The sequence below is a fragment of the Sorex fumeus genome, unplaced genomic scaffold, assembly GCF_029834395.1.
Source record: "Sorex fumeus unplaced genomic scaffold, SorFum_2.1 ptg000035l, whole genome shotgun sequence".
NCBI classification, from domain to species: domain Eukaryota; kingdom Metazoa; phylum Chordata; class Mammalia; order Eulipotyphla; family Soricidae; genus Sorex; species Sorex fumeus.
In genome coordinates this window covers 37568678-37640766 of record NW_026606092.1, presented here as the reverse complement: position 1 = coordinate 37640766, position 72089 = coordinate 37568678, and positions in this window count along the sequence as shown.

The window sequence follows — 72089 nt, the reverse complement described above, 5'->3', positions numbered from 1 at the left end:
AATATACATTATGATATCTTTTACATGTAGGGTCTAAAAAATATAGAATCTGTATTCATAAACAAATAAAATGTATATCCTTGGGAATTGGAGGAGAGTGGGTTGGAAAATGTGGAAATTCTAGTCAAAAGAAATAGTCTTCCAGTTAAAAGATTAATACGTTATGGGAATCTAACAGCACAGGGGCTGGAGCGATAGCACATTTGCCTTGCATGCAGCCGGCATGGCTGTCCCAGGTTCAATCACTCTGCCCCTCTCGGAGAGCCTGGCAAGCTACCGAGATTATCCTACCTGCACGGCAAAGCCTGGCAAGCTACCCATGACATATTCGCTATGCCAAATACAGTAACAAGTCTCACGATGGAGATGTTACTGGGCCCGCTCAAGTAAATCGATGAGCAATGGGAGGACAGTGCTACAATGCTAATGTAAAAATAGTGACTACAGTGAACACTATATTGTGTACCTGAAATTTGCTAAAGGAATAAATCTTTTTATTTATTTATTTATTTATTTATTGAATCACCGTGGGAAAGGTTACAAAGCTTTCAGGTTTAGGTCTCAGTCATGAAAATATCAAACACATTTCCCTTTACCAATACTTTTTTTTTTACCATGAAGAACCCCAATAAAACCCCATCCCCCACCCCTCCCAGTCCCTGTGGGGCAGATGAATTCTAGTTAACACTCTATCTGCTTTGATTAGATTCATTGTTTCAATAAAAGATTCACCACTATTGTTTAGAGTTTACCTCCCCCCCCCCCAAATCAGAAATCCTGAAAAAGCATTGTGAAGTGATTTGCTTTCTACAGCTGGGTTCAAGAATTAAATGTTGGTTTTGGATTTCTGCTATTTTACTTATTGACCCTGGAAGTATTTATACTGAAAGTCAGATAGTTAAGAAATTGGTTTCTGTGTTCTGGAGTCGTGGCCGTGCTGGAGAGCTGCTAGTGGGGGGCAACTGGTGGCCTCGGTAGGGCGTGAAGGGCGGACCGAAACGCCCCCCTTCCCATGAGGTTTTAGTCGCCCCCACTCCCCCGGCTCATACCTGCTGTCCACAAGGCTCCCATGCGGCCGCCATCTTTCTTTCCAGAGAGGAGAAGGCGACTGGGGCAACACCCTTTCCCCTCTGGACAAACATGATGGCCTGGATTAACGCATAGTCCTTTCACTTTTCTGCTCCAAGCTGCCGGGTTCTGCATTAAGTCCCTGTGCTTCTGGGGCTGTGGCCATGCTGGAGAGCTGCTCGCGGGGGGCAACTGGTGACCTCGGTAGGGCGTGAAGGACGGACCGGAACGCCCCCCTTCCCATGAGGTTTTAGTTGCCCCCACACCCCCGGCTCATACCTGCTGTCCACAAGGCTCCCATGCGGCCGCCATCTTTCTTTCCAGAGAGGAGAAGGCGACTGGGGCAACACCCTTTCCCCTCTGGACAAACATGATGGCCTGGATCAACGCATAGTCCTTTCACTTTTCTGCTCCAAGCTGCTGGGTTCTGCATTAAGTCCTTGTGCTTCTGGGGCTGTGGCCGTGCTGGAGAGCCGCTCGCGGGGGGCAACTGGTGACCTCGGTAGGGCGTGAAGGATGGACCGGAACGCCCCACTTCCCATGAGGTTTTAGTCGCCCCCACACCCCCGGCTCATACCTGCTGTCCACAAGGCTCCCATGTGACTGCCACCTTTCTTTCCAGAGGGAGGAGGGCGGAAGGGACCAACACCCTTTCCCCTCTGGCAGACTTGATGGCCTGGGTTAACACATAGCCCGTTCACTTTTCTGCTCCAAGCTGCTGGGTTATGCATTAAGTCCTTGTGTTTCTGGGGCTGTGGCCGTGCTCCAAGCTTAACTATGATTTTCAGAGAGAAATGTTAGGTGGTTTACTTCCCATGGATCACTTTGTATATAGAGAGATGTCGCGCGGCCACTTACGGTTTTGAGGAAAAGTCCTAGTTCCCGCATACTTAGCTGTGCTTGTAGAGGTTTCTGGTCACTGGGGTTCCATCTGGGGGAGGCGGGATGCGGTACCTACCCCATCTCGGACTTCCCGATGATCTCGGCTCTTTTTGGAAACTTTATTTTTTTTTTCCTTCGGGATCTGTGGATCCCGCCATCCATGTAGTCCTTCTCTTCGGCTGAATGCTGTCAAGATCAGGAATAAATCTTAAGTGTTCTCAACACACCTATATTCATAAACAAAGAGCAAATATGTAAGGCAATAAATTAACTAGATTATGGTATTTCACAAATTGTACACCAAATTATTACGATATAAATAGCAGAGCAGCAGGGTGTTTGCCTGGCACAAAGCCAGCCTGGCCGACCCAGGTTCGATTCCTCGAACAAGCAAACACCATTGGGCTACACTAGCACATGACAGGGACAAATGGAGATGTTAGTGGTGCCTGCTTGAGCAAATTGATGAGTAACTGGATGCCAAGTGATCAAGTGATAAGAATGAATAATTGTTTATTAATACATTATATCTAGAATTTTCAGGTCTGTCTTTATTTTGTAGTGTCATCCCGTTGATGGTTGAATTACTCGAGCTGGTGCCAGTAACGTCTCTATTCTTCTCAGTCCTGAGATTTTAGCAGCTTTTTCTTACTCGTTTTTTCCCAAAATTTGGAGGCTTTTTCAGGGTCAGGGGGATGAGATCTATTGTCATTACTGTATTTGACATATAGAATATACCATGGGGAGCTTGCCAGACTCTGCCTATGAGGGCAGTATACTCTCAGTGCCTTTCTGGGCTCTCTGAGAGGTATATATTTATATATATATTTTCCTCTATAATTTGTTGTCTACTATCTGAACCCAATCAGATATGGTGTAGTAATTGTGAAAAATGGGTAGGGAGTATCTTACAATGTGTCACACAGCTGCAAAGTGGCTGTGCAGTCCAGAAAGCAGCCTGGAGCATGGCGGTGGTTAGGTAGTGAGGTTGGCTGCAAGGGCTGGGTCCCTTTGGGTGGGGAGAGCACTCACTCACCCACAGCCTGGCACGTGAGTCCAGTAACATGGTTTTGGGAGCCTCATTTTATACTCCCATCTGGGAGGAGCATCCTGAGTTCTGGAGGGTGGCCGATGAGGAGATTATCGGGTGCCAGCAGCATGTGGTTTATGGGTGTAATCCCTGAGTCACTTGGGGGAAGCAGGCAGAGGATCTCTGTTCTGGGTTCCCGTTGTATTCTGTAGAGTATTCTCAGTAATAAATAAAGGTAAAGGTAAAGGCCCTCCCGTTGATCATCGATTTGCTCGAGCGGCCCAGTAACGTCTCCATTGGAGACTTTGTTGTTACTGTGTCTGGCATATCGAACACTCTCGGTAGCTTGCTGGGCTCTCCGAGAGGGGCGGAGGAATCGAACTCGGGTCGGCCATGTTGGCCACGTGTAAGGCGAACGCCCTACCGCTGTGCTATAGCTCCAGCAGTAATAAATAAAGCAAATAAATGTTAGAATGTGATAAAAATTGAACAATGAGATTTCTGCACATTATCTTAGTCAAAATGCCGAGAAGCAATGAACAATGAGATTTCTAAAATGAAAGAAAATTATTAGTGGAATACCAGAGAAGTAGTTCAGCACCCAGAGCATTTTCTTTCCATGTGACCGGCCTAGTTTTGATCCCCAGGCTCCATATGATGCCCAGAGCTCTGCCAGGAGTGATCCTGAGCACAGAGCCCTGAGCCTGAGCACCATTAGGCATGCTCCTACCATCTTCCATAAAATACAACAGGAAATAAAAATTGTCAATGAAAAATATTCTTTTAAAGGAAAGATCAATTGCATCGAGATAATTTTAATACTCTGTGTATTTTATTAAAAACAAAATTATCATAGTACTATGTGCAAAATATGAACTTTGTGTGTGTGTTTATGTGTGTGTATTTAAACATAATATAGACTCAGAAAAAGAGCTTAACATCAATGTTGCCTTGTGTAGTTCACTGGAGTTAAGTCTTTGCCTTTGAATTAATTTTACTATTTGTGGAGCCTCGTAAGCAGTTACTGGGGGCCCTCCTGGGGATTTTTGGCCAATCCAGCCAATGATTCAGTGCAAGGGACCAGGGATTCAATACTGCTCAGGCTTCATGGTTTTGATGATTACCTCGACTACTCTTGTGGTGTTCAGGGGTTTCCAGGACTACATCCAGTGATGCTTTGTTGTATTGTCAGAAACCAAATGGGGATTGGACACATGCAAGATATGAGATTTAACCCCTGTACTGCCTCTCTAACCCCTTTGTCCTTGGATTTAATTATCTGCAATTCAAATAATTCATGCAGAGTCATTAATCAGTGCAAGAGAAGTGAAATCATGATATGTTGCATTATCAGCTACTGATGCTCCCAAAGATGGCTGTGTTCTACCTGTAGCGTCATCTTTCTTACATGACCTCATTTCAGCAGCAACAGACTTGAAAAATCTCTTTACATGACTGTTTCTCTCAAAATAAGGGAGGCCTATCAGCTTAAGTGCAAATATAGACTAAACGTGTAGAAATAGGGTTTTGCACAGCGGGGAGCACTGCTCCATAATAATTTCTCAAGCTCTCGTCATTTATTGGTAAACATCTAACATTCTCTATGGGCTTGAGTTCCAATTGCCCACGGAGAAAGCCAATTCAAAAATTAGCTTTTATTGACAGTTCTCTCTTCCATTTTGAACTCAACATAGTTTCTCTTTCTGTTTTTTAAATCACCTATAAAGAAAGATACCAACAGACTAATAAAAACCTTAGAGGAAATAACTGTAAGTAATAATTCTTAGAATCTGTTTCATAGGTCAATGTGGCATCAGTGAGTCAATCCCAAGGATATAAAACTAGGTCTTAAATTTTTGCTTACCTTTGGGTTACAGGTGACATGAATACCATAAGAAAGAATCAAATCACTGGAAAGACCCAAGTGAGGCAATAATTCATCTGTATATATAGCAGGCAAATTTCTTGCTAGAGTATGAATGATACTCTAGTCTATTGGCAAATGTAACGAAATTAATGCTTCCTGGCCTGGACAACAGTACAGCAGGTAGGTACATTTGCCTTGCATGTGGCCAACCCATTTTCCATCCCTGGCATCCCATATGATCCCCCAAGAACTCACAGGAGTCATTCCTTAATGCAGAGAAAGGAGTAACCCCTGAGCATAGCTGGGTGTGACCCAAAGAGCCTAAAAATAATAATGTTTTTTTCCCAGAAAATATGAAAAGGAAGTTTTTATAGTAATCTCCTAAAAGTAAGGAAATTCAGAGATGAGGACGGAGAGGTTTGACCTCTGAACGCTGTGTACAGTGGAACCCCCACCCCACCAAAAAAGAGAAGAAAGAAATACTATATTGTATTGCATAAACTTTCTCTTATGCTTGAGGCAGTAGAAAGATTGCTGATATTACTGTTTCCATTAAAAATCAAATTAATATGATTCCCATTAAAATACTCCTCCAAATATCTTCAGTTTATTTTCTCATTAAACAGAGGTCTCAGCGTGGCAGCAGTAACTTTGTTGTGGTAATGACAGATGGACATGAAAAAATTATCTGGATTTCGAAAGGATAAAAGGATGGGAGTCTGGGAAATAAAATTGTCGAAGAACAATCGTTTCTAATGATCTGTCCACTGGAAAAGTTCAAAAATGTCTTATTTCTGGAAAAATGGCTTTTAAACCTTTGCTTTATTTTTACTAGCATTATTTCCCTCCTGAACTGTGCAGAGCTCACTCCCCAAGGGAAAGCTTAATTCCACTTTCATATCCCAATCTTTAATAGAGGAAGTATAAGGAGTTTTGATTATTTTTCAGGGCAGCCAAGTTCCCTTATTATCATGCTAGTAGGTCTCCAGAGATGGTGGGCCACGAAGTGTCCTGACTTAAGGGTCTTTTCACATAAACTCTTTTGAAAGGCATCAGTGGCCTCACTGTGAGTTTTCTGACTTCTATCATCCTCTATATCGGAGTAATTGAGGGATCACAAAAGCAAGCCAGAAGTAAGTGGAATAGTTATGGGTAATTATAATTTTCATAAACTTATACACTTCCGTGTTCATAATACCAAAATCAACTGTATTATCTCACAGTTTGCAAAATGTTTTTATAGAAATAAATTTTCTTTCTGGGAAAAAATAGATACTTCAAAAGAGTTCATTGTTACTCAGTAAATGCTGTTTGCCTATCACCAATCCCTTCCTAACTTGTAATTCTTTTCTGAGATTTATGAAATAAAATAGGCATTTGTAGCAGAAATGGGGTGATAAAAGTGACTTCCTCTTATTTTCTAAACTTCAAATGTGCCTCTTGCACAGACTAAGCAGTATCACAGAGGACAAAGTCCAAGTTACAGACCATGCAAGATGCAAAACAGGATGAAGAAAAAAAACAAAGAGTAATTCTGAAGGAGAGAAAAATTAAATCCTGAAGTAGGTTTAATTTGAGAATTAAAAAATCCATATATATGCATATGTGTATGAGTATATCTGTGTATTTATTTTGGGGGCCACCCCTTGCATTGTTCAGGGCATCCTCCTGGCTCTGTGCTCAGAGGTTACTTCTGATGAGATTCCAGAGGTCATATGCAAAGCACGGTCTTACTGCTCTACTGTCTTTCTGGCCTCCAAAGAAACTTTGAAACTTTAATTAAGATACAGTTAAAAGTTATACAATTTTCTTAATATGCTGGAAGTATATTTTGCTTTAGATTGCAGATTAAAAAAAGGTCCTATAAATGATTTTATTAGCCAGCAAAGTTTAGTAAAAATTAACCGTTAGTATACATATCTGTTCCTCTGACAATATATTTTGTTCAGGATTTAATTTTTCTCTCCTTCAGAATTATTCTTTGTTTTTTTTCTTCATCCTGTTTTGTATCTTGCATGGTCTGTAACTTGGATTTTGTCCTCTGCGATACCTGCTTAGTCTGTGCAAGAGGCACATTTGAAGGTTAAAAATAAGAGGAAGTCACTTTTATCACCCCATTTCTCCCTGAGTCAGATTGTTTCTTGGCTCTCATGAAAGACTTAACTCCTAGTTTCCTCTCCAAGTTCCTTCTCATTTTCCTCTGTGATTGTTAGTGTCCCACCATTGCTGGGGGGGGAAATGGTATTAAACATGTTCTTCTCATCTATTTCCCTTAAATGAATGAAGGAATGTTCTTAAAGAATTATGAAGACATGGTACTTGGTTATTTATCAGTGACAGCAAAAAAAAAATCACAACTGATTTTTAGTCAGTGACTTTATTGTTGTTGATTGGATTTTTTTTCTTTCTTTGCTTGATATGATACAATACAGCAGGGAAAGAGCTAACTTGTCCTACTCATAAATGAGCCAATAAACATAATTCTTCAATGTTTAGTATTCCTTGCTAAATTATTTGGTACTTATTAAAAGAGACATTGCATCATTTCTGTCCTATTCAGGAAATCATGACAGACAAAATTATAGAAAAGATAAATGACAATGCGGAATGAAACTCTGCAGTATAGGAAATCATGGGCTTTGGAATCATATATCTGTGTGAGCAAATCCATGTAATGTAGTCAGATTATATGCCTAGGACAAGCTCCTTATTTGTCTATTCTGTCACTGAGAGTAATAATAATGCTTCAAATAATCATAGTGGAACTAAATTTTGTAATGCTTATGTTGCTTCGTGCATGAGGCTCGTCCGAGCGTGTAGAGAGTGGTCTTAAGCATGGCTGTGGCTGGTTCCGGAGGTCTTCAGCTCACGTGCTCTGCTCAGGGAAGGGAGAGAAAGTCCACCAGGCCCCGGGGGCCTGGTGAAGACAGCCAGACATGGGAACAGAAGATTCTGCATTGCTGTCTTCCGAGAGCCTGGTTTTATAGTCTCTGGATCTTGGGCAGTTGGTGGGTGTAACTGTCTAGCTACTGGAAGATGGGGGATCTGGGTGGTAGAGGCCCAGATACAGTTCTTATTGTCTAGTTCTCACTCTCAGAGAACCCAACAGGCTACTAAGAGTATCCTGCCCACACGGCAGAGTGTGGCAAGCTCCCCATGGCATATTCCATATGCCAAAACCCAGTAACAATGATGGGTCTCATTCTCCTGACCCTGAAAGAGCCTCCAATGTGGCACTTGCTGAAATCTCAGGGTTAGGACGAATGAAGACATTACTGGTGCCTGTTCGAGGAAATCTATGAACAATGAGATGAACAGTGACAGTAACAGGAAATGTTTATGTAAGTTTACAGAAATTTTTTTTTTAATTTATTTATTGAATCACTGTGGGAAAGGTTACAAAGCTTTCAGGTTTATGTCTCAGTCATGCAAATATCAAACACATTTCCCTTTACCAATACTTATTTTTTACCATGAAGAACCCCAATAAAACCCCACCCCCCACCCCTCCCCGTCCCTGTGAGGCAGATGAATTCTAGTTAACACTCTATCTGCTTTGATTAGATTCATTGTTTCAATAAAAGATTCACCACTATTATTTAGAGTTTAACCCCCCCCCCCCAAATCAGACATGCTGAAAAAGCATTGTGAAGTGATTTGCTTTCTACAGCTGGGTTCAAGAATTAAATGTTGGTTTTGGATTTCTGCTATTTTACCTATTGACCCTGGAAGTATTTCTACTAAAAGTCAGATAGTTAAGAAATTGGTTTCTGTGTTCTGGAGTCGTGGCCGTGCTGGAGAGCCGCTCGCGGGGGGCAACCGGTGGCCTCGGTAGGGCGTGAAGGGCGGAGCGAAACGCCCCCCTTCCCATGAAGTTTTAGTCGCCCCCACACTCCCGGCTCATACCTGCTGTCCACAAGGCTCCCATGTGGCCGCCATCTTTCTTTCCAGAGAGGAGAGGGCGAATGGGGCAACACCCTTTCCCCTCTGGGCAGAGATGATGGCCTGGGTTAACTCATCGTCCGTTCACTTTTCTGCTCTAAGCTGCTGGGTTCTGCATTAAGTCCTTGTGTTTCTGGGGCTGTGGCCGTGCTCCAAACTTAACTCTGACTTTCAGGGAGAAAGATTGGGTGGTTTACTTCTCATTGATCACTTTGTATACAGAGAGATGTCGCGCGGCCACGTAAGCGGCCGCGCGGTTTTGAGAAAAAGTCCTCGTTCCCGCATACTCGAGCTGTGTTTGTAGAGGCTTCTGGTCACCGGGGTTCCATCTGGGGGAGGCGGGATGCGGCACCTACTCCATCTGGAACTTGCGGGTGATCTCGGCTCTTTTTGGAACCTGTTTTTTTCTTTTTTTTTTTCCTCCGGGATCCCGCACCCTCCATGTGTTCCTTCTCTTATGCTGAACGCTTCAAAGATCTACAGAAAATTTTTATACACATTAATGACTAGGCACATTTTGTCTACTCTTCTTTTCTTTTTTTAAGTATTCTTGCAATTTGAGGAAACAGATAAAAGCAATATTTCTTCTTGTAAAATTCTAGAAGTTCCTTATATATCTTTGATATTAACCCCTTATAAGATGGGTATTGGGTAAAGAATTTTTCCCATTTCATGGACTGTCTCTGTTTCTAGGTCACCATTCCTTTTGAGGTGCAGACGTTTTTTAGTTTAGTATAGTCCTGTTTATCTTTGCTTCCATTTGCTTGGTCAGTGTTCTTTGAAGATGCGTTTAGCTTCAATGTCATGGAGGGTTTCGCCTATGTTTTCCTCTATGTACCTTACGAATTTAGGTCTGAAATTGAGGACTTCAATCCATTTTAATCTGACTATTGTGAATATTCTTTGAAAGAGATCTGAATTCACATTTTTACACGTAAATGTCCACTTTTCCAGACACCACTTGTTGAAGAGGCTTTCCTTGCTCTACTTAATATTTCTTACACCTTTATCAAAGATTAAGTGACAATACATTTGAGGGTCAGACTCAAGATATTCAACTTTATTCCCAATGTTTGCTTTAGCAATTCATGTGGGTTTATTGTTCCATATGAATTTCAGAAATGCTTGATCTATTTCTTTGAAAAATATAATGGGTATCCTTTTAAGGGAGTGCATTGAATCTGTACAATGCTTTGGGGAGTGTAGTCATTTTGACAGTGTTAATCCTTCTGATCCATGAGCACAGGATGTGTCTCCATTTCCTCATGTCCTCTCTTATTTCTTCAAGTAGTGTTTTGTAAATTTCTCTGTATAGGTCGTTCATCTGTTTTATTAAGCTGATTCAGAGGTACTTGATTTCTGTTACAATTGTGAATAGGATCCAAGCCTGTCAAAAAATGGGGAGAAGAATTGAACAGAAATTTCCTCAAAGAGGAAATACAAAAGGCAAAAGGCACATAAAAAAAAACGCTCTACATCACTAGTTATCAGGGAGATGCAAATCAAAAAAACAATGAGATATCATCTCACACCACAGAGATTGCACACATCAAAAAAATAAGAACAACCAGTACTGGCATGGATGTGGGGAGAAAGGGACTCTCCTTCATTGTTGGTAGGAATGATAACTGGACAAGCCTTTTTGAAAAATAATGTGGGAATTCTTTTTTTAATGTAGGACTAATGATATTTATTCAGCCATTGATTAAGTTGATTGAATCCGGCATGAGCTCCACATTACTATTTTTTTTAATTGATTCACCATGAGATACAGTTATAAAGCTTTCATGTTCGAGATTTAGCCATACAATGATTAAACACCCATCCCTCCACCAGTGCACACTTTCCACCCCTAGTGTCCCCAGTATACCCCCCCCACCATCCTAGTACTCACCCTTTCTCCATGGCAGGCAATTTCCCCAATACTCTGTCTTTATTTTGGGGCATTATGTTTTTCTGGAATTTTCCCAACACCATTCAAGCCTGCCTGCCAAGACAGTTGCTAGATCATTTATTGTCCATTGCTCATTTTGACTATCTTGGGTGCTGCAGACACATTCTTCTAGAATCCTAGGTTGTAAATGTTTGGGTTCCGGGGACATTTCTGTAGGGCAATAATCCATTTTGTGATTCAGTTGGGCATCTCTGGAGCAGGGCTGTTAGTGTGCTAGGGTGGTGTCCAGAGGCACATTGTGGCGGTGACGCTAGGCCGATGAGAAGTTGGGGAGCTGGTGAGGGACAGCCAGTGCCTCTGCTGACATGAGCATGGAGATTTAATCCTGGAAACCACATACCTGGGCCTTGCTTATGGAAGCTTTTGATCACTGGAATTCCATCTGAAGTAGTTGGGGAGAGTGTACATTCTTCATCTGAGGTGCCTTGGTGAAATTGGCTTGGTATGGGGCCCAGAGAGGTATCTGGTTCTGTGGTGTGTTCCAGGACTCACTGCTGTGTCTCTGGCTTTTGATCTCTTTCGAGATTTATTTATGGATCTCTGAAGCGAGGCCAGTAATAGAGTTTACAAGGTGGCACTGGAGTTGTTTCGTGAGGGTGACTGCCAGTGCTTCTATATATATATATATTGGGAAGTGGGAAAACATAGCCCACCACAACTTCATAAAAACCTGGAGATTTCAGTCCCAAAATCCGAATACCCAAATTTTCAGCAGATTATATCTTGATGAGGTCGGTCCTGAGACAGTGGAGTCAGACGAGAGTATGGCAGTGATGGCAGTGATTTTGAATGTGGAAACAAGTGACTGCTGGAGACTCTGCTTGGGCAGGCCACCAGGCCAACATGCCCCCTCCTATTTAGCCCAGTCTTTTCAGCCATGTGCGAGTCTGAGATTAACTGTGGTTGTTGGTCTCTTTCGAGAGTCATCTGTGGGTCTCTGAGATAAGGTCAATAAATGAGCTTGTATAGCTGAGCCAGAGGTGGTTCGTGGGTGTGACTCCCACATACCTAACTTTTGGCCATTTAATTTCTTGGTAAAATTGATCCCAAGTTGTTGAGGTCTGGCCAAAGGCATAGAGGAAATTTTGGTGTGTCAGAAAGCCCAAAGACACCATCAGGCTGCTGATGCACTTGTCCCTCAAGTGCAGATTGACCTGTTGGTGGCATTATATCCCCATAATGGGAATTCTTAAAAAATACTAGCAATTGAGTTTTCATATGACCCAGCAATACCACATCTGGGAATATATCCCGAGTGTTCCAAAACAGAAAAGCCATTTGTGCTTCTGTGTTGATTGTAGCACTGTTCACAATACCGAGAATCTGGAAACAACCAATGTGCCAAAGAACAGAAAGCCGTAGTACATGTATAGCACTGTAACACTATCCTTCTGTTGTTCATCAATTTGCTCGAGCGGGTCCAGTAATGTCTCCATTGTGAGACTTGTTGTTACTGTGTTTGGCATATCGATATTGAAAGCTTACTACAAGTGGAGGAGTGGAGAGGGCAGTTAGGACACAGAAATCCGCTATGACTATGATAGCTAGAAATAACAAGAACTGAGTGCTGAAAGGAGGTAAAGGGATAAACATGATAACCTTTCAGTATATCTGTGTTGCTAATCATAATGCCAGAGGAAAGAGAGAGCAAGAGAGAGAGAGAGAATGAGAGAGAGAGAGAGAGAGAGAGAGAGAGAGAAAGAAAAAATAAAAATTTTCAGCTAGACTCGGGAATATTGAGCTGTGGCTGAAAGTTGGGAAAATAGATTGAAGAAGCAGTATAAAAATATATAAAAAGCAAGATACCAACACAAGGGAAAGAATCACAGGGTTTATTTAAGTTCTATGTTGAAATAGAAAAAAAAAGTAACAAAAATGTTAAAATTATGGGATTTTATAAAGTGGGGCAACAGACTCAACTTGCCAGGAATTGGGGTAAACTTCCCAGAGACAATTTTGAGGGATACTCATTTGTGCATTATTTAATAACCAAACCCAAAGTTGTAGGAATTTCTGTGTGACTCTTTAGATAGTAGGGATATTATATTAATTTCGGCAAGTCTACCAAGAGAAAAATTACCAGCATAGCATAATGCATCTTCTTAGTGATTTCAGTGAATGCATCATTAAATGGTATGCAGAGTTGAAAGGATCAGAGTATATAAGTTATTTTAATTAACCAAAAAGAAATTGAGATAAGCTGAGAACGAAAGTAAAGTTGATGTTCAGAAGAGAGCAATAGTGCCTTGATTGCATGCAAGGCTAGCACCTTTAGTTCTCTCTCTATGTCTCTCTCTCTGACCCTCTATTCTTATGAAAATGATCTCATTGCACTCCCCAAAGCATTACACAAATTCAATCCTATCCCTATAACCATACTGATGACATTCTTCAAAGAAATGGAGCAAACACTTCTGAAATTCATACGGAACAACAAGCACACACGAATAGCTAAAACAATTCGTGGAAGAAGAAAATGGGAGGAATCAACCTCCCTAACTTCAAACTCTACTACAAAGCAGTGATAATTAAAACAGCATGGTACTGAAAAATGCAGAGCCGCACATCAATGGAACAGGGTTGAATATACTGACATCTCCCCCCAAACATATTATCATGTAATATTTGATAAGGGAGCAAGAAATGTGAAGTGAAACAAAAAAAGCCTCTTTAACAAATTGTGCTGGAAAAACTGGATGACTACATGCAAAAAAAATGGGCTCAGATCTCTACCTAACACCATGTATAAAAGTAAGATCAAAATGGATTAAAAACATCAACATCAGACCGGAATCCATAAGGTACATTGAAGACAAGGTTGGCAAAACTCTTCACAACATTGAAGTTAATGGTATCTTCAAAGATGTCATGCCACTGGCCAAGCAAGTGAACACAGAGATAGACAAATGGGACTATCTTAAACTAAGAAGCTTCTGAACGTCAAAAGAAACAGTGACCAAAATACAAAGACAGTCTACAGAATGGGAAAGGAGATTCACCCAATACCCATCTGATAAGGGGATGATATCAAGGATATACAAAGCACAGGATGAACTCCACAAGAAGAAAATGTCCAACCCCATTAAAAAATGGGGTGACGTAATGAACGAAAACTTTCTCAAAGAAGAAATCCAAATGGCTAAAAGGCACATGAGAAAATGCTCTACATCACTAATCATCAGGGAGATTCAGATAAAAACAACAATGAGATACCATTTCACACCACAGAGACTGGCCCACATCCAAAGGAACAAAAGCAACTGGTGTTAGCGCAGATGTGGAGAGAAAGGAACCCTCCTTCAATGCTGGTGCGAATGCCGACTGGTTAAGCCCTTTTGGAAAACAATGTGGACGATTCTCAAAAAATTACAAATTGAGCTCTCATTTGATCCAGCAATACCACTCCTGGAAATATATCCTGGGGATGCAAAAAAAGTACAGTCAAATTGATATCTGCACTTCTATGTTCATTATTGCACTGTGGTTCAATGTAGTACTGTAGCACTGTCCTCCCATTGTTCATCAATTTGCTCGAGCAGGCCCAGTAACGTCTCCATTTTGAGATTTGTTGTTACTGTGTTTGGCATATTTGAATACATCACTGGGAGCTTGCCAGGCTCTGCCCGGCAGGCAAGATACTCTCGGTAGCTTGCCGGGCTCTCTGAGAGGGGGAGAGGAATCGAACCCGCCTCAGTTGGACTGCTGCACGCAAGGCAAATGCCCTACAACTGTGCTGTCACTCCAGCCCACTGTGGTTCACAATAGCAAAATTTTGGAAAAATCCCAAGTGCTCAAGAACAGTTGACTGGTTAAAGAAACTTTGGTACATCTACACAATGGAATACTATGCAGCTGTTAGAAAAGATGAAGCCATGAAATTTACATACAGGTGGTTCTACATGGAAAGTATCAAGATAAGTGAAATGAGCCAGAAAGAGAGGGACAGATATAGAAAGACTGCAATATGGGGAATATAAAGTAACAGAATGTGAGTCGAAAATCCAAGAATAGTTGAGGTAAGTACCAGGAGGTCTACTCCATTGCTTGGAAGCCAGCATCACATGCTGTGGGAAAAGACAGCTCAGACAAAGTAGGGAACACCAAGTAAAGGATGTTTGGAGGACTCGCTCGGGATTGGAGATGCATGCTGAAAGTAGACTGTAGACCGAACATGATAGCCACTCAATACCTCTATTGAAAACTACAGCACCCTAAAAGAAAGAGTGAGGAAAAGAGAATACCTTGCCACATAGGTGGGTGGGTTAGGGTGGGGGGGATGGGGGATGGGGTTGGGAGGGCTACTAGGATCATTGGTGGTGGAGAGTGGGCACTGGTGGAGGGATAGGTGCTTGATCTCTGTATAACTGAATCCCAAGCACGGAAGTTTGTAAGTCTACAATTATACCTCATGGTGTTTTGCTAATAAAAAAATTAAAAATACCTATAATAAAAAAGAAAGAAAATGATCTCATTGTTTAGGATTTCAACAGAATAATTTGCAGTTGACTAGGTTAGGTCTAACCATCTACCACTGTCAGTTTTTTTTTTAAGGCTTACTAGTTGTGTAGCTTTTACAGAAAGAGTCTTAGGTAAACTCACAATAGCATTTAAATTTAACAAGTAGTCAAGAAATGCACTCCAGGTGTGAAGAACGAAGACTTGACTGGACTTGCCAAAAGTGAATGGTGTGTGATGTCTGTAGAGAGGTTTTATCTGTTTCAATGGCATGAATGCATGCCAACTGGGAAGCAAACAACCTCCCTGGGCCCAGAACACAGGGAGCTATGAAACATTTGAGCTGGCAACGTCTATCCATTGAATGTGCTAGTGTGGCAGAGGGTTGGGATGTAACACTTTGAAAGACATTTCCAAGAAGACAACAAAGAATGTGATTTTAGATTGAAGATGTACCTGAAACAGCAGCATCTGTAGCTGACGGGAACAATGCATAGAGGAAGGGAAATTTGGCACAGGGATGGGGAGAGGAGACAGTATCTTTTGCTGAAGAAGGAGACAGCCAGGTTTAAGTGAAATAGTCTATTTTTTTCACCCACGCCTTCGTGAAATAGTGTTGTGAGACTCACCAGAGAGAGAAATGAAGAGAAAGAATGCATAGGAGAGATAAGGACTATGGGGGGCTACTACCTTCCACACCCCCAGAACAGTGGATGCCCAAGGACAGCTGCAATGAGGAGAGCCCGGAAAGGAGAAAGAAGATCTTAGAGGAAACAGAAGAAGAAGAAATAAAAGGGGGACTTCAGGAGAGTGTCCAAAGTGTATTTGAATTGACAGGAAAATGTAGCAGAGGATCACTGAAAGTAGGACTCTACTGCTGCTGACACAGGAATGCAAAATTGTGAGGGAAAAAGGAAAGGATGAGGAGATAGGGAGGGAGTGTTTGTTTTATTGGGTTTGTGAAGAACCAGAATGCAATTTAGGCTTTGAAAGATTTGAGGGAAATTTGTTTGCTCTGCCAGGGAGAAATTATAAATAGCTCATCATTTAGTTCAACTCCAGCAGCCACTTTCAGAAATACTCTGCAAATGTAAGCTATTGCTATATATTTGAATTCATATCCTAAAGCACATGCTTGATTCCGAATACCAGATTAGTCAATGATATAAAAAAGGGTAAGATACATTTATATATATGTAACTTATCCATCTATATGTATGTACATAGAGGCATATACATCTTCAATAGTCAACAGCAATCATAAGTTCTTATTAGACACTCAGTTCATTTATTAAAAGATATTATTAAAATATATTTATTAAAATATATTAAAATGAATAATGTAGATATGCCTGAATTATTATTCACATAGCTTGAGTAACTGTTATTGACATGTAGCAGTATATAGAAAAATCAAAAAAATTATGATGATGTTTTCTTACTGTTGAGAATAAGAAATTTGGAGTATGCTGTATGGCTATACTGCTGTTTCTGAGGACAAGGAAGTGTCTTTCTCTTTTGTAAAGCAAAGCTTCAAAAAAGTCTCTTTGGGACCTATTTCTGCTTCTTTCTTCTTCCATTGGCTATTTGTAGTCATCATGGTCAGATCTGAGCTTACCTTACTATCTTTAGTACCATTATTTTATTTTATTTTAAAAAAAAGAAACAGGAGGAGGTGGCGTGTTGGACTACACATGGTGGTGCACAGGACGCATTGCTGCTTCTGTGCTCAGGAATCACTCTCAGTGACGCGCAGAGGACCACTTTGGGCCTAGGGATTGAACCTGGGTCAGCTCTATGCAAGGCAAGTGTCTTACCCATTATGTTATCACTTGGGCCCTGTTATTTTGCTTTTATCGATCTTAACTCCAACCACATCGCAGTGAATAAACCTTGAGCCAATCCTGGGAATGGATATCATGGAGCAGGATGGAGGTAAAAACTGCTTCTTGATATTTCTTGATAACGTAGTCTTTGCTTCTCTCTTTCTTATCAAAGCAACCTTGCTGAGACACGTACTTCTTTTTGTTATTGTATTTTTGCTTTTGCTATTAAAATTGCTGGACATTGTCATTTAATATAATAAGTTCATGAATCACAGAGAAGTTTTTTTATAATTTAAATGTTGGATAGTCAAAATTTCAATCTCTTTTTAATGAATAAAGTAATTGAGGGTTTTATGTTTTTTCAAAAGGATCTTCAGGCCACTTGCATTTACGTTTTTATTTCCTGTGCTTGATGCACACAGGCCCCTAATGTGGAGCAGGATCATTTCTCTCTTAAAGTTTTATCATCTGAGACTGACTGAATTCAGAACTCACTCATTCACTAATGAGAGAGTAAACAGATATGATGGAAGATGGATATCATTGCTTCAGAAATAAGATTGGAGAAATCTTATTAGGAATTTCTAATGTATAGCAGATATATGACATAATGTGAGAATGATGAACATTACCTAATTTTCAGTCACCTGAGATTTATAGACATAAATCTGAAGAAAATTCTGAGGTACTTAAACAGATGGCTTCTGCATAAATAGAAAAGAGTCATTCATTTGTTTGTTGAGTAGGTTTTTATTGAATATGTCTTTTGTTCAAAGTGCATTGGATTAAATAGAATTTATGAGGCAGTGTTGGAAGTTTCTAACTTCTAAAAATTCCAAAGGTTTTATTGAGGAGTTGAGAGGTGATTAATAATTGCAATATAATTATATACTTTTTTAGAAGCACAGCTTATTAGTACATGAACATGTAGAAAAACAGCAAAAGAAATGAAAAATCTCTCAGTATTAACTTTATATTAAAATATGTAAATTATAACATTGAATATAAGCTTTATATAAAATAGGGTTACTCTTAGCTCCTTAGATTACTTATCTGATACCTTTAAAATGTCTGTGTAATTGAGAACATCCTCTAGAAACTTTAAAATTGTCTCTTTTGAAAATTTTATATAAATTTTAAATCCCTAAGAGAGAAACATTTTCATAATGTAATTTCCTAAGACTTTCCTCAGAGTTTAAACTGCTCCAATTCCAAGACAATTTTCTCCCTGATCATATAAATATTTTATCTAAGTAGAATATTCTATTGTATTAAGATAAATCAAGCTTGCCTCAAAAATTTAACTTTGGGCTGATTTTTCTTTGGACATTTTTTCTGATACATTTTTCTAATTCTGTGGGAATATGCTCTTCTTAGAGATCTGAATTTCATTGAATTTTTCAGAATAAAAATGCAAACAACTCATTATTCTTGCCTATGGGAAAAGAGCAAGTGCAGATAAAGAAAGTCCAAAAGTAATCCTTAAATTTCATTTTAATGATTGCTTTCAACTCCTTTCTTTAACGAAGCTTCTGTCTGAGGCCTGTGATTCACAACAGGAAGGAGATTTGGCCTTGTTTTACTCTGTTTTTCTGCTTCTTCTTCACTGAACTGAAGTGGATACTTGGTGAAATATATAGAGATAGCATCAGAAAGAAAACATAAAAACCTAAATCACCTCTTTTCTTCACCTTCTCATTCGATAGTTACAAAAAGGTAATTGTCTGACTCAATGTACAACCATTGGTTCATTTTTAAAATCAGAGTTTTTCCTGCATGCAAGGGTTTTATCCATGGGTTTAAGATAAACTTGCCAGCTAGGCCTTCAAGAAGTATAGTGCTTTGAAGCAGGAGAGATTGTACAGTGGGTAGGGAGACTTCCTTGTATATAGTCAGCCCAGATTTAATTCCCAGAATCCCATATGGTCCCCTGAGCAAAATATCCAGTAGTGACTCCTGAGTGCAGAGGCAGGAGTAAGCCCTGAGCTTTTCCAGGTTTGGCCCCAAGACAACAAGAACACACACACACAGACACACACACACAAGCACACACATAGAGGATATAAGATAGCACTCTATCTTTCTAAATCTCAAGTCTATACTTATTTCTATTTTATTGTGTTCAGTGTCAGATATTTCTATGTGGAGGTTCACTTTATGTTTTAAAAAGTTTGTATTTTATTTTGTATTTTATAAAATATATACTTATATTTTATAATATAAATTTATATGTTAAAAAGTTATTCTTTTCTTAGATAAGTTAATTTTTATCATGATATTAACTGATGTTATAGGAGAGAAATTTAGCTTACTTTAAATTTACTTGATGAGAGTTGTCCTGCTGATCAATAATGCTAAAGCCTGTAGGTAATGAAATGCCTCTTTTAAATTCATTGGCATTTTTATTTTATTTTATTTTTTAATTTTTATTAGTGAAACACCATGAGGTACAGTTGTAGACTTGCAAATTTTTGTGCTTGGGTTTCAGTTGTACAATGATCCAGTACCCATCCCTCCACCAGAGCCCATTCTCCATCATTTACTTTTTTTTTAAATTTTTGTTAGTGAGACACCATGAGGTACAGTTGTAGATTTACAATTTTTTGTGCTTGGCTTTCAATTGTACAATGATCAAACATCCATACCTCCACCAGTGCCCATCTTCCACCACCACGGGTCCCAGTAACCCTCCCAACCTCCATCCCCACATCCCACCCTGCCTCTGTGGCAGGGCATTCCCTTTTGTTCTCTCTCTCCTTTTGGGTGTTATGGTTTGCAAAAGAGGTATTGAGTGGCTATCATGTTTGGTCTATAGTCTACTTTCAGCATGCTTCTCCCATACTGGGAGGATCTTCCCAACACCCTTTATTTGGTGCTCCCTTCTCTATCTGAGCTCCCTTTCCCCCTACAATGTTTGGCTGGCCTCTAAACCATGAAGTAAACCTCCTGGTACTTATCTCAGATCTTCTTTGGTGTTACTCTCCTGTTTTGTTACTTTATGTTCCCCAGATGAATGCAATCTTTCTATGTCTATCCCTCTCTTTCTGAGTCTTTCGCTTAACATGATACTTTCCATGTAGTACCACTTGTATGTAAATTTCATGACATTGTCTTTTCTAACAGTTGCATAGTACTCCATTGTGTAGATGTACCAAAGTTTCTTTAACTTTTGTTCATTTGTTCTCAGGCACTCCGGTTTTTTCCAGATTCTGGCTATTGAGAAGAGTGCTGCAATGAACAAACAAGTGCATATGTCATTTCAACTATACTTTTTTTGCCTCTCTGGGATATATTCCCAGGAGTGGTATTGATGGGTCAAATGGGAGCTCAATTTCTAATTTTTTGAGGAACGTCCATACTGTTTTCCAAAAGGGCTGAATCAGTCGGCATTCCCACCACCAGTGAAGGAGGGTCCCTTTCTCGCCACATCCATGCTAACACCAGTTGCTTTTGTTTTTTGGATGTGGGCCAGTCTCGATGATGTGAAATGATATCTGGTTGTTTTTTTGATCTGCATCTCCCTGATGATTAATGATGTAGAGCATTTTCTCATGTGCCTTTTAGTCATTCGGATTTCTTCTTTGAGAAAGTTTCTGTTCATTTCATTGTCCCATTTTTTGATGGCATTGGATGTTTTCTTCTTGTGGACTTCACTCAGTACTTTATATATCCTTGATATCAACCCCTTGTCAGATGTGTATTCGGCGAATATCTTTTCCCATTCTGTAGACTGTCTTTGTATTTTGGTCACTGTTTCTTTTGAGGTGCAGAAGCTTCTTAGTTTAAGATAGTCCCATTTATCTATCTCTGTTTTCACTTGCTTGGCCAGTGTAAATGCCTCTTTTTGACTTTTTTTCATTTCTGCCTCTTCTTGTCCCTCTTTTTTTCTACCCTTCTTTGTTTTCCTCCTTTCCCCTTTCTCTTCTCCTCTCTCCTTTGCTCAACTCAGCCAATTCCCTTGCCAGTAATGTAGTATATCCTGATTTGGATAGAAGCCTCTCTGTCAGTGAAGTTTCCCTAAAGTTATCAAACGTAATTCCAGTTTTGGGATTATCTATCCAAAGGGAAGATTTTGACAATTACTGGATGGTTTGCTTTTCTGTTCATTGTTTTGGACCAGAACATCAGTGCACAGGACTTGCTCCTGAATCTGTGCTTAGGGATCTCTACTGGAAGTGCTGAGGGGTGGAGTGGAGACAATAAGGAATGCCAGAAATCAGACTAACGGGGATTGGCCGCATACGAGGCGCGTACGTTCCCTGCTGTACTATCTATCTGATCTTGTGGGCTGCCTGTACTTGTTCCCCATTTTTCTTATTTTCCAGTCAACCTGAGCTCACAGAGAAGAGTTTTTCACTGTTATTTCCTCTCTAAGTGTTCTCTTGGAAATTCCAGACTAGAAAGAGTTGGTTCCACTTTCTGTTACTGTAATTTTCCTCGTGGTCACGTTTTAGAGGGCACTGGGAATATAAAAGTGAGAGAGGTCAGAAAATGCATTTCTCATCATCAGTACTTTTGACATTTCAGATTCAATATTCTTGCGGGTCCTTCCTAAAGCATGTATGGCTTCTACTTAATGAATACCAGTAGCATATATACAGTATGATATCTTCAATTTTTTTTTGGCTTTTTAGGGATCAAATCCATGGTGCCCAAGGTTTACTCCTGATTCTGGCTAAAGAATCTCTCCTGGCGGGGTCGGAGATCTTATAGAGTATCTGGCATAGATCCCAGGTAGGTTGTGTGCAAGGTACGTATGCTTTCTGCTGTACTATCACTCTGGCTTTCATCTTCAAATTTTTAAAAATTATATGCCAAAGGTCAAATGGGTTATCACAGCAAAACCAAATCTGACTTTCAGTAACATCTCCACAGTCAATGGAAAGACATGCAATTTGTTCATTGTCTCATCCACCCAAGAATATAACATTAGCATCATCACAACCCAGGGAAGGAGATGCTGGGGAATAGAGCAAAAAGGATAAAACCACCAAAATGACTGCCTTTTCAAACACTTATCCCTTCCTATGAAAACCAGTAAGACATCTTAGATGGAAATTTTCCCTGGAAAAAAAGGAGGGAAGGAAGTACATAAGATTCTCTAGAATTTTAACATTCATGTCTAAACGAGACTTTAAAATGGCTGGTAAATCAAAAGATACTTTATTTTTTAAACATATGATAGAAAATCTGCACGCCTATGATTAAAATACATAATGTCAAAACATCTCAGACATACCACTAGCATATGTCTAGAGCAGCAATAAAAATGTTGTTTTAAAATAATATGAGACTGATAGACACAAGGGCCAGGAATGTTGCTCTCTAGTTAGTTTGCCTCATGATCTGGGGAAGAAGGCAGCTGGGATAGAAAAGAGATTATTAAGTCAATGATGGGAGATATGTCCTGTCCTGAAAGACCAAACGCGATAGACTCTCAGTATATGTACTACAAACTATAATGCCCAAAAGTAGAGATAAAGTATGGGGGAAATTGTCTGCCATAGAGGTAGGGGAGGATTGGGTTGGGGGGATATTCTGGGGACATTGGTAGTAGATGTGCACTGGTGGAGGGATGGGTGTTCGATCATTGTATTACAGAAACTCAAACATGAAAGCTTTGTAACTGTGTCTCATGGTGATTCAATTAAAAAAAAGTTGTTTGAAAAAATGTTCTCAGTTTTTATAGGAGCATTTTCTGAATTTATTTGCCTGACAGAAATCTGAAATGTAGTCTGATATCAGGGATATAATGTTATCTCTGTCATCCCAAAGCCCAACACAGGACCTGGCTGTGAGTAAATGCTTTGACAAACTTTGATTGAATAGACTCATGCTGGCCTTATGCCACTGTCTTTTGACATTGTCAGTAGCTACATAAGATAGTCTGCAATTAAGTATTCCCCTCAATTTTTCCAGTTTGTCCTTTTTTAAAATGAAAGAGCTCAGCTTATATCATTATTGACCCATAGATGGGGAAGTTTCCTACTTGGCCAAATGAAATCATTCTCACAGCCTGAGGAAGCTGTTTGGAGAGAAAATGCTTGGAAAAGACCGAATCTTAATTATCAAGTTGGTTCTACAGAGGAGCACCTCTAAATAGTGAAACCTTGAAACCCTGAAATTTCACAGACTTTGGTTCAAGTGACAGCTTCACGTTTCACTGGGCAAGTCACTTAACCTCTATGCGATTAGTTTCTTTTCTTTCTTTCCTTTTCTTTTTTAATTGAAAAATGAATGCCCTGCCACAGAGGCAGGGTGGGATGGAGGGGATGGGGGGTGGGAGGGATACTGGGACCCATGGTGGTGGGAAATGGGCACTGGTGGAGGGATGGGTACTTGATCATTGTATAATTGAAACCCAAGCACAAAAATTTGTAAGTCTACAACTGTACCTCATGATGTTTCACTAATAAAAAATTAAATAAATAAATAAATCACACAAAATCCTTTGGAAAAAATTTTAAAATAAAAAATTTTTAAAAAATAAACAAACTCTCACTGCTTACACTGTACTGGCAGTAAAAAAAAAAGAAAAATGACTAGAGTAATCTTTAAGCAACATTGCAAAGGTTATTTGAATTAGTTAAAGCAGTTAGCATGTTCTTACGGTCTTTAAACTCCTTTTGGTAGTTGACTTTTTTTCAAAGCTCCCTTCTCCCATCTCCATAAATAAAGCATTTAGACCACCCAATTAAAGGTTTTGCTCGTGTTATAATGAAATAAAACATTTAAATCTACTTTAAAATATTTTTTAATATTTTATCTTCCTTGGCATGTCTCGTTGGCTAATTGCTTTCTTACACTGGTGTTATTGAAAGCTGAGTCAAAATTATGCCTCTGCAAAATCCAGTGATTTCATGGACTTTGGGGTGGCTCAAGACTAGCTCAAATTGCCAGCAGTACATCCGAAGGTCCTAAAAAAAGTGTACTGCTGTATAGGTACACTTTGGAGACTATGGCTTTGATTCATTTCAGCTCTCCTACTAGTTATGAGTAAGTCCTGAGCAAGTTGTTCAGATGTTCTATGCTCTGGGTCTCATTGTGAAATTGTAGTAGTAGTAGTAGTAGTAGTAGTAGTAGTAGTGATAGCACATAGATATATTTGAATTATAAAAGTGCAAAGATGATACATATGAAGGTCTTTAAGAGTGATTAAATTATAATGGCAATTGATACATTATCATTCTTATAATTTGTCAATAACTAGAAAACACTTCATGCTTTGATAGGAGTGAAAACTTTCTTAGTCTTTTTCTTGCACCTGTACATGTGCATGACACTCTTCACACACAGTAACCTGAGAAACTACTGATCACAAGCCCTGATTCATAGATTCTTGTCATAGTTCCTCATAAATATCAGCTTAGAGTTGTAAGTCAGAAATGCAAGCGTTTTCAACACTCATAGTAATGCTAAACAATCACCAAGATTATAAAGGTAAAGGTAAAGGCCCTCCCGTTGATCGTCGATTTGCTTGAGCGGGCCCAGTAACGTCTCCATTGGAGACTTTGTTGTTACTGTGTCTGGCATATCGAATACTCTCGGTAGCTTGCCGGGCTCTCCGAGAGGGGCGGAGGAATCGAACTCGGGTCGGCCGTGTTGGCCGCTTGTAAGGCGAATGCCCTACCCGCTGTGCTATTGCTCCAGACCAAGATTATAGTTTTCTTAGAATCCCCAAAATATGGTACATTGGGAAAAGTTCTGTGATAATTGTCTATTTATCTGAAGGGGAAGTAGCACTGTAGCATTGTCCTCACGTTGTTCCTTGATTTGCTCGAGCGGGCACCAGTAACGTCTCATAACAAATTGTGAGACTTGGTACTGTTTGGGGAATATTGAATTCGTCACGGGTTTTGCCAGGCTTTTCCGTGCAGGAGAGATACTCTTGGTAGTTTGCTGGGCTCTCTGAGAGGGGAGGAGGAATCCAACTTGGGCCGGCCACGTGCAAGGCACTAAGGAATGGCAATTCTCCGTCTGTAAAGTTGTCCATGCATAGGGGATGAGACATGATTTTTTTCCTAAAAATGCAACTTTGCAAAATATGAAAACTAGATCTTCTAATAGCTGTATTTGCTATACTATGGAACTTTGCACAAAGCTCCAAATACAGAGGTAGGGAATGAGAAGTTAGTCTGCCCAGATATTGGTTATTAAAGGGTGTGTTACCTGATAAATAATAAAATAATAAAAGGTAGTTAATTTTAATTTTTACCATGATCTGTAAATTTTCAGCAATATCCATGTAGAAAATCCTCTTGAGAACATATTCCATTGATGGAAGGTTAACCAATTAAAATGCTTACTGTAAACTTATTAGTAATACAAATTAAATCCCCTAGATTGCTGTATTTTTAACACATAAATTTTATTAAATATTGTCCTGTACTAGAAAATCATGAAAAACCATACACCTTATAAAACTGGCTTCTGACATCCATGAACTAAGCTACACACATTCAAATTCACAATAAGAATAACAATGTATTAAGCAAACTCATTCAGCTTGTCTCAGGGGCCACCCTTGTTTTGCAGACTCATACTATGCATTTATGTATTTAGAGAGAAAATTTTAAAATAATCTTACTGAAAAAAAAACACAAGAAGTAATAGAACTTAGAACTTGAGTTACATTACTTTTGTGTATGTACATGAAAATAATTCTGTGATCTTGAATGAATCACAATTTGGAAGCATTTTTCACAAACTCTTTTCTGCTTCTATTAAAAAATTTAATTAAAATGACTAATGTCATTAGAATTAGTCTACTCGGATCAGGACTGAGCATCCTCCACCCAGATCCTCCAAATTCCAGTAGATGGGGGTCGCACCCATCAGCTGGTCCCCTGGCGCCACATAATCCCATCAACGGCCAAGACTCAGAGACTATAAAATCCAGCTCCTGGAAGAAAACAGCGCAGAGTCTACTGCCCCTGCACCTGGCTATCCTCGCCGGGGCCCCTTGGAGGGGAGTGGGTTTAGTTTCCCTCCCTGCCCCGACCAGGGCTCCAGCAGCTGAAGACCTCCAGAACTAGCCACCACCATGCTGAGACCACGCTCCGCACACATGAAGGTACCAGCAGAGGAACAAAGTCATGCGGGTCCTGGGGCTGAGATCTCCAAGCCTACTTGGATCGGGGCTGAGCATCCTCTACCCAGATCCTCCAAATTCCAGTAGGCGGGGGTCACACCCACAAACTGGCACCCTGGTGTTATGTAATCCCATCAACGGCCAAAACTCAGAGACTATTAAACCCAGCTCCTGGAAGCGACATCTTATTATCTCATTCCTACTTTGGACAAACTGGCAGGCTACTAAATGTAACCTGCCCACACGGCAGAGTCTGGCAAACTTCCCGTGTCTTACCCAATATGCCAAATGCCAGTAACAATGATGGGTCTCATTCTCCTAACTCTGAAAGAGCCCTGAATGTATCACTTTTTAAAAAAATCTCAGGGCTAGGACAAAGGAGACGTTACTGGGGCCTGCTCGAGGCAATCGATGAAGAATAGGATGGTCGTGATTGTGATCGTGAATGTCATTAGAATAATAGGAATTATTATTTACTGCCTTTATTTACTATATTACTTTATTATTCGTTGTATTTTTCGTTGCGACTGTTTCTGTTTGTGACTTTATAAGCAATATTCGGAAAAAGAATTTTTTTCTGAAGTAATTATTTCTATGATGAATGCTAGAAATATCTTTGCCATATGAGGAAAATGTTGAAAACGTATCTACTTTGAATGTCAAATACAAGTAGTATGCTACTACTTCCGAGTATCCTCTGCCCTCACTAGTGCCCTAGAGTGCCATGTTATAGGGGAAAGATTATTTGGTAACTGCTGACTGTAACATTTTCCCTGTCTGTGTTATTATGCCTTTAAGGGAGCCACTTTCCAGTTGTAAAAATTACCCTGGATTTCATAGAAATGAGCTCCATTTTCTTTTGACAGTCTTACTATAACTCTTTCATATTAACCTGTTAAAGGAAATTTCATGTTAATTTTCAAAGCAGAGTGGATATAATTTTTTACTAATACATATTTTTTATTATTACCCATAGTATTCAGCCATCAAAGACAACAACGTACTAAAAGTTGGTAGGATATATTGTTTCTTATATTAAGGCGTTCACATTTAAAATAGATATAAGGCAAAAAAGGTAAGGTAAGGTAAAGGCCCTCCCGTTGATCATCGATTTGCTTGAGCGGGCCCAGTAACGTCTCCATTGGAGACTTTGTTGTTACTGTGTCTGGCATATCGAATACGTCATGGGGAGCTTGCCAGGCTCTGCCGTGCGGGCGAGATACTTAAATAAAATAGATATAAGGCTGGAAAAATAGTAGAGGAGTAAGACGGTTTTCTTGCCAGGAGTGATCTATGAGCTAAGAATCAGGGATATTCCCTGAGCACTGCTGGGTATGGCACTAAGTACAAAATAATTATAAATAAAACACTGTAGCACTGTCCTCCCGTTGTTCGATTTGCTCGAGTGGGCCCAGTAAGGTCTCCATTGTGAGACTTGTTGTTACTGTGTTTGGAATATCAAATACATCACGGGTAGCTTGCAATAGCACAGCGGGTAGGGTGTTTGTCTTGCACGTGATAGACACTAAAAAAAAAATTATTAACAATTGCTGAAATGACCAATTCAAAGTGATCATTTCACCACAAACTCTAAAGTTGGAAAACTCTTAATCAAATCCCATTTTTTTTCCTAATACAGTCATAATAGCTTTCTCCATTGACTGATTTTAAAAAACTGGGCCCGCTTGATGAACAACAGGAGGACAATTTTTTCTTTCTCGATTCCTCCATCCCTCTCAGAGAGCCTGGCAAGCTACCGGGAGTATCCTGCCTGCACGGCAAAGCCTGGCAAACTCCCCGTGGCGTATTCAATATGCCAGAAACAATTACAGCAAGTCTCACAATGGAGACGTTCCTGGTGCCCATTTGAGCAAATAAAATACATGCAGTAAAAATAATGAGAATAGTTTCAAATGTTGCTCTCAAAAAGAAAACGTTTGCACCCCGGCAGACACATGTATAATTGAACTATGAATTCATGTCACTGATTTTTATATATCATAGAACTTAACAACTACATTGTTGATTCACTCTTCAAAAGTTCATTGGGAAACCGTAGCATCATTTAAATGCTCATGTTATTTTTGTTACTCTTCTTCAGAATTAAAGCTTTTTTGTTGTTAATTTTTTCATACAAATATGTCTTTGTAATTTATAATCACATAGTTCTACTCAAATAGTTTTCATCTTTCAAACAAAATGTAAGTTTTTAAAACTTTTTTGATAAATCAATCACAATTTTTTAAAATCAGTTAGTGGAGAAAACTATTATGACTGAATTAGGAAAAAGATGGGACTTGACTAAGAGTTTGCCAACTTTAGAGTTTGTGGTGAAATGACCGCTTTGAATTGGTCATTTCAGCAATTGTTAATGAAATTTTTTTTTTTAGTTGTCTGATACCTTTTGGCTGATTATAGGCTCCTACATTCTTCTGGATTCAACTATTATAAAAACAGAATACTCTGAATACCAGCACAGAGGTAACCCCTGTGCAAATGATCCAATGAGAGTAGTTTTTATTTTTTAATGAAAAAAGAGTTTTAAAGGGTCAGAATTATAGTCAGCTGGGTAGGAAGTTTGCCTTGCACGTGGCCCACCTGTGTTCAACCTGAAGCACTGCATATGTACCAGGAGTGATCCCTGTATTCGGATTCACGAGTAAGCCCTGGGCATTTGCAGGTGTGGAACCCCTCCCCCCCCCAAAAATTATAAAAACACATGATAATAATATTTTAAAAGTTTATTTCCTTTAAATATTCTAAATTTTTGTTTATTTTTAAATTTTAAGTTATTGATATTTACAAAGTTATTTAGTTAATTTTCACGTATGAAATGTTCCAACACCAATTCCACCCCTCCACCAGTTTCCCGAATTTCCCTCCTACATCACATCCTGCACTTGATCTTAGCCAAAAGGCCGAGAAGCAGTCTCCTGCCCCCACACCTGGCTGTCCTCGCCGGGGCCCCTTGGAGGGGAGCGGGTTGAGCTTTCCTCCCCGCCCCGACCAGGGCTCCGGCAGCCGAAGACCTCCAGAGCCAGCCACCGGCAGAGGAAGAAAGGCAAGCGGGTCCCAAGGCTGAGATCTCCAAGCCTACCCGGATTTGGGCCGAGCATCCTTCACCCAGATCCTCCAAATTCCAGTAGGCGGGGGTCACACCTGCCAACTGGCCCCCTGGCGCCATGTAATCCCATCAACGGCCAAGACTCAGAGACTATAAAAACCAGCTCCCGGAACCGACATCTTATTATGACATCTTATGATCTCATTCCTACTTTGACAAACTGGCAGGCTACCGAATGTAGCCTGCCCACACGGCAGAGTCTGGCAAACTCCCCGTGGCGTACCCAATATGCCAAATACCAGTAACAATGATGGGTCTCATTCTCCTAAAGAGCCTTGAATATAACCTCAGGGCCAGGATGAAGGAGACGTTACTGGGGCCTGCTTGAGGCAATCGACGAATAACCACAGCCTGCCTTTTGACAGGGACATTTTTATGTTTAGCTCCTGTAGTTTGGATCTCATGATTTCGGCTTTTTTGTGTTCTGTAGTTCATATATATATATATATATATATATATATATATATATATATATACATTCACACGAGCATATATGTAGTATATGTGCATGTATGTGTGGAATACATATGAATATATATGTGGTATATTTGTGTGTGTATACGACTCCACAGTGCTAATGTGTCCAAAGTCCCTGCCTGACTGCTGCCCCTATTACTTCTCTTTACTCCTTTCCCTAGCTTTCTTTCTTTCCATATCCTTCTTGGTTCTATAATATGGGGATGATATAGGAACTGGTATAATCTAAGCATCTCCCCTTTGATATATTGCAACCCCTTATCATATTATTTTCTATATTACAAGTAAGAGAGATCATCCCAAATTAGTCCTTTTTTTAGTCCAAAAAAAGGACTAAAAAGTGCTGGAGTGACAGCACAGCAGGTAGGGGATTTGCCTTGTATGCAGTCAACATAGTCCATCCAAGTTCGATTCCTCCTCTCCTCTTGAAGAGCCCAGCAAGCTACCGAGAGTATCTCACCTGAACGGCAAAGCCTGGCAAGCTACCCATGACATATTTGATATGCCAAACACAGTAACAAGTGTCACAATGGAGACGTTACTGGGCCTGCTCGAGCAAATTGATGAACAACGGGAGGACAGTGACAGTGACATATATATATATATATAATATATATATATATATATATATATATATATATATGCCACAACTTCATTATCCACTCACCTGTCAGGCACATAAGCTGATTCCTTATTGTGTAATTATTGTACTAAGTGTTGCATTGAATAATGGTGTGCGTACATCTTTTTTGAATGAATGGTTTCATGCCTTGGGCTTAGATATAAAACAGTAGAATTGCTAGGTCATCTGGCAGCTCTATTTTTATTTTTCTTAGAAAAGTCTCTTTTGTTTTCCATATGGTTAAAACAGAAAATACTTCCACCAGCAGCAGATGAGAATTGCTTTTCACTACATCCCTACCAATACTGATTTTTTTTCATTTTTAATGTGACTTGGTTATTCAGAGTATTTTATGATTCCATACACTCTTTATTATTGAACATTCTAATTCCTTGAAGAAAGTCATGTGGATTTGTATGAGAGTTGGATTCAAACTATATAATACTTAGGTAGAGTTACTTTTTCTAATGTATCGAGTATTGAACCTGGGAGTGTAAAGACGCAGGAGCAGCATTGGTGATTACCTGTATCTTTTCAGTTTAGCAAAAATTTTATTTTATTTTTTTTTAGAGAGAAAATAGCATGATTTTATCTTTAGTTTATAGAAGAAAGCCAATCTAACAACACTTCATTATAAGTGGTAAGTACAATGTCCTTTCAGTTTTTTTTATCATTTTTTTATTAGTGAAACACCATGAAGTACATTTATAGACTTATAAATTTTTGTGCTTGGGTTTCAGTTATACAATGATCAAGTACCCATCCCTCCACCAGTGCCCATCCTCCCCCACCACGGGTCCTAGCATCCCTCCCACCCCCCATCCCCCCCCCCCTGCCCGTCCCACCCTGCCGCTGTGGCAGGGCATTCCCCCTTGTTCTCTCTCTCTTCTTTTGGGTACTGTGTTTTGCCTGAAGGCCAGCCACATGTGCTAGGTGAGAAGGAAGCTCAGATAGAGAAGAGAGCACCAAATAAAGGGTGTTGTGAAGACCCTCCCAGGGTGGGAGAGACATGCTAAAAGTGGTCTATAGACCAAACATGATTGCCATGCAAAAATTTTATTTTAAAGTTTCAGATGTATTGGTCATATAATCCAGGTGTTACGTGAAAGTGGGATGCTATAGACTTCCCTACATGAGCTTATTTGACCGGCAATGATAACTCTTGTTGTTCATAAGATCCTAGTACACGATAAAGTATACTTCTATTTGATAATTAAAAAATAAATTAATGCTACCATTTGCGTGATGTAGAAGGCAGAGTGGAAAAATAAGAACCTGGAGAGATAGAACATCCACACTGAGAAGTCTGGGATGTATCATCACAGTTCTGCAGAAGAGTCTGAGTAGGTGCTTCCCAGAGCATGGTAAAAAGACTTGCAAGAGACTCTCAGAAAATGTCAGGGTTTGAAGAGGGGCAGTCATTTCTTTATGACTGATACAATGAAGATTAAAATTGTAGATTTTGTGATATAGATTCTTAATGGACTATTACTCAATTATTGGAAGAGATGAACTATTGCCTACTTGACAACCTGACTGATCTAGCAGTGATCATAAATAAACACGATAAGATGAACAAATGTCTTCATCATACATGGAATTGTGAATAATCAAAAACAAACGACAAAATCACAAGTAAAATAATTCTCAAACTAAATAAAAACATCTTTTATAGGAACACAAACAGATTTTAAATAAATGTTAATTTCATCTCTAATGCATGCTGACTCTTTGGTATATACTTGCAAACTTTTTTCAGGTAACTTCCTATTGCACCCCTTTTTATATATTCTATTACTACCTTAATTTTATATTTTCTATAGATTATCTTAAGATTTTTATAGACACACACACATACACATAATACTGGTTTTACTATCCTGTTATTACAAACACAATGGTAAACTAAAAAAACTATGTTTTTATATACAGTTTTCGGTAATTTTCTTTCTCTCAACAACAAAAATTCAATGAAATATCAGTAAACTTAAACTTATATACTTTAATATACTTTATAATTCTTAGAAAATATTCCATCATATGGATGAACAACAATTCACTTAATTATTTCTTTAATATAGGCATTTTACTTCTTGGGCTGCTTTATAGAACATTAAAAATTTTAATATTCTGCATATAATTGCTATTGATTCTATGTGATAAATTTCTCAAAGCAAAGAGTTATGTCTAAAAATATATTCATTTTTAGTGCTTATGGATCAGATTTAGCTTCTAAATATGCCTGGCATTTATGCTCAATCAGAAATGTTTAAATCCTGTATGTTACATTTCTCTAATAGCAATAAATTCAACTATCTATTAAACATTTGAAATTCTGACACCATGAGAAAATTAATTATATTACTAATGAGAAATATTAATTTTCAGAGAGATGACAATGACTCAAATTAAAATATGTCTCTATGTGTCTGGTGGCCTTTTGGATTTACTCTTCAGGGAATTATTGGATATATATAATTACCCTGGTTCAGCATTTTAAATGCTTTATAATTAATGGCCATTAATGTAAATTTTGTTCTAGACAGTTGGTGGTGTTGGTCAGGGTGTTACTTGTAGCAGTGCTGGCAAGAGCAGCATGAGTGCATATTAAAACATTAGTACAGATGTTTAGAATCATAATCAATTGGTGAATGTACACGTATTTTTTGGATGTGCACAATTTTCACGCCACATTATAATTTCACACACGTTTGCTGTTCACAGGAAGACCCATTCAATGATACTGTGTATGATCTCAGCTTAAAAGACTATAAAAGACATGGGATCAGGTCTTAGAGATCCTGCCTTTTAAAGGTGTGGTCACAGGTTCTAATCCCAGAACCCCTACTGATATGGACAGCAACTTTAAAGCTGGCATTACGCTGTTTGCAGTCTTCATAACTACAAATGATTTCTTGCTGCTGAACAGCCATACGTGTGCGAGCACAATTAAAAGAGAAGCAATCTTAGTGAGCCTTGCAACTAAAAAGATGTCTGAGTACCATGATTAAGAAGTCTAACCTGTAGGGAGCATGTGTGTGACCCCTGGCAAGCCCTAGCACCATCCCTTGTGGGCTTCAACCAAGAGGGCTTGTCACAGGCCAGAGAGGTAGTTCAGGGTGCTAGATGTTTGGCTTGCACCCACCTGACCCTGAATATGGTTTCCTAATCACCACCAAAAATCTGTCTCTGAGCACAGAGACAACATTAAGCCCAGTTGAATATGGCTGCCGTCCAACAGCAAAAATAATAAAAACCACAAAACAAGTGCTTGCCTCAATGTGCACATACACAGATAGGGTTACCAAATAAGTGCAAATCTGTGAGCACCACAACTGATACTTGAGCTTCCCACAAACAGCATTTCACTATGAAAAATGTGGGAGCACCACAGCCCAGCAAGTGTGCCACTGCCCGTCACAATTTCTGCTCGCAGCAGCAGCATGAAGGACAGCAGCCACAAATGGGAGGGAAAGAGGAAATCATAAACACTATAAAGATGGGATCAGATTTGTCTAATTTGCATTTCCTTTAGCACTTCTTGTTATACCGATTAATTATTGGTAGTCTATGCCTTGCTCTATACTTTATAAACTCTAACCAGTCTTCACATCAAAACTATATTGACATCCTTCTTAGACAGGTGCAGTAAACTATGACTTCGAAACATGATTGCTAAGTGTAGTTATTTAATTTAATTTTTGCAGTGTGAGTAGTAGTGAGTTATCATATTTACTTTTTCAAATACAAGCAAGTTTAGTAGAGACCCAAAGTTCCAAGCCAGTATATATTTCAGAGTATTATGTGGCTCTTTAGATGAGTGGATTTTAACTTTTTATAACAGCAGTGGTTAACAAACTGGCAGCTAAAAATTTCTGCTTCAGATTATTTATGCTCTTTGGTCTTTCAACTATTCAATTTTTCTGAAAATGTTTTATATTTGGACCGGCATGTGATTGCTTTAAAAATTCTGAGTATCTGTATCTATCTTTCTAGTTATGTTTCATATACACAGATAAATTCATATCAGATATTCACAAAGAAATTGAGAGAGAGAGGGAGAAAGAGAGAGAGAGAGATGGAGAGAAGGAAGAAGATAGAATATTGAAATCACTTCCCTCTGGAAAAAAGTTTAAATATTCAAAAAGTAACTTTTTTGGAGGAATGTTTTCAAGCTGTCAGAACTCAAAAGAAGGCTGAAACTCTGCATTAGTTTTAGACTAAGTCCTGTTTACTTATTTATCATCATCTTCAATTTGGAATACACAGAAGCAGTTGCCTCAGAACCTTGATTGGAGAAGCCTTACAAAATATGCTAATACTACCAGGACCTAAGGCAGAGATTAGCATTGGTGATCAGGTCCTGCTTTTGCTCTGAGTACTTGGAGGCTCTTGTTCCACTCAACTATAGTGACCTGGCTGCAGAGATTTCTAACTTGCCTTTTGATTAGGAGAGGATGAAATAATTCCTCCGCAAAGTACAGGAAAGGGTTGTTGATTCTACTCTTGGATTGCTGTAATTTAAGTCCAGGAAAAATAAGAAAAATGAGACTCAAGGTGAGACACAGATGGACAGCCTAAGGAGATGGGCAGAATTTTCAGAGAAGATTGGTGCAGAAACCCCATGCATATGTGAGCGTCAGTTCAGTTTGCGTGCCAGCTGGCTGGGCCTGGCCTTCTTCCTTGCATATTACCTCCCTCAGCATGTGTCCAGAGAGAAGAGCATATGGCTTTCACTCCTACTGCTATGGTTTCCAGAGACATCTTTGACACTCTCCCTGATATTCATGTGAAAGTGGATAGCCCTTATCAGCGTTCCCATAGTGACCAGGGCCTGACTGCATCATAGCAGTTAGTACACTATGCAGTTATTATTTGTTTCTCTGTAGTCTTAACTTGGTGGCCCACTATTTCAGTGCAGAACTTTCATCTTATCTCTGTGCCTCTGTTGCATAGCAGAGTGCTTACTGTGCAATGAGTTCTGTAATAAGATGTATTTAAATAAATAAATAATGAGTGCAGACAAGAGCAAATGAATGCACTTTTTCATTTGACGGACCTTCTATTAGGCTCTGGGTGCTGACCCAGGACAATGAAGCTTGTATAAATTCTATGCTCCATTTAGAAGTTTGGTCTCCCTGGGAAGCCACTTCTGTGGTGGTGATTAACATGAAAAAAAAATTATAAGAGGATATGTTCCCCATCAATACTGGGCAGAAAAGAAGAAGGAAGAAACAAAGGGAGAAGTTGGTGTTTGACAGCTCTCTCAGGGAATTCTGTCTCATGGGCCTGAGCAGCTGTCCCTGATTGGGCTGTATATATAGGTCACTATGCATCTGCATAGATGAATCATTGGAGGGCTAATGCATATAATGTACTACCAATAATATCTGCAATGGAATATATTCTAATACACTTTTTGAACCACAAAATCCAAAAGAAAAATAGAGTGAATTTCTCACTGATTTGGGAAGTCCTTTTATACAAGGGCTACTGTAAGCATTGTTGAGCATGTTGAGATGATTACCTGATCTCAACTTCCTTAACAAAAAGGCAGTTCTATTCTATTGTACCCACACTAATCTAGAATAACAGGTTTTAGCATAGCCTTTGTATCTGTGTCTCACCTGAGGCTAGTATCACAATGACCTAGCAGCTGACATGCCTGGATATTTCTCCTGGCACACTCTCACCACTTCAGACCCCATTCTCACTTTTCAAAGGGAATGGATGCTTTGTCAAACATCTGGCTTTTCCTACATGCCTTTTGTCATCCTGTCTCTAGGCCCTGATCCAGAGAAGAGCCACTCAGCAGGAAAATTCACTGCATCATAAATTCATAATCCATTTTTCTCCATATGCTCTGACCAACTTATGATGTTCATAATTAAAACTTTATGCAGACTTACGGCTACCAAGACAGGTTGATTCAGTGCTGGTTGTAGAGCGCCATAAATCACTGCAGCTTATTGTGTAATTGGACCCTAATAATTATTCCATCAACGTTAAGCAGGGCTGGCAGTGGGCAAAAATATGAAGCAGGCACATTCTTCGCCCCCACCCCCTAGGGCCTCTGCCTTGGTATGTGATACCATTTTAGTAATAGAGCATATCTCACTGCCATTGCCCGCTGAGTTTTTCCTCCTGATTCCCTACTCTTCCTTGGTTTGACTGTGCTTCCGGAAACTCAACTTTGTTGCTGTCAGTTAACCATTTCAGCAGCTTTCATCTCCTAATAATCAGAGTTCCGTTGTTGGTGGTAGTGATGTTGGTGGACCCCACAGGTGACTTTATGTGAAGTGAGGAGGAGAAAGACGGTCACTTTCTCCCCAAGCGCCTCTGCCACCCGGGACCCAGAGTTTCTGGGTTCTTGTCTCACCTTGCCGAAAGGAATTTCAGGAGTAAACAAGCAGTGAAAGAAATAGATTTTATTTGGAGGATTTTTTTAGGTGTAGAGGGGGAGAGAGTCACAGTAACGTACTCAAGAGAGAACACGAGCTTCTCCAAGGCCGGAGAGAGCCCCTACACACATTCTAGTATTAGACAGAAAAGCATGAAAGTACACATCTCAAGAGGAAAGATGTGGGCGACACATGTGCTCAGCCCAGATGTGCTCGGCCACGTGGGCGCAAGCAGCACATGTGCTCAGGCAGCATATGCATGCTTTGTTCAAGGTGGTCTTTATAGGATTTCTCCAACCTTCCCCCACTTGGGGCTTCTCCCTAGGTAAAAGTCCCATTGCTAAGGAGGTTACCAGAGACGTTGGGAGTGATGATGGTCTTCTTTGGGCTAAATCATATTTTTATCAGATTAAGGGAGAAGTCTGAGGGTTTGAGGAGCTTCATGGGGGGGGCGGGGCCATATCCTCAGGGTCAGCTGATGGTCTTATCAAATCTTTGTTTTCTGTATCCACAAGGTGAATCCGTCTTAGAATTCTTCTTCCATGAAACTTTGCTAATCCAAGTTTCATTGCCAAGGGCCTTTCCCTATCCACTGACATTTATGAGAGATGCTTCCTATTACCTGTGCTGAATTGTGCTCTACAGATGGACTCTGAGACAAGCCCATCCAAAAGAGTATCTACACCATACGTCTCGAATCATTGCTCTTCTTTTTTTATTATTTTATTTAGGCCACACCTAGCAGTGCTCTGGGCTTACTACTGGCTCCGTGCTTAGGGATTACACCTGGAGAGGCTCAGGGACCATACAGGATATCAAGGATCAAAGCTAGGTCAGCCACATGCAAGGCAAATTCCATACCTGCTAGGTGTCTCTCTGGCCTCTGCTTTTCTTGAATCACCTTTGAGCTGATCTTGCCTATATCTGTTAAAGTAGGAAGGGTGATACCTTGGTAAATTCACATGGACTGGAGTTTGATACTTTCTCGCTCTGTCACTTATTCATGGTGCAACTCTAGACATTATTCAAAATCCTAATTACAGCATTTCACAATTGACATTATGCAAATATGATATTGACTTGACTTTTAATTCTGTGAATTTGTACAAGTTATTTAAATTAGTTGACTCTCATTGTTTAAGCTATAAAATGGAGAAAAGAACATATAACTCATTTTGTCTTCCTAGTAGAAATTGGAAGGAAATAACACATGTAAAGCTCTTCTGTCAAATATTGAATCAATAAGTATTGCATTTCCTTTTCCTTCTAATTGCTAAAATTTTAGTTACTGAAAATGGATTACCAACAGAAGAGTGATTGATATTACAGATTTTTATGGCCATGAAAAGGCTAAGAAGTGGAATACATGTTAATATTTCAAGACCTTTAGCAATTGTCTTTATTCAATTAAATATATCAGTATACTCAAACACTAAAGAAAAATGCTTTTAAAATAGTTTTAAAAATAACCAAAACATTGGACTTGTTAAAAAGAGAATATGCATGTTCTTTTGGTTTGTTTTGAGTAAATGCAGATATGCCCACATGGCACAATAACATGGGGATAATCTCTGCTCAGTGGTGATGCTCTTAACATTCAAATCCGTGCTCCATCAGTTGTGCAGACTCATTGACTTGTTAGAAATCAGAAAGCAAACTGTGTATGGTTCAAGTCATTAAGGGTTTGGTTTAGATTATAATAGTTTTCTCTAACAGGTCCCATAAAGAAACGTATTTAAAATAGAAAACTGACATTTTATGTATTTATTCTTCATTTGGTTTTAATATATTCTTCTTATCACATCTGAGAAATTTATTCACTCTGTGTTCTATTTATTTGTTTATTTATTTATGGCTTCTTTCAACTGGATAGAATGCAAATTATTATTACAGGCATTTTTCTCTGCCTTCTTAATAATATTTCAATGTATAGAATATTACTAAGTAGAGAGTAGGTGATCAATAAATAATTGAATAATTTAATACTTTCATCATTGACTTAGAGCTAAAGACATTTCCCTGAAACAGATCACAGATCACGGATCACGGATCTCCCGTTGTTCATCGATTTGCTCCAGCGGGGCCGTTAACATCTCCATCGTGAGACTTATTGCTACTATGTTTGGCATATTGAATACTTCATGGGTAGCTTGCCAGGCTCTGCCGTGCGGGTGAGATACTCTCGGTAGCTTGCCGGGCTCTCTGAGAGGGGCGAAGGAATCGAACTTGGGTCGGCCATGTTGGCTGTGTGCAAGGCAAACGCCTTACCCGCTGTGCTATCGCTCCAGCCCTGAAATAGATATTATTATATAATATCTATTATATAAATAAATATTATTATATAATATAATATATCTATAATATTTATAATATTTATCTATTTATATAATAGATAAATAGATAATAGATAGACCAAATAAGATATTTCAGGTTATTAATAAAATGCTGTTATTTTACATTAAGCATTACTAACTCATTAAAAGTTTTTATTGTAAAATACTTTTGTCTAAAAACCATGATAACTTGTATCTCATTCTCTTTCTGCGAAAAGGTGCTAACTTTTTTCAAGGATGGGGAAAGAGTATAAACAAACAAAGATCCAAGTGAAGAACTTTAAAAAATGCTTGGATTGCATCTTTTCAGCGTTGTTATTTAGCTTGACAGATGTATCTGAACTCTACTGAATATTAGAGGAATTTAAAGACTTAGAGACAACTCCTCCCCCATGACAGGGAAAAGAAGGAAATAAATTTTCAGGAAAACAATCATGACCTTGTTCTTACAAGTTAAAAATCTTCCATAGTATAAGCAAAGTATAAGTCTATATCTTGTATGTAGATATTTATGTGTGTTTTAATTTTATTTTATATTTGCATAATTTGATAGCCTTTCCTTTCTCTTCCCTCTTAGTATAAGACTTAGATACATGGCACACTGCCCTACATTGTCTTAGAAGAGGACAAACAGGTTGAAAAGCAACATGAGAAACATAATGGAGCATCTAAGGCATATTCCTTCCTTTCTTCCTCCCTTCTTCCCTCTTTCCCTCTCTTCTTCCCTCCCTCCCTCTCTTCCTTCCTTCTTTCCTCCATACCTAGATGTCTACAGGGATCACTTCTGGCAGGGAAGTCTCTAGGAAACTTGTGAGCTGCCAGGCATTGGACTCTAGGCTAGCTGCATGAAAGGCAAGCGCTCTACTAATTGTAATATCTCTTAGACCCCTAGGATATCTTTATTTCAATCATCAGAAATAAAACTGTGCATGAATCTAGAATTTTTTTGTTTATTTGTTTTGAGGACCACAACTGGCAGTATTCAGGGATTCCTCCTTCCTGGCTCTGCACTCAGGGCTCAATCCTTTACCTACCGTATTATTGCTCCACCTGAATTTAGGAATTTTATGAATGTGAACATTCATGGTTGTTGATGACAATGCATGTCGCCATTTGAGTGCGAATGTTCTGCTTGGGTAGATTCTAATTGTCTTTCTTGAGCTTTTTCTTTAAGTGTTTTATGTTGACTGTGCAAAACATAATAAAACTTAGCTAGAATTAATATATTATGCTTCAAGAATTTCAATGTGTCAACTTTATCTAATAACACAGAAAACTCTTTCCTTAGGGAAATCATGGAGGCCCAAAGATGCATCCAAATACTTCAGTTTTAAGATGAAATAATCAAATTAGTCATTAAAGGTAAGACCACAAATACCCCAAACCAATTTTTCAGAATTGAAAACCACAAAGGGTTTGGAGGTCACAGCCTGGCTAGAAATTTGTTTTTTTGCTGATGAACATGGAAAATTCCTTGATATGCTGAAGTGCACTGGCTGTTCAAGGATTAGGGAATTTTCAGTGCTAACACCTTTTCCAATACCAAGTTCCAAACCAAATCAAATTAAAGCCTTTTAATTATCTTCTATTTTTATTTATCTAGTTCTCATAGCTCTATTACTGTAGATCTTTTATCTATATGTGATTCAGTCACCTACTTTTTTTTCTTATATATGTCTTTTCTTTTAAGTTTTATTAGTGAAACACCATGAGGTACAGTTGTAGACTTACAAATTTTTGTGGTTGGGTTTCAGTTATACAGTGATCGAGTACCCGTCCCTCCAGCAGTGTCTATTCTCCACCACCACTAATCCCAGTATCTCTCACACCCCCCAATCTCCCCATCCCACCCTGCCTCTGTGGCCAGGCACTCCCTTTTGTTCTCTCTCTCCTTTTGGGCGCTGTGGTTTGCAAAAGAGGAATTGAGTGGCAATCATGTTCAGTCTATAGACTGCTTTCAGCATGCATCTCCCATCCTGGGCGGATCTTCCCAACACCCTTTATTTGGTGCTCCCTTCTCTATCTGAGCTGCCTTTCCCCCTAGCATGTACTGCTGGCCTCCAAGCCATGGAGTAAACCTCCTGGTATTTATCTTGGCTCTTCTTGGGTGTTAGTCTCCTATTTTGATACTTTATATTCCCTAGATGATTACAATATTTCTATGTCTGTCCCTCTCTTTCTGACTCATTTTGCATAACATGATACATTCTATGCAGTACCACTTGTATGTAAATTTCATGACTTCATCCTTTCTAACAGCTACATAGTACTCCATTGTGTAGCTGTACCAAAGTTTCTTTAACCACTCAGGCACTTAGGTTCATTTCATCGCCCCATTTTATGATGGGGTTGGATGTTTTCTTCTTGTGGACTTCAACCAGTAATTTGTATATATCAAGTATATATATATATATATATATATATACTTTGTATATATCAACCCCTTGTTGGATGTGTATTGGGCGAATATCCTTTCCCATTCTGTAGACTCTCTTTGGTCACAATTCGGGAACAGATGGCAAGAGAAGATTGTGATGAAGCCAAGAGGGGTAACATAAGAATTATTGGAGTCCCAGAGGTACAGGAAGAAAACCTTGATGAAGAAGAAACTGTCAAAGACATCATTGCTACAACGTTTCCAGAGCTGAAGAAAACTTGTGACCATATTCAGGAGGCCCGAAGGGTACCAGCTAGAAGAAATCCGAATAAAAACACCCCAAGACACATTCTGATCAAAATGACCAAAACCTTAGACAGAGACAAAATTCTGAAAGCAGCAAGATCGAAGAAAGAAATCTCTTACAAAGGAGTATCCTTAAAATTCACAGCTGATTTTTCTGATGAAACCCTCATGGCCCGAAAACAGTGGTGGGACATAGTGAAAAAACTCAATGAAATAAATGCTTCTCCAAAAATACTTTACCCAGCGAGACTCTCATTTATAATAGAAGGAACAACACACAGTTTCACAGACAAACAACAGCTCAGGAACTTCATAGACTCAAAACCTTGGTTACAAGAACAACTAAATGGGCTACTTTAAGGCAAGAAAGGCCCCTCAAATACACCAAATTTCAACAGAACAATGGGACAAAATCCCATAACAATAATCTCTCTCAATGTCAACGGGCTAAACGCACCAATTAAAAGACATAGAGTGCCAGGATGGATTAGAAAATTGAACCCAACATTCTGCTGCCTGCAAGAAACACATCTCAATAGTCAAAGCAAACACAGACTCAGAGTCAAAGGCTGGAAAACAATCCTACAGGCAAACAGCTCCCATAAAAAAGCTGGGGTAGCCATCCTAATATCAGATCACATCGATTTCAGAGTGAGGAAGGTCATAAGAGACAGTGAAGGCCATTTCTTATTTATCAAATGATCTGTACAAAAGGAAGAACTTACAATAATAAATGTATATGCACCTAATGAGAGACCAGCAAAATACTTAAAACAACTACTCATAGATTTGGAAAAAGACATCAATAGCAACACAATACTAGTGGGAGACTTCAACACTGCTTTGTCACCCCTTGATAGATCAACCAGACTCAAGCTTAGCAAGGACATACTTCATCTGAGGGAAACAATGGAAGAAAGGGACTTAGTAGATATATACAGGACACTTCATCCACAAAAAGCTGAATACACATTCTTCTCAAGCGTGCATGGAACATTCTCCAAGATAGACCACATGCTGAGCCACAAAACATGCCTTCAAAAAATTAAGAAGATAGAGATTGTATCAACAATCTTCTCAGACCATAATGCGCTGAAATTAGAAGTAAATCACACACAAAAACAGAAAACTAAATCAAACACCTGGAAATTAAACAGTGCTCTATTGAACAACGAGTGGCTTAGACAGGAAATCAAAGAGGAAATTAAAAGATTCCTAGAAACGAATGAAAATGAGAACACGAGTTACCAAAACTTATGGGACACAGCAAAAGCTGTGTTAAGAGGAAAGTTTATAGCTCTACAAGCATTCCTCAGGAAGGAGCGAGCACTCATAAGTAACCTAACCTCACAGCTTAAGAGCTTGGAGAAGGATCAAAAAAAGGAGCACAACCCAAACAGGAGAAAGGAAATAATAAAGCTCAGAGCAGAGATTAACGAGATGGAAACCCAAAAAACAATCCGAAAGATCAATGAAACCAAGAGCTGGTTCTTCGAGAAAATTAACAAGATTGATAAGCCTCTAGCAAAACTCACAAAGAAAGGGAGAGAGAAAACCCTAATAAACCGAATCAGAAATGAAAAGGGGGTCATTACAACAGAAACTACAGAAATTCAAAGGATCCTCAGGGAGTACTTTGAGAAACTGTATGCCACGGAACATCAAAACCTCGAGGAAATGGATAAATTCCTAGACTCCTACAGATTCCCAAGGCTGAACCAAGAAGACCTGGAATACCTGAACAGACCTATCACCATCAAGGAAATTGAAATGGTAATAAAAAGTCTCCCCAAGCACAAAAGCCCTGGCCCGGATGGATTCACTCGTGAATTCTTCCAAATCTTTAAAGAGGACTTACTCCCAATCCTCTTTAAGCTTTTCCACGAAATCGAAATATCAAAAACACTTCCAAACAGTTTCTAGGAAGAAAATATCACACTAATACCAAAAGCAGACAGAGATACCACAAAGAAAGAGAATTACAGACCGATATCCCTGATGAACACAGATGCAAAGATCCTCAACAAACTACTAGCAAATAGAATCCAGCTACTCATCAAAAAGATCATACACCATGACCAAGTAGGATACATCCCAGGGATGCAAGGATGGTTCAACATTCGGAAATCAATCAACATAATCCATAATATCAACAAAAGAAAAGATAAAAAGCATATGATTATATCAATAGATGCAGAGAAAGCATTTGACAAGATCCAGCACCCTTTTATGATGAAAACCATAGCCAAAATGGGTATAGAGGGGACCTTCCTCAACATAATTAAAGCCACCTACCACAAGCCTACAGCAAGCATCATCCTCAATGGGGAAAAACTGAGAGCCTTCCCTCTAAGATCAGGGACGAGACAAGGATGCCCACTATCTCCACTGCTGTTCAATATAGTACTGGAAGTACTTGCAATAGCGATTAGGCAAGAAAAAGATATTAAGGGCATTCAGGTAGGAAAGGAAGAAATCAAGCTCTCACTATTCGCAGATGATATGATACTCTACTTAGAGAACCCAATAACCTCCACCAAAAAACTCCTAGAAACAATAGACTCGTATAGTAAAGTTGCAGGCTATAAAATCAATACCCAAAAGTCCATGGCTTTCCTATATGCAAACAGTGAGAGAGAAGAAAGCAACATGAAAAAAACAATCCCGTTCACAATTGTGCCCCAGAAAATCAAGTACTTAGGAATCAGCTTAACTAAGGAAGTAAAGGACCTGTACAAAGAAAACTACAAAACGCTACTTCAGGAAATAAAAGAGGACATGAGGAAATGGAAAGATATCCCCTGCTCATGGGTCGGGAGACTTAACATTGTCAAAATGGCAATACTACCAAAAGCATTGTATAAATTCAATGCAATCTCCATAAGGATACCCATGAAATTCTTTGAAGAAATGGAGCAAACACTCCTGAAATTTATATGGAACAATAAGCCCCCACGAGTAGCTAAAGCAATTCTTGGGAAAAAGAAAATGGGAGGAATCAACCTCCCGAACTTCAAACTGTACTACAAAGCAGTAATAATTAAAACAGCATGGTACTGGAACAAAGTCAGAACTGCAGACCAATGGAACAGGGTTGAATACACTGACATCTCCCCTCAATCATATGACCATCTAATCTTTGATAAAGGTGCAAGTAATGTGAAGTGGAGTAAGGAAAGCCTCTTTAACAAATTGTGCTGGCATCACTGGATGGCTACATGCAAAAAAATGGGCTCAGAACTCTGCCTAACACCATGTACAAAAGTAAGATCAAAATGGATTAAAGACCTCAACATCAGACCAGAAACCATAAGGAACATTGAAGATAAAGTTGGCAAAACCCTCCATGACATTGAAGCTAATGGTATCTTCAAAGATGCCACGCCACTGGCCGAGCAAGTGAAAACAGAGATAGATAAATGGGACTATCTTAAACTAAGAAGCTTCTGCACCTCCAAAGAAACAGTGACCAAAATACAAAGACAGTCTACAGAATGGGAAAGGATATTCACCGAATACACATCTGACAAGGGGTTGATATCCAGGATATACAAAATACTGGTTAAACTCCACAAGAAGAAAACATCCAACCCCACTCAAAAACGGGGCAATGAAATGAACAGAAACTTTCTCAAAGGAGAAATCCGAATGGCAAAAAAGCACATGAGAAAATGCTCTACATCATTAATCATCAGGGAGATGCAGATCAAAACCACAATGAGATACCATCTCACACCTCAGAGACTGGCCCACATTCAAAAGAACAAAAGCAACCGATGCTGGCGTGGATGTGGCGAGAAAGGGACACTCCTTCACTGTTGGGGGGAATGTCCACTGGTTCAGCCCTTCTGGAAAACAGTATGGACGATTCTCAAAAAATTAGAAATTGAGCTCCCATTTGACCCAGCAATACCACTCCTGGGAATATATCCCAGAGAAGCAAAAATGTATAGTCGAAGTGACATCTGCACTTGTTTGTTCATTGCAGAACTCTTTACAATAGCCAGAAACTGGAAGAAACCTGAATGCCCAAGAACAGATGACTGGTTAAAGAAACTTTGGTACATCTACACAATGGAGTACTATGTAGCTGTTAGAAAAGATTAAGTCATGAAATTTACATACAAGTGGTACAATATGGAAAGTATCATGCTAAGCGAAATGAGTCAGAAAGAGAGGGATAGACATAGAAAGATTGCATTCATCTGGGGGATATAAAGTAACAAAGTATGAGATTAATACCCAAGAATAGCTGAGATCAGCACCAGGAGGATTACTCCATAACTTAGAGGCCAGCCGGGTATCCTAGAGGAAAGGGCAATTCAGATAGAGAAGGGAGCACCAAATAAAGGGTGTTTGGAGGATCCTCCCAGGAGGGGAGATGCATGTCGAAAGTAGACTATGGACTGAACATGTTTGCCACTCAAAGCCTCTTTTGCAGACCACAACACCCAAAAGGAGAGAGAGAACACAGGGGATTGCCCTGCCACAGAGACAGGGGGGTATGGGGGGATGGGGGTGGGAGGGATATTATCCATGGTGGTGAAAAACGGGCACTGGTGGAGGGATGGGTATCTGATCATTGTATAATTGAAACCCAAGCACAAAAAATTGTAAATCTACAACTGTAAAAAAAAAAAAATTTTAAGAAGAGGGATTAGGGGTTCAACGACTAGTGGCAGCCTTACCTCATTGCAGTACACAGTTAGTCAATCTAACATACAGAACTGAAGCTTTCAAAGGTGGCTTTGTTTGCTTGTTTGGGGGCTATACCCGGTGGTGCTCAGAGATTACTCCTGGTTTTGTGCTCAGGGATCACTCCTGGCAGTGCTTGGGGGACCATTTGGGCTGCCGGGGATTAGATCCTGAGCAGCTGTGTGCCCTACCCATGATACCATCTCACCGGCCCCATAAAGGTTGCTGTTTTGTTTCAGTTATTTTGGGGATGGATGTTTTGTAAAATATATAGACATCAAAATTTATTAAGTTCCTTGAACGTCAAACTTTTGTGTAGATTGGAAGTTGATATTTCTCATACTTTTTTTTTTTTGATTCGTCTGTTAACTTGTCCGCACAGCCGCCCTCCGATGAACTCTCCTCCCTGTCCCTGCCATTGTCAGCTGGCCTGCAGCACCCAATGCTGCGAGGTTCGCCAGCCAAGAGTGAGGTGCTCAGGGGTCTGAGGGAGCACCTCAGGGGCTGGCACTCCTGGGGCAATTGTTTGGTTCCTTTTATAGAGTCTAACTGAAACCATAATGAGGGGAGACTGTATAGAAATCATTTTCATTGCTGCTAGGCCATGTGGAGAGTTTTAAATAGAAAAAATGAAATAGTCACCAGAATTCAGTTTGACTGATGTAGGTTTTTGTACTTAAATCTTTCAGCTTCTTTGATATAAAAATGTTGTTTTTAAGATGTTTTTAACATGCATGCATGCTCCCTTCATTTTTATTACCGCTACCTCAGTTCAGGTTCTCATTATCTATATTAGTCAAAATTTTATTTTGATGATAAATTCTCGGCCCTCTTTATTCTTTGACAAAATTAAAAACAAAAAGGAACCAATGCTGGCGCGGATGTGGCGAGAAAGGGACACTCCTTCACTGTTGGTAGGAATGTCCACTGGTTCAGCCCTTCTGGAAAACAGTATGGACGATTCTCAAAAAATTAGAAATTGAGCTCCCATTTGACCCAGCAATACCACTCCTGGGAATATATCTCAGAGAGGCAAAAATGTGTAGTCGAAGTGACATCTGCACTTGTTTGTTCATTGCAGCACTCTTTACAATAGCCAGAAACTGGAAGAAACCTGAATGCCCAAGAACAGATGACTGGTTAAAGAAACTTTGGTACATTTACACAATTGAGTACTATGTAGCTGTTAGAAAAGATGAAGTCATGAACTTTACATACAAGTGGTACAACATGGAACGTATCATGTTAAGCGAAATGAGTCAGAAAGAGAGGAATAGACATAGAAAGATTGCATTCATCTGGGGGATATAAAGCAACAAAATATGAGATTAATACCCAAGAATAGGTGAGATCAGCACCAGGAGGATTACTCCGATGCTTAGTGGCCAGTCGGGCATTCTAGAGAAAAGGGCAGCTCAGATAGAGAAGGGAACACCAAATAAAGGGCGTTTGGAGGATCCTCCCAGGAGGGGAGATGCATGTAGACTATGGAGTGAACATGTTTGCCACTCACAGCCTCTTTTTCAGACCACAACACCCAAAAGGAGAGAGAGAACACAGGGGATTGCCCTGCCACAGAGGCAGGGGGGATGGGGGGATGGGGGTGGGGGGATATTATCCATGGTGGTGGAAAATGGGCACTGGTGGAGGGATGGGTATCTGATCATTGTATAATCAAACCCAAGCACAAAAAATTATAAATCTACAACTGTACCTCATGGTGTTTCACTAATTAAAAAAAAGAAAAAAAAATGTAAGGTTAGGAATGCAGCTCTGCCAACACTTGGGATTTATATCACTGAGACCAGTTCCTGACCTCTGACCTCCAGAACTATAAAATGTAAAATTTATGCTATTCTAATCCATTACAGTTATGACAATTTGTTACAGTAGCCACAGAAATAAATACAGTCACTTTGCACCTCCAGAGCTGCAAGAGATGTTTATTGTCACTAATAACGCCAGCCAATGCATAGAACTGCAAGAGAAGGAAAGCAGAATTCAGTTGAAAGGATGACAAAACTATTGAAAGAGAAGAGTCAACAGAAAATCTCAAGGTCAGTTATAATTTGAAAGCAATTAACCTCAGTTTTATTAAGTGTCCACAAATATTTTCTTAATAGATGAATAAATGCAAGTCCAGCAGACAGATCAGGTCTGTATTTTATTAACATTAATAAATATAATTGTTAATTTTAAATATAAATATAATGTCTCATTTATTAAATTTGGGCTGGAGCAATAGCACAGCAGGTAGGGCGTTTCCCTTGCAAGCATCCAACATGGCCGACCCAAGTTTGATTCCTCCGCTCCTCTTGGAGAGCCCAGCAAGCTAGGGAGAGTATCTCGCCCACACGGCCAAGCCTGGCAAGCTCCCCGTGATGTATTCAATATGCCAAACACAGTAACAAGTCTCACAATGTTACTGGGCCCACTCGAGCAAATCAATGAACAACGGAAGGACAGTGATAGTGACAGTGATTTGTTAAATTTAAATTTCTTTGATTATAAAGCTGAAAGTCTTTTATCTCATTATTACCTATCTGCATATTCTTTTTTGTGATCTTGACTACTGGGAAATTAAATTATTTAATTTCAATTTAATAAACTCTAGAAGTTTAGCTATTAACCTTGTATTTGTTATATAATTTTTTGCTAATATAATTTTATGGTTTGTTGATTCCCTTTTAAATATGTTTATAATACCTTTGAAGCATATAATTATTAAATATTTTAATCAAATATGTCAAATTTCACCTTGGGAATCTCATCCATTATTTTAAAGCTGCTATCAGTTAATTATGAATAGTATATGAAGATAACTTATTTTGTTTTTTGAATAATAGGATTAATATTAAAATACCATTTGTTAAACAATATTTTAATAGTTTATTATAATAATATAGTTTATTATATTTGATATATTGAATTTTTAAAAGCTATATACTTTAGTTTCTAATTCTGCTTCTTTATTCTTTGTTATAATTTTATAATATAATTATAAGATTATATCATTGTATAACATCATTTATAGCTTTTGGTGAATCTTCAAGCTTTTTAATACTGAAGAACAACAGATATTACACATACTTACTTGACATATTATTTTGCTGCTCAGCTGTTCTAAAGTCTTACATTTATAAAATAATTTTTGAAATTTTTGTAATATTTTGAGATTGGTTTTAAAGTATAGTGAAGTTTTAAGTTTTTGCAATTATTACAGCATTTTTCTCATGCTCAAGTTTCAATAAACTTCTGTATTCTCAAATTTACTTTTCTGGTTCTGAATATTAATTATACATAGGTATAATTAACAATTACCTTGCTAAAAAGTTTGAATATTCTAGTTTGAAAATTTTATTTTGTAACTGTTCATTTCAGATTAAAATTAGTTATTCCTAATAGAAGCATTAGAAATTTTTATATGTCTATCTTATAGTTGTTTTCTCTGAATAGATCTTTAGTAGCAATCATCTTGATGAATTTTTTATTGGTATATCTGTTAAAAGCTATTCTCAATTCCTTGGTCAAGTTTCATTATTAGAATATTATCAATCCATCTCATTGCATTTCTTAGAGATTCGGGATTTTCATTAGAGAACTATTTAGGTGTGGATAGCTGACTGGTACATCTAAATTAGCCCCAGTTTCTTTTGATTTTGCAATAATGTTATATGCCAAATGCTACTTGATTTGACAACTGTTTCTGAATCCTACAAAAACATTTTTCTGATATAGAACTCAACATATTCTGTTTCATTTTATAACCAAAAGTGCAAGGGTTCTGTGATAATTGCACTACTAACTTGAAAGCAATGGGGAAAAGAATTAAAGAAAAAAAAACAGGAAAATCAGAAAAACAGAAAAAAAAAGACAACACCCAGAGATGCATACAACTATATTAATGGTATAACAAAGTGCTTAGGTGAAGGAATAAACAAAACAAAATCCAGCTCTTTGAGTCTGACAAGAGAACAGTGGTTATCAGAAGAGAAGTTTGGGTATAGGTGGTGGTGGTGATTGTGGAGTGTGTGAAACAGGCAGGGGGGTCTTTGACAGAGCATGAAAAGTAGACTTTTGGAGCTGATCATAAAGTAGTATAATATTACACAGATGTCAAACAATAAAGCTGTACATCTGAATCATATATATATATATATTTTTTCTATTAAAATTAGCACTGTACTGTAGCACTGCCCATCGATTTGCTCCAGTGCACCCAGTAACGTCTCCATTGTGAGATTTGTTGTTACTGTGTTTGGCATATCACATATGCCACAGGTAGCCTGCCAGGCTTTGCCGTGCAGGAGAGATACTCTCGGTAGCTTGCAGAGCTCTCCGAGAGGGGTGAAGGAATTGTACCCGGCTCGGCCTGGCCTGACACACCCAAGGCAAATGCCCTACCGCTGTGCTATTGTTCCAGCCCCAAAAAGAAAGATATTAAGAACGATTCTCAAAATTGTATAATTTTAACCATTTTTATTGCAGTACTGGGGTTTACAATATTTTTATTTATACTTTTAAAGAATGCCTCTTCCATCAACACTAATGACCAGTGAGCCCATTTTCATCCACCAGTACCCTAGGCCCTATCTCATGTAAGCACACGTCTCTAGACAAATTATCCCCTTTCTATGTCTTTGACAATTTGTATCCCCTTACTACTTATATTCCCGTAAAAGAGATTACTTTTGTCTTTAGGTTTTGTCTTTAACAGGCTCAAGTGTGATTCAATAACTTCCCTAAAATCGGCCACATAGCTTTGACCTCAAACGAGTTTCACCAGGGGGATCGGATGCAAATAGAAAATAAAAAATAATGTTTTGACACTCTCTTTTTTTCTCTATAATTTTTATCTTTTAACTGCGGAGTCACAATCATCAGTGCTCAATGCTACAGAGATCGTAGGGAGCACTTCTGTTGCTAGGAAACAAACCTGTGTGCAACGCACACATCCCAGTTCCCCATGATCTACTTTCTGGATCAACTCTCTCACATTTTTTTTTTTTGCCATTTGAGTCAGACCCAGCGATGCTCAGGGCTTCCTCCTGGCTCTGCACTCAGGAATTACTCCTGGCAGTGCTTGGGGGACCATATGGGATGCTGGGAATCAAACCTGTGTCGCGCATGCAAAGCAAACACTGGACTCTCGCTCCAGCCCCAACTCTCTCACTTTTAACTAGTGCATTGACACTATTGTTTTTTCCTGCACTAGATATATGCTCAGGCATCCCATGACTATTTCAGTTACTTTCAGCTACTAAAAGTCCTAGAGTCACTTGAAATAAAACACAATCACAACCTGAAATGTGAATTCAAATAACCTCTACCCCATAAATGTACCAATGATCCCCATCCTCAGTCTCCTTTAGGTAGATGAGAATAAACGCTCCAGGGAAGAGAGCCACCTTGTCTGATTCATAGTTCTGGTTCTCCGCTCCCCATTACTATCGTGCTTACACTTTTGTGCATGAATGTTTGGTTTGGTTTGGGCCCACGCCAGGGATGATCAACTCTTATTACTGACTCTGCACTTTAAATTTTTATTTGAGATGGGCAGGGCCTGAGTGGAGCAGTTTTCAACAATCAGTAGGGCTCAGGGTTCACTCCTGCCCCTGTCCCAGGGTATCTTTGTGGTGTATTGGTGCAGGGGAGGCAGGGCAGAGAAGGGTGCTTGGTTGCTGAGCAGGACAGCGAGTGGGAACCGCAGGGTCCTTGAAATGGAGTGTGGGAAATGCCTTCCACAGAACACGCAACTTGCTCACTCATCCTTTTGAGCTCTCTCTTCAGACCCTGTCAGATTTTTATTTTCTTCTATAAATATAATAGAATTGAATCATGTCTTTATTCTAAGTTTCATAAGAAAATGAATAAAATTTTGTGACAGATTGCTAAGAGAATTTAAAGTTGATGAAAAGGCTCTTGTGTGGCTATTCCTTGGGGGACCATTAATTATCTTTCGTGCCAAGTGGGAAAATAAAACCTTATTTGGAGTTAGTAAAATCGATATGTGTGGAAGTAGGCCACACTCTGGAGAATAAAACTGTTATTTCACACAAGTTAAAAAGATGTTATTTTATTTATTTAAAGAAGGGGTCTTTTTTTTTAAGTCTTAGAATATTTTTCTTCTTAAGGATTGGAATTAAAATTATAGTATTATTTCCCCTTAAGACATGCTTCTTGGAAATTGGACTCCATGAACAAAGTGATTTCATTTTCTCATTATATTTGTATTTCACTGAAATTGGATTGTTATTTCTCTCTCCCTTTTTGTGGAATATCTGCCACTTTTTTTTTCTCTCAGCTGCATTGATTTTCACACTTGAGCCATATTTTTCTTTTTAAATAAATTCCACTCCCTGCATGCACAGATAAATCAATGGCTTCTTCCTTTAGAAACCAATGGTACAGATGGTTGAAAATTAACTATTTTTTCATGACAGGTTTTCTGACTTGAAGGTGAATCTACTTTTGATGAAAATACCCTATGCTTTTTTTTTATTTTTTGGGCCTACATCTTGTGGTGCTCAAGGTTTAGTCCTGACTCTGTGCTCTGGAATCACTCCTGGTGATGCTCACCAGATCATCTGGGGTTCCTGGTCAGGTGCATGTAATCGAATACCTTGTCCATTGTACTATCTCTCTGGCCCTAAAAATACCTTTTAGGAGCTCGGACAGTAAAAGTAAGGTCGAGGTAAAATAGTGCCCAGAACCTTAAAGTTCCTGTAACCTTATGTAAACTAGGGAGCACTGTTGAGGAAACATGGCAGAGCTATGTCTGAAGGTCAAGCCACAAATCCTTTTCTTAAGGGTTCCTGCTAAGGTAGTTTCTGAACATCATAAACATACAAAAAGTTTATTTGGATTTGGAATCTTGGCCAAATTGTGGTAAAATGGGTAAAATTCCAGTAGTTTTGAATCAAAGAGCAAACACTTTAGCTTTGCATTTAAAGCCTGGATTCAGATCGTTTGATTTACATTCTTCGTCACTTGTCTCTTATTAGAGAGTACAATATATACAGTACACAAATATTCATATGTTTATGAAGTAAATATAATTGTTTAGCTTTTTCCTACTACTTCTTGGTAACATTGATTTTTCCTTTGTGAAAAAGAAAAGTCAGATTCACAAAATATAGGGAAGAAGGGAATTATCAGGGATCTCAGACTTTATATGAATATCATTATTTTACATATGGAGAACATTAATATCCTGAACTGTCTGCACATATTTAAACTGAATAATATTAAAATTAAATAACTTATATAGAATAATATACATAATATTAAATTGTAACTTAATAAACATTGGTACATATTTTCACTCATGAAACTATCATCATAGAAAATTACAAGTATTTCCTCACCTTCAAAAGTTTATCTCACACATCTCCCTTCTCAACGTTCCTCCCCACTTCCAATATCACTCAGCACTATTGACAGATGCTTAAGCAATATAGATTGTTTTTGGTACAGTCTGAGTTTTCTAGAGTTTTATATAAATGTAAGGAAGGAACTTAGTCTTATACTAAGTTTCTCTCCACTTTTCCCTTCTCTTCTACTTTCCAATAGACTTTTCTGCTTTCTAGAAATATACAAACAGATAAAATAAATGTAAAGGAAGTAGTCTATGTTGTTGAGTGATTTTTTAAAAAATTCTTTATGTGAAGCACCAGACATGGTTTATAATACTGCTAAAGATGGAGTTTTTGTATACAACATTCCAACAATACATGCTCCTCTAGAACGCCTGGTTCCTCCATCCATGGCTCAGGGTCAACTCCCATCCATGCCCCACCCTATATTCCTCCTCTACCTTCCTTGAGCTTGATTCTACAAATAATTCTCGATCTCTTCTACTTTTGACCATTTATTATTTTCTCAAAAGTTTTCATTATGTCCAACACATGAGAGAGATTATTCTGTATTCATCCTCATTCCAACTGGCATCACTCAGTCTAGTACCCTCTAGTCCATCTACATAGCAGCAAATTGCATGATTTTATTTTTTAAAAAAATATTCAATTAGTATTCTTGTATATAATGCCAGTTTCTTTATCCAATCATCTGTTCTTGGCAACTTGGGTTGTTCCAATTTAGGCTTTTTTTTTTGGTGAAAAGTGAGGCAATAAAAATATTGGCAATACATGTCCTTTAGTGAATAGTGTTTTTGGAACTTTAGGCTTTTTTGTAAAAAGTGATGCAATAAACATAAAGGTGCAAATGTCTTTTTGGAATAGTGTTTTTGGAATTTCAGGGAAGATGTGTAGAGTGAAATTCCTGGGTAATGTGCAAGTTCAATTGTATTTTTTATTGAAAATTGCATTGTTTGCAAACATTCAATAAGTTCACAATTCACAAGCAATGGTTGAGGGTTCCTTGTTCCCCACAAGCATGTCAGCACTATTTGTTTTTGTTCTTGTTTGTTTAAAGTGTGACAATCTCACTAGTGTGAATGATACCTTATCTTTGATTTGACGCTAATTTCTTAATTGTCAGTTATGGAAAGCATTTGTTCTTATAACATTGATCATCTATAAGTCTTCTTTATGGAAATATCTATTAATATGGAGCAATTCTGATGGAATTATTTGATTTTTATATTATGATTTATAGTTGCTTTAAATATATTGGATTTTAACTCTTTTCAGATGAATGGTGGAAGAATGTTTTCTCCCAGTTTGTGGTACATTTTTTTATTCTAATCACCATATATTTTTCAATGCAAAAACTTCCTAATTTGATGTGGTCTCACTTGTTTATTTTTGCTTTTGTTTTGGTGGCCAATGATATTGAATCATTGAAGATCCCTCTGATTGTGTCATTAAATATAATTCTTATATTTTTCTCAATAGAATTTATGGATAAAGATCTGTAATTTGTATAAGATAGGAGTTTCAGATCATTTTATTCGTCTAACTGAACAGTTTCCCCAACATATTTTCTTGAGGAGGCTTTCCTCACTCCACGCCACTGCTCATATTCATAGTTCCATTGTCAAGCATTTGCTTCCATTAATCATATTAGCGGGTAAGGCGTTCGCCTTACACGCGGCCAACATGGCCGACCCGAGTTCGATTCCTCCGCCCCTCTCGGAGAGCCCGGCAAGCTACCGAGAGTATTCGATATGCCAGACACAGTAACAACAAAGTCTCCAATGGAGACGTTACTGGGCCCGCTCGAGCAAAATCATATTATTGCTAGTGATATTTCATTTAATGAATATGTCAGTCTAACTACTTAGGCCTTTACCTAATAATAGACATTTTACTTTTTTTTGAGTTTAAGATTATGACAAACAAAGCTTACATTTCTTCTTCTAAAGATTACTATGTGAAAATTAGTTTCATTTACTTTGTCAATTTTTTGTTCTTATACTGGAATTTGGTGGTGAAAAGTAAACTTGGTCAGAAGTAAAATTACAGTATAAATTTAAAGTTTTACCAGCAAAATTTTTATTGTGCAGTAAGTATTATCCAGAAATTTTTATTATTAAAATTTAGGGATCATATGTAATAAAGTCTTCAATGTTCACTCACTAATGTGCACAGAGTAACTAAGTCGTAAGTATCTGTAGATGATATTACATATATATGGATAACATTTTCATTAACTTTTTTTATTCTTGTGTGGTCTGATTTTTTTGAGAAACAGAAGATTAAAAAGATATTACAAACAGCAGTTTGTACAATTTTGTGAACATGTCATAGAAACAGAAACTTATTTATAAAGAATTACAATGAAAAATAATTCATGTTAGGTCCATTTATGAAATTATAAATAAGTTTTATGTGTATACTGATTTGATAAAAATTATTCTGATTGCAAAGAAGAAAAATCCTTGTAGTCAAATATTGGGTCTAATTTGGAAGCAAGAAAATCATGGAAACAAAATTGCAAATATAGGCATGGGCATGTTTGTATGAGTGGGGAAATGCTAAAGTCATAAAAAAAAATTCAAGGTTCAATTTTACATGATTTAGTAGCATTTTGGAATGTGCTGATATATATATATATATGTTTATATATAAAGCCTGAATTAAAGGGTGGAGCTAGTCTATAGATGTAGGCTAAAATAAATACTTAACTATGTAGGTACAAAATATTAGAGGAGATTTAGGCTAAAATTAATACTTAAATATGTAGGTACAAAATACTAGAGGAGGTTTGTGAGAAGAAACCAGTGGACTGCAGTTTAGTTTATCTTCTATACTCCTATTAAAATAACAATTTTAGTTAGATTGAATTAGACAAGATAAAAAAAGGAGTTATGCTACATTAAATAGTTGAGATGTGATGTATGTAGTGGAAATGGTAGGATATATTTCAGAGATAACTTAGAGGTTGATGCAAATGGAGATGCTAGTTTTTTACACATAAATAGCATAAATAGCAAGTGATACCAAAATTTAGCCTGAAAGCTTTGAAAAAACCCAACAAAATAAAGCAAATTTTGTGTAAAGAAGGAATGTGTTACAGAAGGAAAATGATAATATTAATTTAGAAAATAGTTTGTGCTTTTTGTGGGGACAGCATATGGTCATTTGAGAATATTGGTCAACAGGTGAAAAAAACAAAAGATGAGGTATACTGACATCAGTTTGAGAAATTTTACATGAGCTGTTGAAATGTGTGGGTCATAAAAAAACTAACTCAAGGATAGAGTTCATAGCACTAGTAGTAAGGAAAAAGTTGGTGAAATCCAGAAAAGGAGGCACTGTCAGAGAAATATGTAAAATAACTAACGAATAGTAATAAGTAAAATTCAAGTTTGCTGTTGTCTTGTTTTTTGTTTTATGATTTTGCTTTTTGGGTCACACCCAGTGATGCACTGGGGTTACTTCTGCTTGTGGGACCATATGGGATCCCAGGGAACTAACCAGGGTCGGTTGCATGCAAGGCAAATACCCTACCTGTTGTACTATCATTCCAGCCTCTGAAATTCCAGGTTTTTTTTTAAAAAGAACACTTAAAAAATTAACACTTTAAGAAATTCCAAAAGGGAAACTATCAGAAAAATTCCAAAACTTTAGTACAGTATTTTACTGAAACTGGAAAACAAAATTATGAGCGAGAAGAAAACTTGGTATCGATCATACCCAAGAATCAGAATTTTTTATTACTTAGAAAGTCTTCATGGCATTGATCTTAAAAGACAAAATGTATGGAGAGGTGTTTTTAGACTTATGGCATATTCGATAGAAATATTAGTGAGTCTGTGTGTATAAAATCATGTAGAGAAAGTTTAAGTAGGAGAGAAAATTGGGAAAAGAAAAGAAAGTATGTGATAAAGAAAGAAAACGTACCTTAAAATTTAGGCAATGAACATACTCCTGGATTTTGAAGTCTATCAACACAAAATTTCTACACTGGCTTCCACAGTCTATGGGACTGTTCTTACCTACTATTTCTCTCCTCGTGCTGCCCTCCTTTTACAGAATACTTTCAACTCTATCTGTTGATTCACTTTAACATTGTCATTATTATTCCTGTAAGTCTTCCATAAGTGCTTTTCTTCTTAAATCAAAAGTAGACAAGTTAAATTTTATAAGTCTTACAAGAAGTACACAGAAAGGGGAACAGTAAACAGAATTAAAAAGGTACCTATGTAGTTGTAGATAATATAAGCAAATAATACAGTGAGTAAAAGATTAATATCAAACATATTATAAGGAATACAAACTACTCAACAGCAAAAATTGAATAAACTTTTATTTAGAAATATTTTGAAGTCATTCCTTTTGGAAAGTTCAAAAATATGTGAATGGGTGTTTATAATATAGATTAACGGACTATTATTAGGGACAACTTTTCAACTTCGCAAGGCATTTTTTTTCACCAAGGATACTTTCTTCTTACTATTCCCCATTAGGTAAGTACTGCATTACTTAAACTCTAGCATTATATTCAATGTTATTATATACTATTCATAAAGAGAATCCTAGGGAGTAAAAATTGTAATTCAGTACTAAAGAAAACAATAGAAGCACTTCTTGGAGAATAAAAAGGAAGAGTAAAATGGAATCTACACTATGTACTATGGGACTGCAATTAATCAGTGTATAGTATTCTAATAACTTTTTAATTAGTAAAAAATTCATTATGTACAGACAAAAAAAGACAGTGTGCTAATTGGGAGCATTCAAACTAAAACATAAAATAATTTTCAAAGATGTACTTTTTTTAAAGTGAAGCAATGTTTTACATGTTTTTCGTATTAGAATATCCTGTTCTTTAAAAACATATTTTACTATATAAGAGTAATATTTTACTAAATTTTAGTGAGGTCACTTAATCTTTTCTTAAGGTAATAAGTGCACGTTTTAAGGATAACATATAGTTTTAACGAGATTTAAATCTTTGATATTTCAAAGTTAGTTTAGCAAGAAACTCACTTGATACCTGATAATCCTCAGTATCTGATTTCTCACTTCCCACTTCAACTAATTACTCACTTCTAACCTTTGGTAATTGATCACCCTGACCTGTCTTCAGAAGAAATTCTTCCCAATTAGTTCAGTCAGATTCCTATGAATGTAATGTCTCTTTGTATTTTTTTTTTAATCTCTGACCCTTGAATAAAAATTTCTACTATATACCTGCTATATTTGACAAGGTCCATTTCATACAGGGTCACTTTCACCTTAATTTAATAACCCTATGCAAGTGTATTACCACTTTAATGTCTTCCCACAGTGGCGTTCTCAGACATCGCTCATAGTTCATATCTGGAATACACGAAAAGAAAACGCCCAAGCTTTCTAGATTGAGCAAAAGAAGTAATGGAGTATAACCATGTTGTGAAAAGCAGAAGTTTTAGGGAGAAAAGATATATTTGTGATGGCAAAAGCATATAACTATGTTGGTTGATTCTATCCTTTTCTCATCCTTTTACTTCTCTTGTTGTTACCCAGCATGCTGCTCCAAATGTCACTCCAACTGTCACTGTCACTGTTATCATGTGTCCAAACAAAGTGTGTTTTTGGATTTGAGACTGTTTATATACATCTGGAAGAGATATAATCAGTCCACTGGGATTATAAAGTAAAAAGGTAAAGGCCCTCCCGTTGATCGTCAATTTGCTCGAGCGGGCCCAGTAATGTCTCCATTGGAGACTTTGTTGTTAATTAAGAGTTATATTTTGATATATTTTAAACTCAAATATATCTCAAATGCCCATCAACATTAACAGTATATAAAAATAGTTATAAAATTATGATCGATGAATTATTACTGCTAATAGGTAACACACCATAATATATGCTATGAAAAATGTCAGCAACAACATATAATTACCAATTTTCTCAGTATGAACAAGTAGGGACTCTGTGGGGGAGCATAATTGCTTTTTATCTGACAGTGATTTTAGGATTACATTAAAAATAATAATAAACAGAAATAAACCTTAAAAAGTCTATAGTTTACTGTAAATCATTTCCCAAAAACAATTCTAGGTTTTCTAATATTCATTTCTTTTACTACTTAGCCCGGCAAGCTACCAAGAGTATCTCGCCCACACGGCAGAGCCTGGCAAGCTACCCGTGATGTATTTGATATGCCAAACACAGTAACAACGAAGTCTCCAATGGAGACGTTACTGGGCCCGCTCGAGCAAATCGATGATTAATGGGAGGACAGTGACAGTGACAGTGACTTACTGCCAATTTTGAAATGCTCCAAATAAGAGGTAAATTAATTACCTGCCTCCAGAATCTAATATATAGTAGGAATGATAATCAGAAAATCCACCTGATTTTTTAAATAAGTTTCTAAAAGTTGAAATATCAATAATCACTGAAATAAAATATGATACAGTTAGGATGGGTGCATTTTAAATTTTTTGCTTATAGATTAGGAATAGTACAGTGAAGACATGAGACGACAATAACCATCAAAGTAACCTGAAGGGCTGGAGTTGTAGCACAGGTGGTAGAGTGTTCATCTTGCATGCTACTAATTAGATTTCTGTTCCCAGGACCCTAAATCTATCCGAAGTAATCACTGTGTGCAGAACTAGGAGTAAACTCTGAGCACTGCCAGGTATGCCTCCCTGAAAAAAAAAAGTAATATTAGTTGTTAGAATTTTGCTTGCCATGATTAAAAAAATATGGATAAGGTATGAAAACAAAGCAAAAACCTCAAGAATCATATGATTCTTATGATTTTGTTTATATTATTTTAATTTTATTATATTATTTGTATATTATTTATATTATAATATAATAAACATATTTTATTTAGTGTTATTTATATCATATATATTATTTTATTATATAAATAAATATATTATTTTATTCTATTTATATTCATACCCTTTTATTTGTAGTTTAGGAAACTAAGATCTTGAGAATGGTATTCACATATTAGGGTGATGGTCAAGGTCATGTGATGCAAACTTCTAACTGTGATAGCCATGTGGCAATAAGGACTAAATAAATACCTAGGAGAAAAGTGAGACAGAAGATTACAAAGAGTCATTTTGCATAGAACTTTCTCTGTGGGTTATAACGTTAGGCACTGGACCATAAATACATGAAAGAGCACATACAGAGAGCATTCTATGGGTTTTAAGGATTATAACTTAGGAAGAAATGAAGGTGATCAAACTAAATATTCTTACAAATATGCTAATGTCAGATGCTCTGGCAAAGAAAGGATATTTCTAATGGGTGAGTCCTTTCATTGGTCCTCTATTATGAAAATTCTGGTTACCTGGGATTGCTCACAACAATCATGTTCAGAGTCTATGGATAATGACCCAAAAGCTACCATCTGAGCACAAAATGAGCATTTGTCATGGTCAAAATGAATGTTCATGAAAGAAATAAGATATTAGAATATGCACATGTTAACCTATGTTTGCTGTATTTTATTGCATCGAGAAAGAATCAGGGTGTTACTGACACACTTAGACTTCTCTCTGTTGTCTCTTATCAAGATTATTGGTATGATTGAAATGTTTACTGAAGTTTGGTAGGTCAGTTGTCTAAGCTATGGGAGCATGACTTGATCATCAATCTTTTGTGCTGTTTCAGAGCTTTGTGGAATTTCGTTAACAATAAAAATATTTACATACTTACCAAAAAAACATAAAAAATTAAGAAAACAAAATAAGAAATCGAAACAAAACTATAAATCTTCAAAATGATTTTTAAGTGAAATGGTTTTAAAGATTAAGAGAATCAATTCAAAACCTTGATTTTAAATATCACAATATTTATGTTCATAAATGTTTAATAAAATGTATGCAATTTTTATAACCAAAATTGAATATATTTTTCTTAAAATAACATAAAACACAACATGATTACAATTTTTTTATAATTGTGCCTTATACTCAAAGGGTTATGGGACCTCATAGGATAGTTGCTAGATTTTATTTTCCCATGCATTTCATTTTTACTTTAATTATAATATTTCACTTGAGTTACCATACTGAACATTTTTGTTAACTGAACATTTTCTTAACTAGCTTTAAGGTTATGGAATCTGACCAACTTCTGTTCTCATCTATTAACTTATAAAGACTTTTGTTTTGATTCTAAGACACATAATTCCTTTTCTAGTTGAATTTGATTTGATAAATTATAATTACTTTGTAATTAAAATTTCCATCTTGGATAACTGCCTATTTAAATAGAGCTGGGGAAAAAAACTCAAAGAAATGTTATGCTCAATGTAAGTATTTCTTTCAGGATAATGTCTTTACAAACTGTATTACAATATTACAATAAGGATTATGTCTTGCATTGTTATTTTATAACAATTTCACTTCCTGCCTGTCAGAACCCTCTCTTAAGTTTAAGCAAACACCAATCTATTTTTATTGCTATAATTTTATCATTTCATATAGCTTACCAAAATGGTATTATGTCATATGATATTTTGAGATTGACTTTCTTAACTCATAATAATGGATTTGAGATTAATCAAAACATTAAGTATACAAAAACATCCCTTTAAGAATTTATCTTGGCCATATTTACAGCATTCAGCCAAAGAGAAGGACAACATGGAGGGCGGGATCCGCAGATCCCGAAGGAAAAAAAAAAAACAGGTTCCAAAAAGAGCCGAGATCATCGGGAAGCCCCAGATGGGGTAGGTTTCGCATCCCGCCTCCCCCAGATGGAACCCCGGTGACCAGAAGCCTCTACAACCACAGCTCGAGTATGCAGGAACTAGGACTTTTCCTCAAATCTCCCGGGACTACACCTCCCAGGTAACCTCTGATTCCAGAAGTCACACCCACAGCCCGCCCCCCAGCGCCGTATTTACAGCATTCAGCCAAAGAGAAGGACAACATGGAGGGCGGGACCCGCAGATCCCGAAGGAAAAAAAAAAAAAAGGTTCCAAAAAGAGCCGAGATCATCGGGAAGCCCCAGATGGGGTAGGTTTCGCATCCCGCCTCCCCCAGATGGAACCCCGGTGACCAGAAGCCTCTACAACCACAGCTCGAGTATGCAGGAACTAGGACTTTTCCTCAAAACCGCGCGGCCACGCAAGCGGCCGCGCGACATCTCTCTACATACAAAGTGATCCATATATACAAAGTAAACCACCCAACGTTTCTCTCTGAAAATCATAGTTAAGTTTGGAGCACGGCCACAGTCCCAGAAACACAAGGACTTAATGCATAACCCAGCAGCTTGGAGCAGAAAACTGAATGGGCTATGCGTTAATCCAGGCTATCATGACTGTCCAGAGGGGAAAGGGTGTTGCCCCATTCGCCCTCTCCTCTCTGGAGAGAAAGATGGCGGCCACATGGGACCCTTGTGGACAGCAGGCATGAGCCGGGGGAGTGGGGGCGACTAGAACCTCGTGGGAGGGGGGGCGTTCCGGTCCGTCCTTCACACCCTACCGAGGTCACCAGTTGCCCCCCACGAGCGGCTCTCCAGCACGGCCACAGCCTCAGAAGCGCAAGGACTTGATGCAGAGCCCGGCAGCTTGGAGCAGAAAAGTGAAAGGACTATGCGTTAATCCAGGCCATCAAGTCTGCCAGAGGGGAAGGGGGGTTGCCCCATTCGCCCTCTCTTCTCTGGAAGGAGGGATGGCGGCCGCATGGGAGCCTTGTGGACAGCAGGTATGGGCCAGGGGTGTGGGGGCGACTGGAACCTCGTGGGAGGGGGGGCGTTCCGGTCCGTCCTTCGCGCCCTGCCGAGGTCACCAGTTGCCCCCCGCGAGCGGTTCTCCAGCACGGCCACGGCCCCAGAAGCACAAGGACTTAATGCAGAACCCAGCAGCTTGGAGCAGAAAAGTGAATGGACTATGCGTTAATCCAGGCCATCATGGCTGCCCGGAGGGGAAATGGTGTTGGTCCCTTCCACCCTCCTCCCTCTGGAAAGAAAGATGGCAGCCACATGGGAGCCTTGTGGACAGCAGGTATGAGCCGGGGATGTGGGGGCGACTAAAACCTCATGGGAAGGGGGGCGTTCCGGTCCGTCCTTCACGCCCTACCGAGGTCACCAGTTGCCCCCCGCGAGCGGCTCTCCAGCACGGCCACGGCCCCAGAAGCACAAGGACTTAATGCAGAACCTGGCAGCTTGGAGCAGAAAAGTGAATGGACTATGCGTTAATCCAGGCCATCAGGTCTGTCCAGAGGGGAAAGGTTGTTGCCCCAGTCGCCTTCTCCTCTCTGGAAAGAAAGATGGCGGCCGCATGGGAGCCTTGTGGACAGCAGGTATGAGCCGGGGTAGTGGGGGCAACTAAAACCTCAATTTCTTAACTATCTGACTTTCAGTAGAAATACTTCCAGGTTCAATAAGTAAAATAGCAGAAATCCAAAACCAACATTTAATTCTTCACAATGCTTTTTCAGCATGTCTGATTTGGGGGGGGGGGTAAACTCTAAATAATAGTGGTGAATCTTTTATTGAAACAATGAATCTAATCAAAGCAGATAGAGTGTTAACTAGAATTCATCTGCCCCACAGGGACTGGGAGGGGTGGGGGGTGGGGTTTTATTGGGGTTCTTCATGGTAGAAAATGGGTTTTGGTAGGGGGAGGGGTGTTTGATGTTTGCATGACTGAGACCTAAACCTGAAAGCTTTGTAACCTTTCCCACGGTGATTCAATAAAGAAATAAAAAAAAAATTAAAAAAAAAAAGAATTTATCTTAGGGAGTGTCAAGCTTCAGATACTAGTGGTTCGTGGCAGCAGACACCAGACCTCATGGATCAGGTGAGGAGTGGGCCCTTCTCCTTCCCCCCTCCCTGATGGGACTCAGAGATGATGCCACATCCAGCCACCATCTACGTAAGCTCCCACATGATCATGATCCAGAGACACACAAATGAATGTTGGTCTGAGCAACTTGCTGCAGTGATCTTTTCAGATCGTAATTTTTAAAGTTTTAGAATTCCTATAGCGGGTGGCCACTCTCATGGCTGCACGACATATATTGTATCCATAACAAGCAATACAAAATATATTGCCTAGCATTGCCTTTTTGGCAGGTATGAGAGATGGTGGGACTGGTCTCGAAATATCAAAGGTAACTACAGTAGAGAAAAAGAGTGTTGTGCAAAGTGTCTGCCACACAGGCAGCGGGAGGTGCGGAATGGGTGGGATGGGGGATACTGGGGATTTTGGTGGTGGAAAACGTGCACTGGTGAAGGGATGGGTATTTGATGACTGTATGATTGAAGCTCAAACATGAAAACTTTGTTTTTGAACCTCATGATGAATTAATAAAAAAAATAAAAATTTAAAAATTCTTTTAAAAAGAATTTATCTTATAGATTTATGAGTTTGTTTAGCCCTTAACATGTTAAAAGAATTTATCTGACCTGGCTCTGTTACTTTATCGCAATGACCATAAATAGATGACTAATATAATCATTTTCTGTCTTTTCTTAAACATTGTTTAATATTTTCTAGTATAAATGCTCTAGTGCACTTGTCAATTATAGGTAAAAAGCATATGAAACATCTGCTTTTTCAAAGGACCTCCACTTGGTCATATTAGCATTGGCAATGTATGAGTTTTTTGAAACTTCACCATATTTTGTCTTATCCTTTTGAAAAAAAATTTTAAATCTGGCATGTGGTGTGTAATATCATATGTGATATCTGATTGTCCTTTTAAATATCTATTGTTATTAAGGGCGTTCCCAAGCAGTTCTTAAAAGGTCTATGAGCGCACAGGTAATTGACAACCAACAGGACCAGAACTTCAGTACAACCATCAAGCCCAAGGATTCTATGCTTTACATTTTCTCCAAAAGTAAATATGTCTCAGATTTTTATTTCTATTTTGTTGAATCTATATATCTATTAGAGAAAAACAACATCTTAATTTTTTAAACCATCTGTGTGACATTTTAGAACATATGTCACTTGTCTTATTCCTTGAATACTTCTGTAGCTTTCATCACACTGAACATTTGTAGCAGACTGGCATATAAGCATTTCCATTTTTAAGTGAATGTTAATGTAGTATACTTTTAATACACGGTAAATCACTGTATCACTATCATCACTGACATCCCACTGTTCATCGATTTGCTTGAGCAGGCGACAGTAATGTCTCCATTTGTCCTAGCCCTGAGATTTTTGCAGCCTCTCCTTACTTGTCCTTCCCATAGTGCCATATTGGAGGCTCTTTTAGGGTTAGGGGAAAGGGACCCATCATTGTTACTGTTTTGGGCATATGAAATACACCATGGAGAGCTTGCCAGGCTATGCCATGTGGGCAGGATATTCTCAGTAGCTTACAGGGTTCTCGAAAAAGAGAACTAGACTATCAGAGGTACGGGAGCTTTGTTTTATAGTCTTTGGATCTTGGCAGTTTATGGGATTACATGGTGTCTGGGGAAGTTTGGTCAATAGCTGATAAAAATTTGATCACCTGATCACTCGATATCCCGTTACTCATTGATTTGCTCGAGTGGGCGCCAGTAACGTCTCCATTCATCCCTGTCGCATGCTAGTGTAGCCCAATGGTGTCTGCTAGTTCTAGGAACACAAAGAGACTCAAACCTATTCTTCAGGGTCTTGACGAAGAAGTTTGACTATCTCAGAGGTGGGCGACCATGCGATCTTTTGACTTCCGTGAAATCCATTTGGTAATGGCTCTAATCCACTGGTTGTCTCCAAATCTCACTACGGTTTCAGCCCATCTGATTTTTGACGCTTGGCAAATGAGACAGCCCTGATTCTTGATTGTCAACGGAGGTCTGAACTCCAGTTTCTTTCTCTCATTTGAGTGAAATGTGATACTCCAAGCATAGCTCTTTCGATTCCTCTTTGGGAGACCTGAAAAGTGTTCTTATTCTGTTTTCATAGGGCCAGATCTCTGAGGCGTATGTTAATGCAGGAAGAACAGTGGAATCGAAGAGATGTGCCCAGAGCTAGAGATTCTTCGTGCTCTTGGCTATTTCTTCGACGCTCTTGAAGGTGGTCCTAGTTGCTCTCTTCCTCCTGTGCAACTCAGGTGCCAGGTCATTGTTATGTTGACTTCTCAACCTAGGTACACATAGCTGTTGCAGTCAGAGATGGCCATTCCGTTGAAAGTGAATGGAACATCAGGAATGAGACCATTTCTCATAAATATTGTCTTCATGAAATTCAGCTGTTGTCTGACCTTTTTAGATTTATACATGAAGTCGGCCAGCATTTGTGCCGCTTGGCTAATGTTTGGTGTTATTAGAACTAGGTCATCAGCAAAGCAGAGGTGGGGTACTTGCCGACCATCTATCTTCACTTCAATTCATTCCCATTCCAGTCATCGCATGACGTTCTCGAGGGTGGCACTAAAGTGTTTGGTATCACCCTGCCAAACCCCTATCTTGACTTGGATGATCACTTCCTTGTAGAATGTTGAGATGCTGGTAGTGAATCCTTAGTACAGCTCACAGAGGATCCTGATGTATTGAGTTTGAACACCCTGTTTGGCTAGGACTTTGATGAGTGCTTCCATCTCAACAGAATCAAAGGCCTTATTTAAATCAATGAATCTTAATGTTAGACAGAGCGGCATCTTGAACTCCCTAGTAACATCAGTGAGCTTGGTTATAGAATGGATATGGTTGATCGTGCTGAACCCTTTTCGGAACCTGGCGTGCTTGCATGGTTGTCCTTCATGTAGTGTTCTGCCAATCCTATTCAGGATGACTCAAGTGAACAGCTTGTAGACGACAGACAAAAGGCAGAGAGGGCAATAGTTTTCATTGTCGCAGATGTCTTTCTTCTTGTACAGTAGTACCGTCTTTCTGGTTTTCCATTGGGATGTAACCTTGCATTCAGACAGGTAGTGTGTGAATAGCAGAGCCTGTGTATTGATGAGTACTGATGGCAGGCTCTTCAGGTGTTCGGGTCTGACCTTGTCTGGACCAGGTGCTGTTCGTTTCTTTACTGACAAAGTGGCATGTTGGATTTCGGAAGGCAGAACCTGGGGAACAACATATCCATCCTCTGGAATTTGGTATGTGGGCAGGTAGACATGACCGTTGAAGAGATCCAAGTAGAAGTCATGGATAATCTTCTCCATTGCCCTTCTAGAAGATATGATAGATCCATCAGGATGTCAGAGAGCAGTCATCTTGGTCTTGTAGTTGGCGAAGGACAGGCAGGTGTTGTGAATGCTTTTCCCGGCTTCTGCCATATCTGCTAGCACTGCTGCTCTTCTCTCTTTGAGGTCTTCCTTCATCGCTTATCTGCACTGCTTTGCTGTTTACTACTTTCGGACCCGGAGACAGAGATCCTCTGCCTGCTCCCACCAATCTCCAGCAACCCAGGGATTACACACAGAAGACCCACCCTACTGGTACCAGATACCTGCACTACCCAGCTGCTGCCACACTGCTGGATGCTTTCCTAATACCCATCCTCCAAGATTAATGCACCATATTTGATAGGGTTCAAATATGGTTTGAACCATAAAAACACCTTCAAGGGTAATTAGAAGATTCCCTAAAAGCCTCTATGCCTCTCAGAAAGCCTGGCAAACTACCAAGAATATCCAGTCCGCACGCAGAGCCTGGCAAGCTATCCATGGCGTATTTGATATGATAAAACCAGTAAATACAATGGGTCCCATTCCCCTGACCTTGAAAGAGCCACCAATATGGCAATGTTAAGGATGAGGAAGGAGAGCCTGATAAAATCTCAAGGCCAAACTAGGCTGCCAAAACGAAGGACAAAAATGACTGTTTGTACTTCAATGCATGTATGCTGGCATCAGATGCATCCATCGAGGAACTGATGGTACAAGTGCGAAAGATCAGTTATGACATCATTGGTTTGATTGAGACGAGAAGGTATCAATCACATCACTCTATTTTCGACACTGGAGAAGAACTCTTCCTCGGAATATGCGACAAAAAAGGCGTCGGTGCTGTTGGTGTCCTTTTTTACACGAACTTGGCCATAAGCATTGATTCATTTGAGTGGATGATTAAAACCCAAATCGGATGATTACACTTGAATAGATGTAGCTCACTGCTGGCAGTTTCTATCTTCGTTGTCTATTCACCAACACCCAATTATGATGAAGGAGAAATTGAGAAGTTCTACATGGAGCTCGAGAAGTTCTATAAAGAAGACCACACCTTCTACAAGATCATTATGGGTGATTTTAATGCCAAGATAGGACCAAGAAGATCAGCCAAAGAACTCCACATCAGGACCCATGGCCTAGAATTGAATGAACAGGGTGAGAGACTGTCTGAGTTCATCATGTGGACCAAGACCATGCATGATATCTCACAATTCCAGAAGACCGAATCTAAACGTTGGACATGGGAGTCTTCTAGTGGACAGTTCCACCACGAAATTGACCACATCTTATTCAATCCACAGTTGTGCCTGACCAATGTCACTGTTGTCCCAAAATTCCAAACTGGATCAGACCACCGCTACCTTCGTGCAAAATTCTACTTCACGGAGGGGGAGAAAGGGCTGCAAAGTTTAAGAAGAGAACTCCCAGAATGCTGACCAACTGGGAGCTCTTTGGCACTATTGCTGCAATATGGGAAGATGCCATCTTTGACAACATTGACAAGGAATATGATTGACTGGTTCAGTACCTCCATGATTGTGCGAGGAATGCTGAGAGAGAGATGTTCACAAATAGATGCCTGTTTTTGAAAACTCTCAAGCTCATTCACCAACATGGCTTGGCACAAGCCTCAGGCAACCACAAGGGAATGTCCAAGCTTTCAAAGCAGTGCAGGTAAAAAATTTATTTTTATAAAAAGATTTGGATGTAGATTTTATAAAATATACATAATTTATTTTTACTATTTGTCATATATAACTTTAACTTGTTCACCTCACCTATCAGAGTGTATGTGTAAACTCCTTGATATTTTTGAAGTAAGAATAGTTTTGTTTGTTTTTGTAAGCATATCACCTTTGTATTAGAGAAAGTCTCATACATCATCAAGAGTGTAGAAACAATGAACCTATAAGATATAATGTGAAATTTAAAAAGCCATCTTGCAAAGAATTGTTTTCATTTCTATCTGCAAATAATGAAAAGAAATAAAACAAAAGATTCAGTTTATAGTTGCATTAAAGGAATTAAGTAATAGTAAGTATAACAATGGAGTTTTTTTGTTTTCGTTTTTTCTAACTCAAGATCTACAGGGGCCGGAATGATAGTACAGCAGGTAGGGCATTTGCCTTGCATGTAGCTGACCTGGGTTCGATCCCCGGCATCCTATATGGTCCCCTGAGCACTGCCAGTAGTAATTCCTGAGTTCAGAGTTATGAGTAACTGCTCATTGCTGGGTGTGACACAAAAAGGAAAAAGAAAAAAAGGATCTACAGAAACTGGCTAACACTTCCAAATCACCGTGGATAATACTAATATAAGAAAACATACTTCCCTCATTTCTATTTTTCCTCATTTTGGGGTCTCACATAGCAGTGTTCAAGGTTTACTTTTGACTTTGTACTCAAGAATTACTCCTGGATGTGCTCAGAAGACCTACAGTAATGAAAAGATGTTTGCAAATGATTTGAAAGAATTAACATTGCTAAGATTGACATCTTTCTCAAAACAATTGCAGATTGAGTATAATCCTTCTCAATTCCAATTGAATTTCAAAGAAAATATGTCAACATTACTGAGATGTGTATAGAATCACAAAAGAACACATAAGCTTGAGCATTTTCTGGGACCCAAAAAAAAAACAAAGAAATTAAACAAATAACAACAAGAAAAAAATAAAGACCTTGCAGTCTCTAATTTCAAAAATTACAAAGCCTTAATAATTAAGACAGTGTGGTGTTGCAATGAAAAATAGACACAACAATAGTGGGAATTGAAAACACAGAAATAAATTCATACATATAGAGAGAGTTAGCTTATGGCAAAGGAAGGAAATTCATAAAACGGGTGAAAGGGGTCTCTCATCAAAAATGGTGTTTAGCAAAGGAGAGATAGAACAAGGATTAAGGTGTTTAAATCTGCATATCCCAATTTAGTTTTGATACATGGCACGACATATAGTGTCCTGAGTACTGCCAGGAACAATTTTTGAGCACAAAGCCAGGAGTAAATCTTAAGGATTCCTGTATCCCTTCAAAAAACACACAGACACACACAGACACACACACATACACACACACGCACACACCAAAAAATTATATTTAGGAAAATAGATAACCACATACAAGAAAATGAAATTATAGCAGTTATCTCATACCATGCACATATGATAATTAAACATGGAATAATTTTGGATGCCTGACCTAAAATTACAAAATACAATGAATCCAAACTGAATCAAAACTCTCCAAATTGTTAACTTCACTGGGCTGGAGTGATAGCACAGCGAGTAGGGCTTTTGCCTTGCGCATAGCTGACTGGGCTGACCTGAATTCAATTCCTTCGGCCCTCTCGGGGAGCCTGGCAAGCTACCGAGAGTATCTTGCCCCCAGGCCAAACCCTGACAAGCTACCCGTGATCTATTCGATATGCCAAACACAGTAGCAACAAGTCTCACAATGTTACTGGGCCTGCTAGAGCAAATTGATGAACAACAGGACAGTGACAGTGACAGTTAACTTCATTCTTTGACACTTTAATTTGCAGACAAGCAAAACTAAAATAAAACCAAGAATTAATCATTAAAAAAAGTCTTCTGCATAGTAAAGGGATAATTATTAAATTAAAAATACATGGTAATAAATGGGAGAAAATATTTGCTCAGACAAGTGACAAAATTTTATTAGTTTATATGTAAATAACCACAACATTCAACATCAAAATAAATATCTCCATCAAAAATAGACAAAGTATGGGGGAATGGTGTCACCATCAGGTCAGTCTGTACCTGTGAGGCAAGTGCATCAGCAGCCTGATGGCGCCTTCAGACTTCCAGATACCCCAAAATTGCTGCTGTGCCTTTGGCCAGACTCCAAAAACTTGGGGCAAAGTTTACCAAGAAAGTAAACGGCCAAAAGTTAGGTATGTGGGAAACACACCCACAAACCACCTCCGACTCAGCTATATAATTGGAGGCATGGCCTCTCTGGTTCCTGATTGAACTGCTTAATGGCCATGAAACTTGTTGGGCTTCATGGATGAGGTGGAGCCAGGCCTGTCCTCCCCACCTCAACAAGACCACAAGTCATTGCCCACAAACGGCCTCTCTGGCTCCTGATCAAGCAGCTCAACAGCCATGATCCCAGA